Source organism: Schistocerca piceifrons, chromosome 9, assembly GCF_021461385.2.
Source record: "Schistocerca piceifrons isolate TAMUIC-IGC-003096 chromosome 9, iqSchPice1.1, whole genome shotgun sequence".
Taxonomy (NCBI): Eukaryota; Metazoa; Arthropoda; class Insecta; order Orthoptera; family Acrididae; genus Schistocerca; species Schistocerca piceifrons.
The window spans coordinates 64,196,541-64,268,629 of record NC_060146.1 but is presented as its reverse complement, the minus strand read 5'-3'; the positions used below and the strand labels follow the sequence as shown (position 1 = coordinate 64,268,629).

At 44.5% G+C, this 72,089-nt stretch overlaps 1 pseudogene; it reads left to right on the top strand.

The window, feature by feature from the left end:
• Window positions 1–25,003: 25,003 nt before the first annotated feature.
• LOC124717465 lies at window positions 25,004–25,121 on the top strand (annotated as a pseudogene).
• Window positions 25,122–72,089: the final 46,968 nt, after the last annotated feature.

Below are 72,089 nucleotides of genomic sequence, written 5' to 3'. Positions count from 1 at the left end.
TTTCAAAAAATTACATTCAAACGAATAAAATTCATGAAGTAAGACAGTTCGATATCGATTTTAAATAAAGAAAATATTAAGCACTGAACAAGATGTGAACTCGCAGCCTCTTGCGTAGCAGCCAAACACTTTACCCATTACGCTAATGTAGCTTGTCGATCAGTAGTATTCCTGTAGAGCTTTAAACAATCACGCTAAACTCTGACAAACACTGTTGGTATGACTATGAATTACCCACGTTTCATCGAAGTACAATAGGAAATAAACAATTAACGCTGTTTTTTATTGCGAAAATGCGGTTAGTGAGAATGAATTTCCTTGCTATCACCTGAATTAGGAGGCTTATTGCTTGTTTGGTTTAATTAATTAATAGAATATGAAGCAGTTGATATAAAGAATGCTTTTTCCAAACTTTCTTTTATAGAAAGTCTGCTATCAAGACATTACTTTTGTTCAATTACTTTATTTATGGCTGAACGTTTCTAAAACTGAAAACACTCGTCCGTGCTCTGCACTGCAGTCGAGCTCTGGCAACGTTGTTCTCCGTTCATTGGCTGACTGTGTTTTGTGATGTCAGATGCGCAGAACGAACCTAAACTCGGCCGCCGTCGTAAATGACGCGCACTTTAGCGTCTGCTGGCCCCATGCTGTGTGTCAAAAGGGTTGCCTATACCGCTGGCGCTTAGGTATCAGTGAATAGCCAGTGTTTGTACTCATACGTTTTTAATGTGCACAACAAAATTCTGTGGGAGGCACTGGGGGTGCTTCCGAACTGGGAGATTACAGAGGATCATTTGCCATTTTACTCACGCGTGTGTAAATGTACTCCACTCCACCGTGACTGCACTGCAGGACAGTGCGAAGTAGAAGGGCAGTAAGAGCATGAACACACTTTGCTGCTTCTGATCACGTTCGAATTTCGTCGAATTATTTGGAACAGTGCCTAGTGTTTCCACCCTGTACACAAAGAACAAAAGATGCAGTAGCTGTATACTCCAACGGAGGGTGATCACGTTCAGTGAGGTTGCAGGCCCACGATATCCTTAGACAAGGGTCGAATCGTCCAGGGCATGGCGACAGAGTCGAAGTTTACTATCAATGTCGCCCACCGCTGTTCGCCACACTGCCAACTGTCGTTTTCGACAGTGCAATGTGTGGGAATCCGGCATGTGACGACACTTTGCCGAGCTCGAGGGTGATTTCGCAGGGCCCCACAGAGAGGTCGCAGGCACCTTCGAGCCACAAATGTGTGATAGTGTGAGGCAAATAGGGGGCTTAGAAAAAGTGATCCTTCAGCTGCGCAGTGTATATCATTAAATTGCTAAGCCGGTTCATGGTGCACCATACCAGTTGCAAGTTGCCTATCCAAAATCTTACAGAGGCAACAAAAATTTTGGGGGACTGATGACCTTAGCTGTTTAGTCCCCCTTAAACATCCCAACAACCACCACCACCACCAACAACAAAAATTTAATCTTTAACTACACTGGAAGTACGAATTAAAAAACGCCTTCGGTCACAATTTTTCTCTTGAATGGGATAAAATGCATATTCGTGTATGAGGTTTGATGTTAGGTTACGAATTTACTAACTTTGTGGATAACATCGGAAGGTCACTGAGGCTTTTTGCGGATGATGCTGTGGTATATCGAGAGGTCGTAACAATGGAAAATTGTACTGAAATGCAGGAGGATCTGCAGCGAATTGACGCTTGGTGCAGGGAATGGCAACTGAATCTCAATGTAGACAAGTGTAATGTGCTGCGAATACATAGAAAGAAAGATCCCTTATCGTTTAGCTACAATATAGCAGGTCAGCAACTGGAAGCAGTTAATTCCATAAATTATCTGGGAGTACGCATTAGGAGTGATTTAAAATGGAATGATCATATAAAGTTGATCGTCGGTAAAGCAGATGCCACACTGAGATTCATTGGAAGAATCCTAAGGAAATGGAATCCGAAAACAAAGGAAGTAGGTTACAGTATACTTGTTGGCCCACTACCTGAATACTGCTCAGCAGTGTGGGATCCGTACCAGATAGGATTGATAGAAGAGATAGAGAAGATCCAACGGAGAGCAGCGCGCTTCTTTACAGGATCATTTAGTAATCATGAAAGCGTTACGGAAATGATAGATAAACTCCAGTGGAAGACTCTACAGGAGAGACGCTCAGTAGCTCGGTACGGGCTTTTGTTGAAGTTTCGAGACCATACCTTCACCGAGGAGTCAAGCAGTATATTGCTCCCTCCAACGTATATCTCGTGAAGAGAGATTAGAGCCCACACAGAGGCATACCGACAATCCTTCTTTCCACGAACAATACGAGACTGGAATAGAAGGGAGAACCGATAGAAGCTCTCAAGGTACCCTCCGCCACAAACCGTCAGGTGGCTTGCGGAGTGTGATTGTAGATGTAGATGTAGATAGTGGAAAAGATGAACAGTGCTAATTTACCATATAATCCTCGAAAAGCGTTTTTAACCTTTTAGTTCCATCATACATTCTTTTCAACATATTTTTGTATATATTCATATAGTTCATTCGGGCTCTAAAATGCATACCTTAAAACCTATGAGCCCTCGTTTAGTACATAGAAGAGATGTGTTTCACAGTAGCGAGGATGAACAAGTGCTCGTTGATCTTTTAGAGCTCATGTTTTCAAGGTTTTTGTACCTTCAATAACCGTTCCTATTATACGTCTGAATATTGACCATTCCTCTTGGAAAACTCTGTGAATAACGACCATTCTTCCTCGCACACCCTGTAAATCGCATAAAACTTGCACCCCACATATTACGGAAATAGAAAGTGCAATTGGTGTGCGGTTTTGACAGAATGGATTAATAGTCAGATTATAATACTTTCTATTCCTGCAACATTTGGGGTGCAAGTTATAGCTGATTTACAGGATATGAAAGGAGGTACGGTCGTTATTCACAGAGCGTTCCAGAAGGAATGGTCAATATTTTTTATGAAAAATACACTTTTTTAAACGGAACAATGCCTGTTGAGATTAACAGACTAAAAGTAGGGTACATTACAATGTCAGTGTTGTTTCTTGCAGCATTATAACGCGAGTCGTTTACAAGATATCGCATTTTGAAAAGTTTCCACACAGACATTTGTTTGTGCCATTCAACCTGCGTGGGTTGTTATGTTTGCTAACAGTATACTTGTTTGTTCCTTGAGTATTTTGCGACTTGCTAGTGAGTCGGTGTGTGACATTCCAAGCAGTGGGCCGTGAGTACACGATGGAATGTATCAATACAGAAAAAACCGGCATGCTTGTGGAGTGTGAAGAGTGTAGGAAGAATGCAGTTAGTTCTTATACGGTGATGCGGCAAAATATCCGAATATACCTTAGCCATCGTTTATAGGCCTCTTCAACTAGTTACGTAAAACTAGTAGTGTAACACCTAGACAACGTAACAAAATGGTTCAAATGACCCTAAGCACTACGGGACTTAACGTATGAGGTCATCAGTCCCCTAGACTTAGAACTACGTAAAGCTAACTAACCTAAGGACATCACACACATCCATGCCCGAGGCAGGATTCGAACCTGCGACCGAATAGACAAAATAACAGAAGGAAACAACTGACTACAGAGGAAGGGCCAATTAATGTTCTTGCAGCTGTTGCAGTTGTTTGACATGTTAGCTCCAGAGAAATCGCACGAAGAAATGACAAAAATCACACAAGTGTCCTAAGCTTTCTCCACCGACATAGGTTCCGTCCCTGTCACATCTCTCCCGATCAATATCTGCATGGACACTATCGTGAGAACCGTGTTAACTTCTAGAATGAGGTTGTCTCTCTGTAGCGGAGTGTGCGCTGATATGAAACTTCCTGGCAGATTAAAACTGGGTGCCGGGCCGAGACTCGAACTCTGGACCTTTGCCTTTCGCGGGCATGTGCTCTACCAACTGAGCTACCCAAGCACGACTCACGCCCCGTCCTCACAGCTTTAGTTCTGCCAGTACCTCGTCTCATACCTTCCCAACTTTACAGAAGCTCTCCTTCGAAACTTGCAGAACTAGCACTCCTGAAAGAAGGGGTATTGTGGAGACATGGCTTATCCACAGCCTGGGGGATGTTTCCAGAATGAGATTTTCACTCTGCAGCAGAGTGTGCGCTGATATGGGGACGGGGCGTGAGTCATGCTTGGGTAGCTCAGTTGGTAGAGCACTTGCCCGCGAAAGGCAAATGTCCCGAGTTCGAGTCTCGGCTCAGCACTCAGTTTTAATCTACCAGGAAGTTTCGTGTTAACTTCTGCATATGGGCATTAAGACAGTATACTCCAGATGTACCATGCATCTTGTTTAGTGACGAAGCCACATTTACCAATAATGGTCAGGTGATCCGCCGAACCATGCGCTATTGGTCTGTTGACAATTGCCATTGACTTCGTGAGGTGGAACGTGGACGTCCAAGGAGTGCAAACGTGCTGTGTGGGATAGTGAACCAGCAGCTCATAGACCAGTTTTTCATACATGGAGCACTGAACGCGCACAAGTACCGCAGCCCCCTAACAGATCATTTTCCACTGATGCTAGAAGACGCTCCTCTGCAGACTACGAGGAAACTGTTGTACCAACATAATGGCTGTCCATCCCATAATCTACGAAGTACTACAGCATGTCTTCATGAACTGTTTCCAAATCTTAAATTAAATTTTCAGTGAGAAATTTAAGTCTCTCGTTTATGTACGATAACATTGGAAGCTGAAGAAGTGAATTAAAATTTGTACCGCAGCCGGGAATCGAACCGATTTCTTCTTGCTTACTAGTCAGATATGTTGACCATTTCACCACCACAGGCTTACGGTCAACAGAGCTGCACGAACTACCCAACTTCTAACGTTACCGTAGATAAATTAGACTTATACACTACTGGCCATCAAAATTGCTACACCACGAAGATGACGTGCTACAGACGCGAAATTTAACCGACAGGAATAAGATACTGTGATATGCAAATGATTAGCTTTTCAGAGCATTCACACAAGGTTGGCGCCGGTGGCGACACCTACAACGTGCTGACATGAGGAAAGTTTCCAACCGATTTCTCATACACAAACCGGCGTTGCCTGGTGAAACGTTGTTGTGATGCGTCGTGTAAAATGCGTACCATAATGTTTCCGATTTTGATAAAGGTCGGATTGTAGCCTATCGCGATTGCGGTTTATCGTATCGCGGCATTGCTGCTGGCGTTGGTCGAGATCCAATGACTGTTAGCAGAATATGGAATCGGTGGGTTCAGGGGGGTAATACGGAACGCCGTGCTGGATCCCAACGGCCTCGTATCACTAGCAGTCGAGTTGACAGGCATCTTATCCGCATGGGTGTAACGGATCGTGCAGCCACATCTCGATCCCTGAGCCAACAGATGGGGACGTTTATAAGACAACAACCATATGCACGAACAGTTCGACGACGTTTGCAGCAGCATGAACTATCAGCTCGGAGACCGTGGCTGCGGTTACCCTTGACGCTGCATCACAGACAGGAGCGCCTGCGATGGTGTTCTCAACGACGAATCTGGGTGCACGAACGGCAAAACGTCATTTTCTCGGATGAATCCAGGTTCTGTTCACGGTATCATCCGTGTTTGGCGACATCGCGGTGAACGCACATTGGAAGCTTGTATGGACATCGCTATACTGGCGTATCATCTGGCGTCATGGTATGGGGTGTCATTGGTTACACGTCTCGGTCACCTCTTGTTCGCATCGACGGCACTTTGAACAGTGGACGTTACATTTCAGATGTGTTACGACCCGTGGCTCTGCCCTTCATTGCCGGCCGACGTGGCCGCGCGGTTAAAGGCGCTGCAGTCTGGAACCGCAAGACCGCTACGGTCGCAGGTTCGAATCCTGCCTCGGGCATGGATGTTTGTGATGTCCTTAGGTTAGTTAGATTTAACTAGTTCTAAGTTCTAGGGGACTAATGACCTCAGCAGTTGAGTCCCATAGTGCTCAGAGCCATTTGAACCATTTTTTTTTGCCCTTCATTCGATCCCTCCGAAACGTTACATTTCAGCAGGATAATGCACGACCGCATGTTGCAGGTTCTGTACGGGCCTTTCTGGATACAGAAGATGTTCGACTGCTGCCCTGGCCAGCACATTCTCCAGATCTGTCAGCAATTGAGAGCGTCTGGTCAACGATGGCCGAGCAACTGGCTCGTCACAATACGCCAGTCACTACTCTTGATGAACTGTGGTATCGTGTTGAAGCTGCATGGGCAACTGTACCTGTACACACCATCCAAGCTGTGTTTGACTCAATGCCCAGGCGTATCAAGGCCGTTATTACGGGCAGAAGTGGTTGTTCTGGGTACTGATTTCTCAGGATCTATGCACCTAAATTGCGTGAAAATGTAATCATATGTCAGTTCTAGTATAAAATATCTGTCCAATGAATACCCGTTTATCATCTGCATTTCTTCTGTGTGTAGCAATTTTAATCGCCAGTAGTGTACGTCTCAGGGAAAATTTAATTTAGGATCTATACGATCACACGTAGTACAGCACTTCCCCATTACGTCCAATGCTGGGGTGCTATTCGAATGTCGGAGAGCCCTGATAATAGTGACACTATACGGCGAGATGTGGAGTTTGTGTTGGGGAGGGTATTTGACTTGGGTAGTTTATCTAGTTGACCATAAGCTTGTGGTGGTGTAGTGGTCAACATATCAGCCTAGTAAGCAAGAAGACTCGGGTTCGAGTTCCAGCTGCAGCACAAGTTTTGATTAACTTCTTCAGCTTCCTATGTTTCCAAATCGTTGAACTCAGAGGACTTGTACCTTAGTCGGCCCCTTTCTCAGATTTGACGCCTGTAGACTTTTTTTGTGGGGAAAGCTGAAAGACGCTGTCTACAAGGAAATACCAGCTACACCCTACGATACGCAACGACGTATTACTGCAGCCTGCTCTGACATCTCCATTGAAATGCTAGCACGTGTGGCGCAATCATTCCATATCAGCGTGTATCGTCATTTTGAAAACAACCTGTGATGGTCAGCTGTCTTGTTATGCACTTGTTTTGTTCTTTGGTGTGTGCTACCACAGGTCTTTTAGAAGTGTTCTCGTGGGAACTTTTCAAAAAACGGTACCTCCTAAACGACTCGCAATAGAATCCTGCAACAAAAACCATTGACCTTTTAATTTACCTTGGTTTTAGTTTGTTACTGTCGGTAGCCTTTGTTCCATTTAAACAGTTGTATGTTCGCACAGCAAATACACTTTCAAAGTGTTATTACAATCTGTTTAACGGCTAACATTACGAGGCCCTGACCAGCAATTCATTCTGTGAAAACAGCACATCCGTAGCACTTTCTACTTCCGCAGAGTCTGCGGGGTGAGTTTTCGGTGCTTCACCCTGTACTAAACCACATTACACTGACAAAAAAATTTAATTTTCCTATTAACAAACACCCGTGTGGCTAGGGCCTCCCGTCGGGTAGACCGTTCGTCTGGTGCAAGTCTTTCGATGTGACACCACTTCGGCAACTTGGGTGTCGATGGGGATGAAATGATGATGATTAGGACAACACAACACCAAGTCCCGGACCAGAGAAAATCTCCGACCCAGCCGGGAATCGAACCTGGGCCGTTAGGTATGACATTCCGTCACGCTGACTATGTTTATTTTATTTTATTTTATTTTAGTTGATCTCATTTTGTTCTATATTGTTCATTGAATTTGTTCTGGGCGCACGTCCGATGACACCCCTTCAGGTTGTTCGTTGATCCGTTCACTCAGTTTTTCATTACAGAGAGCAGCTAACCTTTTGACCGAACATGCTAAATCACTCAGCTACCAGGGGCGAACATTAAATATCAGTATTAAAAAGTGTATGTCATAGTCCACGCCCTTGTCTAACACCTTAGTTAATAATTATTTCATCCAATCGATTCCTAACTGTGCTCATTACAATGCTTGTAGTTATGGAAAAACTTTTGACTACCTCTATTAGGTGATAACGGTATCCACATTCAGGCATAATCTTCCTTAGTCTATTGTGAATCACACGATCAAAAACTTTCTCAAGGTCGATACAGGCCATATGAGTTTCTATATTAAATTCTCTGTGTTTCTTCTGTACCTTTTAAACTACAAACGCATTGCTTGTGCATGAACGACCTGATCTGAATCCATTTTGTTCTTCGGAAATAACAGATTCTATGCTATTTTTACCGGTTATTGACTATCTTTAGGTATAGTTTTAGCCAGTGTTTAGAAGTCTGATACCACGATAATTTTTACAGTCATTACGTTACCATATTTTGAAAGGAAAGATTACATCTGCTGTATACCAGGGGTCTCGGATCTTGCACATCGTCCAGCATTCATTTATTACTTGAAAAAGTCTTTTATCTAGTGGTAACTCTCCATATTTAATTAGTCTGCATTTATTCCATCTGTTCCAGCTGCTTTTCTGTTTTTCATGCCTTTCAAAGCCTCTTGTAATTCGTCCATAGTAATTGGATCTACTGTTTCACTGTGCATACTTTCTCCAGCGTTATATTCGACCTTCTGTGTACACCAAAAGTCTTTATAGTGATTTAAGATAACAAATGCGGAGTACCTCGATGTACATGTTTCCAGATGACATCGTTATTCTTCAAAGGAATGGAGGTGACCTCCAAAGATAAGTATACCAGATCAACAAAATTTGCAAGAAGTGCAGCTTTACTTTCTAGCAACAAAACAAAAATAATGACATTCCGAGGAAAATATCCAGTCAAATCAAAAACTGTTTTGGATAATTCAGTTCTAGAACAAGTCTCTAAAAACTCATATTTAAGCTGTGCTGTAAGTTTTTATTTTGCCTCTGATATTGAAAATAAAATACACAAATTCCAAGATATATGTGGTAGCAGAACATTGGGCCCCAAATTATAAAAAGAAACCATCTCTCCAGGGACTGCCAGAGACACATTCTCGCGATATTTAATCGCATTTGGAGCGAAGGCGTGTTCCCGTCGCAATGGCGAGAGGGTGTTATTGTCCCCATCTTGAAGCCCGGTGCGGACCCACTGGCGGTGGACAGCTATCGTCCCATTACCCTCACCAACGTTTTGTGCAAATTGCTCGAACGTATGGTGGGGCGGCGTTTGTGTTGGGTCCTTGAGTCGCACGGTCTCCTCGCTCCATCCCAGGGTGGCTTCCGTCGGGGCCGGTCTGCCACGGACAGTTTGGTGCGGCTGGAATCTGCAGTCCGTACGGCCTTTGCCCGACGTCAGCATCTCGTTGCTGTATTTTTCGATCTGCGGAAGGCGTATGACACCACATGGCGGCATCACATCCTCGCCACGTTGCATGAGTGGGGTCTTCGTGGTCGGCTCCCGGCTTTCCTTCAAACCTTTTTATTGCGCCGCTCTTTCCGGGTGCAAGTCGGTGCCACCTCTAGTTCATCTTATATACAGGAAAATGGGGTCCCGCAGGGCTCGGTGTTGAGCGTCTCGTTATTTCTAGTGGCCATTAATGGTCTGGCTGCAGCAGTGGGGTCGTCGGTGTCTCCTTCTTTGTATGCCGACGACTTCTGCATCTCATTTAGCTCCACGACTACGGGAGTCGCCGACCGCAGGCTGCAAGTCGCCGTTCGCAAGGCAGCATCATGGGCTCTGACTCATGGTTTTCAGTTCTCTGCAGGCAAGACGCGAGTTATGCACTTCTGCAGGCGTCGGACAGTCCACCCTCATCCTGATCTTTACCTCGACGGCCACCTGCTTGGAGTGTTGGACACTTGCCGCTTCTTGGGAATCGTGTTTGATGCCCGGCTCACATGGGTTCCTCATATAACTCAGCTGAAGCAAAAATGCTGGCGGCACCTCAACGCCCTCCGCTGCCTTAGCCACACGTCTTGGGGTGCAGATCGCTGCACGCTGCTGCGATTGTACAGAGCCCTTGTGCAGTCCCGGCTTGATTATGGGTGCCTGGCCTATGGGTCTGCATCACCCTCAGTGTTGAAGTTGTTAGACCCCATACACCACTGTGGGGTTCGGCTTGCAACTGGCGCTTTTCGTACCAGCCCCGTAGATAGTCTACTGGTGGAGGCCGGGGATCCCCCGCTGCGGATTCGCCGCCATCGACTACTCGCCGACTATGCTGTCCACGTGCATTGCTCGCCAGACCATCCCAATCGTCGCCTGCTTTTCCCTGCCATGGTCCTCCATCTGCCCGAACGGCGACCTAGGTCTGCGCTTTCCGTAGCTGTCCGTGTCCAGTCCCTGCTGTCGGAACTGGGGTGATTCCCTCTTCTGCCTCCCTTCCGGGTCCGTACACCTACGCCTCCCTGGTGTTTGTCCCGGCCGTCCGTCCGTCTGGATTTGGCACAGGGACCTAAGGACTCGGTTCCGCCTGAGGCCCTCCGTCGCCGTTTTCTTGCACTCCTCGAATCATTTCCGGGCTGTGAGCCTGTCTACACTGATGGTTCCCTGGTTGATGGTCGCACTGCCTAAGCTTTTGCTCACGCTGCCCATGTTGAGCAACGCTCCTTGCCGGCTGGCTGCAGTATTTTTACTGCAGAGCTGGTGGCCATCTTGCGCGCTCTTGAGCATATGCGTTTCTGCTCAGGTAGGTCCATCGTCATCTGCAGTGACTCCCTGAGCAGCCTTCAGGCCATCGACCGCTGCTATCCCTCTTCTCCTCTGGTGTCCTCTATTCAGGAGTCTGTTTCCGCCATTGCCCGTTCTGGACGTTCGGTGGTCTTGGTTTGGACGCCAGGTCATGTTGGCATCCCGGGGAACGAACGTGTTGACAGGCTGGCCAAAGGGGCGCTCGACGCCCCAGCTTTGGAGATCGGCCTCACGGCTCCCGATCAGCAGCTGGTGTTGCGCCGTAAGGTGCTTGGGATGTGGTCTGCTGAGTGGCGAGGCTTGACAATGCCTAATAAACTGCGGGCTGTCAAGGAGATGACCGATGTGTGGCGCTCCTCCCTGCGGTCTTCTCGCAGGGACTCTGTTATCCTGTGTCGGCTCCGCGTCGGCCATACATACCTGACGCACGGCCATCTTTTGCGTCAGGAGGATCCCCCCCCGTGTCGGTGTGGGTCCCGGCTGACGGTCGCCCACATTTTATTGGAGTGTCCCCGACTGCACACCCTTCGGCAGTCTTTTAATTTCCCGGGCACCTTGCCTTTGATTTTATGCGACGATGCCTCCATGGCTGACAATGTTTTACATTTTATCCGTGCTAGTCCTTTTTATGGATCCATTTAAGGGGGTCCTGCACTTTTCCGTTTCTGTGCCTTTTGTCCTCGCGTCTCTCCATATTTGTTGCTGTTTTGGTGTCTCATCGGATGGTTGACTCTTTCCCTTTTTTGTTGTCGTGGTCAGTCAACCAGTCTCCGGCCATCTTCTTTTCTTCTATTTCTTTCTGTCTGGTGTTCGTCTGTACTCTTCTTTTCTATAGTGTTCGTTGCCTAATTTGTGTTCTTTAGCACCTGGGGGGGGGGGGGGGCAGTTTCCTTCCCCTTGGGGTTTTATCTGCTCTGCGACTTTGTCTCGCTTGTTTTTGGAATGGGGGACTGATGACCTTAGCTGTTTAGTCCCCCTTAAACATCCCAACATCCACCACCACCATAATGAAATTGTGTAAATAAATAGCGGTTCCTGTGTTACCCTTGTTGTTGTTGTGGTCTTCAGTCCTGAGACTGGTTTGATGCAGCTCTCCATGCTACTCTATCCTGTGCAAGCTTCTTCATCTCCCAGTACTTACTGCAACCTACATCCATCTGAATCTGCTTAGTGTATTCATCTCTTGGTCTCCCTCTACGATTTTTACCCTCCACGCTGCCCTCCAATGCTAAATTTGTGATCCCTTGATGCCTCAAAACATGTCCTACCAACCGATCCCTTCTTCTAGTCAAGTTGTGCCACAAACTTCTCTTCTCCCCAATCCTATTCAATACCTCCTCATTAGTTACGTGATCTACCCACCTCATCTTCAGCATCCTACTGTAGCACCACATTTCGAAAGCTTCTATTCTCTTCTTTTCCAAACTGGTTATTGTCCATGTTTCACTTCCATACATGGCTACACTCCATACAAATACTGTCAGAAACGACTTCCTGACACATAAATCTATACTCTAGAAGCGAAAGATGGTTTACCACCAAAAAAGCAAGAAAATAAAATTCAGGTAGCAGAGATGAGGTTCCTACGAAATACGAAGAGCTGCGCAAGAGCAGACATGATTAGAAACGAAGCTACTAGAAATAAATATTTTCAGTATGAATGAAAAAATTAAAAGTATAGTGGAGACTGGACAACACGTGATGAGAATTGATTGGCGACTCCATAGATTGCTGTGTGCACAACGACCATATGATAAATAACATTAGAAGTAAGGTCAGCACTGGCCGTAATTCTGATGATTTATTAACAGCAAAATCGATTATCGATCACATAATGATCATCTTCAGTGCTGGAAGTTAAACATTTCACGTAGCGATCAGTGAATAAGAAACAAAAGACCGCAAATACACCTGAGTATAAACCTACTGTTGGTAAGAACATACCTTTAGCATACAAATTAAAGCTCTGGTGTCCAGTTGTTAGCAGTAACAGAAACTATGAAACGATCACAATAACTGAAGCCGCTTTTTACATTCACCTACACAGCAGACCTCGGTGTGGCAGGGGCTTGGAACGCTCTCTATGTGACACGTGTCACGTAAAGACTTAACATTACTTTATTTGGCAAGAGATTACCACAAAGTACCAAATGTGAACTTGCAAATCATTAACTGAATATTTAAAATTTAAAATTGTTCATTAAAAACGCATAGCAAAAAGGAAGGGGGAAACGCACATCTGGCGTCTCATTTTCAAAACAACTTAAAAAAGAAGCATGCAAGAATAAAAATCAAGAGGTAAATTATAAGGTGACAAATTACAGGACTAGTAAAAAAGAAAAATACACAAATAACAGAATTTGCTATAACACAGTAACCGCCATCTGGCGTGGGAAGTCAGAAGTGCAAAGTTCTTGATTTACGTAAAATACTACGTTGAAACCAAGAAGTCAGATACATAAATAGTGGTGATTGTATAATATATGCCACGATTTAACAGGTCAAAATGTCATGAAACACAATATTCTTTATAAAAAAATTTGTTAGTGTGCAGACTAACAATTTTTTATCGTATTTAAAGACATGATGATACCACATCTCATTCGTCCCGTTTGGACATGTTAACACATTATAACTGTTTCTGAGGCTTAATTACAAAAAAATGTCATACCTATGAAAATCAGAATGATATAAAGCACTTTGTGGATGCAGACATCGTTTAGCGCACTCGTCAGTAAGAACTACTGTTACAAATTGAAGAATTAGTGACATGTTGGCTAGAGACACAAGTGCACGAAATACGCTAGCCTAGTAGAAACCTCCACTACCACACCTGTTCTTTATAGAAAAAATTTCCTCATATTATGCAAACAGAACTTGGGTATAAGGGAACAGTGTTGTCTTTAAAGTATAAAAGCTTGTAAGTAGGCTGTTTAGGTTTTTATATTGGTAACGCCACGTAGCGCTCTATATGAAAATCACTGGCTGTGCTGTGTGCAGTCTGTGGCTGGTTTGAATTGTTGACATTTGCTATGACATTTGCTATTGTAGTGTTGGTCAGTTGGCTGTTAACAGCGCGTAGCGTTGCGCAGTTGGAGGTGAGCCGTCAGCAGTGGTGGATGTGGGGAGTGAGATGGAGTTTTGAGAGCGGATGATCTGGACATAGACAGTAAATTTGTAAAAGTGGATGTCATGAACTGATATATATATATATTATGTCTTTTGAACACTATTAAGGTAAATACATTGTTTGTTCTCTATCAATATCTTTCATTTGCTAACTGTGCCTGTCAGTAGTTAGTGCCTTCAGTAGTTAGAATCTTTTATTTAGCTGGCAGTACTGGCGCTCGCTGTATTGCAGTAGTTCGAGTAACGAAGATTCTTGTGAGGTAAGTGATTCATGAAAGGTATAGGTTATTGTTCTTCAGTGCCATTCTTTTGTAGGGATTACTGAAAGTCAGACTGCGATGCGTTAAAAATACTGTGTGTCAGTTTAGTGTTGATCAGAATAAGTAAAGAGAGTAATGTCTGAGTACGTTCAGTTTTGCTCAGCTGTTTGTAAAGCAAATAATGTAAGAGGTTTATCAGCACAGTCAATCACAAATTTTTCTAAGGGGACGTTACAAGCTTTGTCCCAAAAAATACATCGCGCTCTGATTATACACTTTTGCTCAACCACTGGGTCAGAACCCATCATACATACATTTACAGTTGATTCAACAGAAATGAAACTGTCAAGCAAACGGTTTTGAATGATCATATGAAGGAGATAATTTTATTACATGTCTTATAGCAGCAGTGGGACGACTTATAACATAAAAGCTGATTTTGAAAATACCCATATATCCAAAGTAGACCACAAAAATTAATCTAATCTGCAAGGTGCGGACAAGTAGTAATACACATCGTACACCCAGAAAAAACGTCATAACTTAGGAAAGGTTTACGCCTCGTCTGGGCCCGTCAACACCGACATTGGACAGTTGATGACTGTAAACATGTTGCCTGGTCGGACAAGTCTCGTTTCAAATTGTGTCTAAGGGATGGACGTGTAAGGGTGTAGGTGCCAGGTCACAAAATTCCCCAGAAGATATTGAACTACTAGCGGAATGCGAATAGAGTGAAACGTCCCCTTAGAAAAATTAATGAATTACTGTGCTGATAAACCTCTTACATTATTTTATTTTCAAACAGCTGAGCAGAACTGAACATACTCAGACATTTCGCTCTTTACCTATTCTGATCAACACTAAACTGACACACAATATTTTTAGCGCAACGCAATCTGACTTTCAATAATCCCTACAAAAGAATGGCCCTGACTGTCTCTGATGGACACACGTCCAGATCATCCGCTCTCAAAACTCCGCCATCTCTCTCCCCACATCCATCACTGCTGGCGGCTCACCTCCAACTGCGCAGCGCTACGCGCTGTTAACAGCCAACTGCCCAACACTACAATAGCGACTATTTCAAGAATGCCCACCAGCCACGGACTGCACACAGCACAGCCAGTGATTTTCATACAGAGCGCTACGTGACGTTACCAACATTAAAACCTAAACAGCCTACTTACAAGAGATACTGGAAGACCCCAAAGAAGATGGGAATGGTTTTGTCTGTGAGTTCGAATCAGGAAACAGCCTAAACCTTGAAACGATGATGATGATGATGATATTCATCAATGAAAATCTGTGGGATTTGATGTGTCGGCAGCTGGGCCAACACCTTGTAGATCGAGATGGCTGAAAATGCACGCTAGACTAACGCAGACGGGCGTGAAGTACTGGAACAGGCTACGCAATTAATGCTATGAAGAAAAGTACGTAGCTGGATTAATACTTATCTTTAATCAATCATTGTGGTACATCGCTCTTGACTATACAATTGGAGACTTTAATTACAATCACTGTAAGGCTAATGGCGCCTTGCTAGTTCGTAGCCATTAACTTAGCTGAAGGCTATTCTGTCTCTCGGCTAATGAGAGAGAACGGCTTCGTACATCTAGTCGCTAGCTAGGTCGTCCGTACAACTGGGACGAGTGCTTGTTCGTATCACGAGACCTGCCTTGTGGTGGCGCTAGGTCTGCGATCACACAGTGGCGACACGCGGGTCCGACATGTACTAAATGGACCGCGGCCGATTTAATCTACCACCTAGCAAGTGTGGTGTCTGGCGGTGACACCACAGGATTAAAGTCGATTTGGTCCTCGAGCAACTTAGTGAGTGAACTTAGAGAACCGTTCTCGAATGGTGTTGCAAGAGCGGGATAGGCAGACGGCCAAGCGGGCTACGTACGGTACGCGCCTGTCAGCTGCACAATTAGTCGGCGCGGTCTCGAGTGGCGACCAGATTACGAGTGGCACTCCACACACGCTGGCCGCCGGCTCTGATGAAGCCACGTGCAAACACACTCGTGCAGCGTCAGTTATCACTACAGCGGCTGCACGGCTCCGCTACCGCCGATCCCTGAGCTTGTGGTTCCTACAGCGCCGATTGGAACACCAGCTGCTATACTGAAGAGCCGAAGAAACTACATCGTGTAGGGCCACTGCGAGCACGCATAAGAGCCGCAACACGACGTGGCATGGACAGATCTCTGAAGTAGTGCTGGAGGGAACTGACACCGTGAATTCTGCAGGGCTGTCCATAAATCCGGAAGAGCGCGAGTGGGCAAAGATATCTTCAAGGCATCTCAGTTATGCTCCATAATGTTCATGTCTGGCGAGTTTGATGGCCAGCGAAAGTGTTTAAAGTCAGGAGAGTGTTCCTGGAGCCACCCTGTAGCAATTCTAGACGTGTGGGATGTCGCATTGTGCTACTGGAATTGGCCAAGTCCGTCGGAATGTACAACAGCCATGAATGGATGCAGGTAATCACTGGATGCTTACGTACTTGTCACCTGTCAGAAACTTATCAGGTGTTCCATACCACTCCAGCTGCACACGCCCCCCCCCCCCAACTTTACAAAGGCTCCACCAGCTTGAACAGTCAAAAAATGGTTCAAATGGCTCTGAGCAGTACGGGACTTAACTTCTGAGGTCATCAGTCCCCTAGAACTTAGAACTACTTAAATCTAACTAACCTAAGGACATCACACACATCCATGCCCGAGGTAGGATTCGAACTTGCGACCGTAGCGGTCGCGCGGTTCCAGACTGAAGCGCCTAGAACCGCTCGGCCTCCCTGGCCGGCGCTTGAACAGTCCCCTGCTGACATGCACGATCCATGGATGCTTCCATACCTGTACACGTCCATCCCCTCGATACAATTTGAAACGAGACTCGTATGACCAGGCAACATGTTTCAAGTCATCAACTGTCCAATGTCGGTGACCAGGGGCCCAGACGAGGCGTAAATCTTTGTGTCGTGCACTCATTAAGGCACACGAGTGGGCCTTCGGCTCCGAAAGGCTATTCGAAGATGAATGTTTCACACGCTGACACTTGTTCATGGCCCAGAATTGAAATCTGCCGCAATTTGCAGTAGGTTTGCACTTCTTTGACATTGAACGATTGTCTTCAGTTGTCGTTTAGCCCATTCCTGCGGGATCTTTTTCCGGTCGCAGCGATGTCGGAGATTTGACGTTTTGCCGGGTTCCTGATGTTCGCGGTACACTCGCGAAATGGTTGCAGCGAAAATCCCCACTTCATCGCTAGCTCGGAGATGCTGAGTCCCATCTCTCGTGCGCCAACTATAACACCACCTTTAAACTCTCTTAAATCCTGCCGTTGTAGCAGCAGTATGCGATCTAACTACTGCGCCAGACGGTTGTTGTCTTATATAGACGTTGCCGACCGCAGCGTCGTATTCTGCCAGTATACATGTCACTGTATTTGAATACGCGTGCCTATACGAGTTTCTTTGGCGCTTCAGTGAAAATGAACCTCGAACACGATCGTGCCACTGTGCAGTGATTTACGAAGCCGCTCGCTGTTCCTTTCAGTTCAGGCGGAGAAAGAATACAAGAGGTAGTCATAAGGTTTTTATTATCACCTCGAAATCATCAAGGTGCGAGTGTGAAACTTGAGGATGGTGGTAATCCTCCACACAATTATCAATCAATGTGACACATTTTATCCATCATTGTAGGACTTAATAGTTACAGATGTAAGGAAACGATCTTGATCAAACTTGATCGGTAAGTAGAGGGGTCAAAATAACGCAATACTTATTTTTTTCGTTTTCGTCCAGTTTTACATTTAAGGGGGGAATACACTCCACGGAAAGTAATTTAGCGAATTAGGTTTAGAGGGAATGACTTCGAAACATGATAAATATAAAAAAATATGTTTCATATAAATGTCGAAATGTAATTAACGTCTTTGAAAACATTAGAATCAACTTTTATAATAAGTTGAAAGTTTGCGAAATACCCCACCTCTGTTAACTAATTTAGAAAAACGAAAACTTTTGTTACAACATAAATCAAAGAAGCTTTCATGCCACATCCATCCGAGTGTAGTAAAGCTGGCTTCTGAAATACCATTTTTGGAAAACATGCTACACACAATGTGCTGCGTGTGTATTTTTGACAGAGCTTATTAAAATATCTAAATGTTCATTATTACTCTAATTATTTGTTTTACTTAGTTTTTAAATTGTTATATTACATTTTAAATTCATGTTGTTTTCGTTAGTTTGCCATTTCACTTACGTGTATTTTGTTAACTGAAAATAATAAGGAACTCGTTATTACAGGATGAAATCATTGCATTAGCGATTATGCATAAAGGAATACTTAAAACACGGAGTTTTCTTCGCTAGGTTTCTCAGCTGAGGATCGATGGCGCGATCGAGGTGGACCCACAGATTCTCAATTTGGTTTAAATCGAGGGAGTTTGGTGGCCAGTGGAATACGGTAAACACATCCTGGCGCTCTTAGAACCAAGGACACCCACTGAAAGTTGTGTGGTAAGCTGCATTGCCCTGCTATTAGATGCCTTCGTGCCGAGGAAAAGACAATCTGTAGGTACGGGTTGTAATATTATTGGAAGTTCCGTAGTATGAAAGCTGTGAGTACCCTTGGAAATACATTCACCTATCTGTATATTAAAAGATCAACTTATGAAATGACACCTACTCTTTGAAAGACATTTGTTTTATATAATTTACGAACTATAAAGATGCGCATCTAGCGCGGACGCTAATACATCGATTGCGTAGTCAAAGAAACATTTTAACAGAAGCTGAACTGATGTTCCGCTTCGATCTAAATAAAAGATGACAGTAAAAAACTTTTGTAGATCTTCAGATTTTTTAATGTACTTCTGCTTGTAATGTGAAAACGTAAAAGAAGGTCGACTTTAAGCCATAAAAGTGAGCGGTCTTGCCAGCGTGCAGACAACATTATTAATTAATAAAATTCAAGTAATTTATGTTCGAAACTGTAAATCGGCAAGTTATTGTTATGAAGGTGTTGAACAGTGCAAGAATTGTCTTTAACGAAGGAGAAAAGTAATGACTGTAATTTCTGACAAAAACGTAAACCAAGGAGACAGCACAGGGCAGGCTGAAATCTGATCGCACCATACAGTTAGAAAAGTACTTATGTAAGTTATACTGTTTATAAATAAGTCCTAATTTGCTAGTGAGAATTGTTTGAATATATTTAGTGTTTACCAGATTTCTTATTCTGTTCTTTTCCTTTATACTTTTTTAACCTCCATGCCATATTATTTTTATAAATGTCAAACAGCCTTTACTACAGCAGAGAATACTGCGGCATCCTGGTCGTAGACAGAAGGCCGCTCCTTGTCTTCTATACAACTCATAGCTGCCCCATTTGTTAATGATTTCATTTGCAAATGCAATTTTTTTTACTGTTCATTGTTAAAGGTCCCTTAGGTGATTATAAATTTCATTCTGATTACGTAAAGAAATCCGGGTTGTTCTTTTCCAAATAATAGAAGTCTTTCCGTAATCAAAAACTAGCCGCCTCCTGACAACGATGAGGAGCCGACCAGAAGACGGACGCCTTCGACTGCTTTCGTGTTTCCTGTAGCAAAGCTGTGCCAAACTGGGAACACGACATTGTAGTATGAAACACAGATTTAAATTGAAAGAATTGAAATATATTTAACCTAAATTTTTTTTATCATACTAGAGGGTGGACGTAGTCCCCAAGGATAGACGCATCCATTGTGCCTTCCAGAATGACGACATTAACCAGCGAATGTCACGAAAACATTGAACGGACCATAACACTCCCTTTCAGCCTGGATAGTTGTTGTTGGGTGTTTGCTTTGAGATGGAGCATAAGACGTGATTCATCCGGGAAGGCCACCTTCCGGCACTCAGTGGATGTTCAGTTGCGGCAATGGAGTGCAAATTCGAGCCTTCGACGCTGCTGGGGGCAGTCAGCATGGGTGCACAAACCAGGCGCCTGCTGCAGAGCCCTGTACACAGCGACATTCGCCGAACCGTCCTTGAGGAGACACTGTTGTTGACCCCTTGGTTCATTTGGGCGATCGGTTGCTCAACAGTTGCACGACTGTTCGCCGGTACACGTCTCAGCAGGCGTCGTTCACCCCTGTCGACTACTGGCCATAGTACACACCAGTTGCCTCGCCTCCAAGATGCCAATCCAGGCGGGTGAAAAATGAATGTGCCCAACGGAAAATACTGAACGCGAAAATCAAGGGGCATGAAATGGAAGCAGTGGTTCGGAAGGTAGTGAGACAGGGTTGCAGCCTCTCCCCGATGCTATTCCATCTGTATATTGAGCAAGAAGTAAAGGAAACAAAAGAAAAATTTGGAGTAGGAATTAAAATCCATGGAGAAGAAATAAAAACTTTCAAGTTCGAAGATGACATTGTAATTCTGTCAGCAAAGGACTTGGAAGAACAGTTAAACGGACTGGACAGTGTCTTTAAAGGAGGGTATAAGATGAACATCAACAAAAGCAAAACGAGGATAATGGAATGTAGTCGAATGAAGTCGGGTGATGATGAGGGAATTAGATGAGGAAACGAGACACTTACAGTAGTAAAGGAGTTTTGCTATTTGGGGAGCAAAATAACTGATGATGCTTGAAGCAGAGAGGATATAAAATGTAGACTGGCAATGGCAAGGAAAGCGTTTCTGAAGAAGAGAAATTTGTTAACATCGAGTCTTTCTTTAAGTGTCAGGAAGTAGTTTCTGAAAGTATTTGTATGGAGTGTAGCCATGTATGGAAGTGAAACATGAACGATAAATAGTTTAGACAAGAAAAGAATAGAAGCTTTCGAAATGTGCTGCTACAGAAGAATGCTAAAGATTAGATGGGTAGATCACATAAATAATGAGGAGGTATTGAATAGAATTGGGGAAACGAGGAGTTTGTGTCACAACTTGACTAGAAGAAGGGATCGGTTGGTAGGACATGTTCTGAGGCATCAAGGGATCACCAATTTAGTACTGGAGGGCAGCGTGGAGGGTAAAAATGGTATAGGGAGACCAAGAGGTGAATACACTAAGCAGATTCAGAAGGATGTAGGCTGCAGTAGGTACTGGGAGATGAAGAAGCTTGCACATGATAGAGTAGCATGGAGCTGCATCAAACCAGTCTCAAGACTGAAGACCACAACAACAACAAGCAATCTTACGGGGATGCCGTCTGGGCCAGATGCCTTGCTGGCGTCTAAGGATCTTAACTGTTTCACAATCCCAGATACATTAAACACTATGTCAGCCATCCTTGCGTTCACAGTTGGTTCCCAACTCAAATTTAATGCGATACCTCGGCAACAGTTGATTTGCGGACACATGTTTATAGGAGAGAAGAGGAGTTTGTGGCACAACTTGACGAGAAGAAGGGACCGGTTGGTAGGACATGTTCTGAGGCATCAATTTAGTATTGGAGGGCAACGCGGAGGGTAAAAATCGTAGAGGGAGACCAAGAGATGAATACACTAAGCAGATACAGAAGGATGTAGGCTGCAGTAGGTACTGGGAGATGAAGAAGCTTGCACAGGATAGAGTAGCATGGAGAGCTGCATCAAACCAGTCTCAGGACTAAAGACCACACTAACAACAACTACCCTCTGAAGCAGATCATTGGATGTCTGAATGATGATATTATTTCCTCCTTGTTGGTCTCTTACATATAAATTAAATGAATGGGTTGGGTTGTTCTGGGGGAGGAGACCAAACACTGAGGTCATCGGTCTCATCGGATTAGGGAAGGACGGGGAAGGAAGTCAGCCATGCCCTTTCAAAGGAACCGTCGCAACATTAGCCTGCAACGATTTAGGGAAATCACGAGAAACAAACCAGGATGGCCGGACGCGGGATTGAACTGTCGTCCTCCCGAATGCGACTCCAGTGTGCGGCCCTCACTCGGTAAAATGAATGATTATAGGAACTAGTAACTAACAAAATGATAAATGTTCTACAGTCTGGAACCGCGTGACCGCTACGGTCGCAGGTTCCAATCGTGCCTTGGGCATCGATGTGTCTGATGTCCTTAGGTTAGTTAGGCTTAAGTAGTTCTAAGTTCTAGGGGACTGATGACCTCAGAATTATACAGGGTGAAAAGTATTTAAACTGACAAACTCTGGGAGGTTGTAGGGGACATCAAAACAAATATTTTTCCCTAATGTCATTTTTTCCTATGAGGAGTATTTAAACAGGTAGAGGAAGATTTGTCTGGCGGCAAATTAATTAAACCAACAAACACTTTTCCATTTTTTTATAACCAAGAGACGACACATTGACACAACCCAATTTCAATTACAGTAAATTTTCAAAAAATGTGGGTTATCCTCACTCCAAACATGCGAATTGTGCATGTTGAAGACTCCATCACGGCCGAACGTTGCTTCATCGGTAAACAACACAGAGGATGGAAATGTAGGATGCATTTCACGCTGTTCCAGGTACCACTGCGAAAACTGTGCTCTGGGTGGATAATCAACTGGTTCCAGGTTGTGGACACGCTGTAAGTGAAATGGATGTAACTATTGCTCACGAAGGACTGTTCTTACATTCCCATACGTGCAATTGCACGAGTGCTGATTGAAGGATCCCGCTCCACGTGCTGCAAGACAGCGTCCTCAAATTGCAGCGTTCTCACCTTACGATGGCGTCCCTGTCCAGGTAATCTGCTGAATGACCCGAACTAACGCAGACGCTGGTACACAGCAGCAAAGGTCGTATGATGCGCGATACGGCGATTAGGATACTGTTGTTGATAAACCCGCTGTGCAGCTCGTCCGTTGTGGTGCGCTACGTAGTATGCAGCAACCATATCAGTGTACTCACTCCAGATGTATCGCTCCATTAGTAACCAGAGACAATGCACTACTACACTGGTGGACAGCAGTTGCCTACAACTGAAGAGCGTAATACGCCCTCTAACAACTGAAGATCTTAATACGACCTATAACAACTGAAGAGCGTAATACGGCCTCCAACGGTTTAAATAATCCTCATAGGAAAAAATGACATTAGGGAAAAATATTTGTTTTCATGTCCCCTACAACCTCCCAGAATTTGTGAGGTTTAAATATTTTTCAGCTTTTATAAAAAAACGTTGCTCCGAGCCACCCAGACTGGAAACACTAACGAGCCGCATGAAACCAGTCAGAAGACTGAGGACCCAAAAAAAAGGAAGTAGTAGTAACTGTTATGTAAATTGAAGGTGGAAGAGGAGAAATTAAAGGGAAGAACTAACGATATAAGATGCATTAGGATTTTATGCGGAATCAGCGGCGACGAGAAAAAATGTCTTCCAGACCGAGATTCGAACCTGGGATCACCTGCTCGGTAAGCAGTTGCGTTAACCGCTATGACACGCGGACGTAATGTTAGTCGCACTTGCGTGGACTATCTCAGCACATTTCCACCTAGCAAAAGCTGTCTGCAGTCCTTGCCCGTTTCTTCCGTGCGCGCCAATTTTAGATTTCCGCTGGGGGTTGCGGATTAATTGCCCATCGAGGTTAATCAGTTGTACGAACAGGTGGTTCCTGTTCTTTCGGACATTTCCGGAAAACCAGACACCAAGCATTCATGTAATAGTAAATACTTGCTACCCGTGAGTGTTGGGGGCCACACGACGTATAACGCAGGCACGGTATACACCAGATATGTGATTGGTTAAACTGGAAAGGCGGGAAGTAGCAGCAGGAAGGAGAAGGAACGATCACAACTTTAGGAGGGCAGAGATCCTGTACAACTAAAAGTAAAGAAAAATATTACGTTACACGCGCACCTTAACTTGCTTGAATAATGTCATAATTAATTAAAATATTTATGCGATACAGGTAAAAGAATTCATTAATAATACCAAAAGGACGGGAATGGAAACCTCTTAAGATTTCAGTTTCTTCCAGATCATTGAGTATCCGTCCTTTCTGTGCAGTGTGTACCCGTTGTACCGGTACGTACAAGCAATACGATACACATTTTCGGATACTGAAGCAAAAGTCAAAGTGCTGACCAGCTGTGAAGAATATATCCAACATACTTCAAAACGATTCAAGCGAAATAAAAAGTACGGCCATTTCAGCGTCTCTACTGTAAAATTAAAGCAATGACAGCCCTCGGTCACAAAAATTAAGTGTTTTGACCGGGTTTCGGCACTACTATGAGTGCCTTCATCAGACGTAAAACATTCAAACTGGCCTATAACATAAGTACAAAAATTATGGGAAATTTTTTTGTATGAGTGTAAGTACTGATTAGGAGTACAAGAAATTAACAGTACTTATATGTCCCGTATACAATAAATATCAAGCGATAAAGCTTTAGTAACAAAATTTTTGAAGTAGAATACGCGGAAGGGAAACCGCTACGGGCTGCTCACACATTTCAAGCCACAGGTAGCAACAGACTGAGGCGCCTGCGTTAACAAATGCGGGCAGGTGAACATTGCACCAAGAGTGCCATCTAGTAACCGCAGATACAGACTGACTACTTAATATTCAAAATATAGACAGATGAAAATTATGATTAACTTTATTTAGTGCATGAAGTAAAAAAAAATTTAAATTTTTAAATGGCTCTGAGCACTATGGGACTTAACATCCGTGGTCATCAGTCCCCTACAACTTAGAACTACTTAAACCTAACTAACCTAAGGACATCACACACATCCATGCCCGAGGCAGGATTCGAACCTGCGATCGTAGCGCTCCCGCGGTTCCGCGCCAAGAACCGCACGGCCACACCGGCCGCCGCATGAAGTAAAAGACAATATTTTGTTAGCATCAGACAAGGTAACATTTTGCCTACATAAGAGCTTAGAAGTGCAGTTTAAACGTTGAAAACGCCATTATAGGATCAAAAAAATCGATGACGCACCATGTAGAAAAACGGTATAACTTGAAATGCAGCCAATATAAACCATTTAATAAACAAAAACATATGAGTCGACTTAGATAGAAAAAACAGTTACCATTACGTAATAGAAACTTCTTCAACGGTATAAAGCCGTTGGTAACGGCCTTGCCGCAGTGTATGCACCGGTTCCCGTGAGATCACCGAAGTTAAACGCTGTCGGGCGTGGCCGGCACTTGGATGGGTGACCATCCAGGCCGCCATGCGCTGTTGCCATTTTTCGGGGTGCACTCAGCTTCGTGATGCCAATTGAGGAGCTACTCGTCCGAATAGTAGCGACTCCGGTCACAGAAAGCCATCATAAGGATCGGGAGAGCGGTGTGCTGACCACATGCCTCGTGTCCTGTGGCTAAGCCATGTCTCCGCAATATCCTTTCTTTCAGCAGTGCTAGTTCTGCAAGGTTCGCAGGAGAGCTTCTGTAAAGTTTGGAAGGTAGGAGACGAGATACTGGCAGAAGTAAAGCTGTGAGTACCGGGTGTGAGTCATGCTTCGGTAGCTAAGATGGTAGAGCACTTGCTCGTGAAAGGCAAAGGTCCCGAGTTCGAGTCTCGGTCGGGCACACACTTCTAATCTGCCAGGAAGTTTCATATCAGCGCACACTCCGCTGCAGAGTGAAAATATCATTCTGGGATCTCACCGTAATTAACGTAGAACTTAATTTGCCTAGAAACATTGGTATGACTAGTGTTATCTCTAAATTTACTCAGATTAAACATAGAAAACTTTTTTGTATTGTAAAGTAATCGAAAATAATAATAATAATTCTTTTATTTTATACCTTAAACTTGGAGGCCTAAAGCAAACCAAGGGCCTCCTCTCGGCATTGCCTATGGGACCCGCGCTGGCTTCCTTCAGCATTGAGATGTTCTCGAGACACAAACGTTGGGTGTTTCACTATTGAATATCGTTACTTTTTTTATCATCAGTCTTCTGACTGGTTTGTTGCGGTCTGCCACGAATTCCTCTCATGTGCCAACCTCATCATCTCAGAGTAGCAACCTACGTCTTCAGTCATTTGCTGGATGTATTCCAATCCCTGTCCTCCTCTACAGTTTTTACCCTCTGCAGCTCCCACTAGTACTCTGGAAGTCATTCCCTCATGTCTTAACAGATGTCCTATCATCCTGTCCCTTCTCCTTATCAGTGTTTTCCACATGTTCCTTTCCTCTTCTACTCAACAGAGAGCCGCCTTATTCCTTATCAGTCCACCTAATTTTCAACATTATTCTGTAGCACCACATCTCAAATGCTTTGATTCTCTTCTTTTCCGATTTTCCCACAGTCCATGTTTCATTTTCATACAATACTCTTCTCCAAACGTACAGTCTCAGAGATTTGTTCCTCAAATTAAGAACTATGTTCTCGTGGACGAAATGCTCTTTTTGCCAGTGGTAATTTGCATTTTATTTCCTCCTTGCTCCGTCCGTCATTGAGTATATTGTTACATATGGAGCGGAATTCCATAACTTCATCTACTTCGTGGACCATGTTAAGTTTCTCGCTCTTCTCATTTCTACTACTTCTCATTACCTTTGTTTTTCTTCGATAACTCTCAATCCGTATCTGTACTCATTAGACTGTTCATTCCCTTCAGCAGATCATGTAGTTCGTCTTCACTTCCACTCAAGATAACAATGTCATCAATGAATCGTATCATTGATATCCTTTCACCTTGAATTTTAATTCCACTCCTGAACATTTCTTTTATTTCCGTCATTGCTTTCTCGATGTACATATTGTAAGTAGGGGCGATGGCTACATCCTTGTCTTACACCCTTTATAATACAAGCACTTCGTTCTTCGTCGTCCACTTTTATTATTTCCTCTTGCATGTTGTACATATTGCATATGACCCTTCCCTCCCTATAGTTTACGCCCACTTTTTTCAGAATTTCGAACATCTTGCACCATTTTACATTGTGGAACGCTTTTTCCAGGTCTTGATTTTTCTCTAAAGTGTCTAAACCATACCGTTACCTCTATGCAATTAGCGCGCTAGTGCTTGTTGAGCAACAAATAGCTGCAAAAATGGTTCAAATGGCTCTGAGCACTATGGGACTTAGCATCTGAGGTCATCACTCCCCTAGAACTTAGAACTACTTAAACCTAACTAACCTAAGGACATCACACACATCCATGCCCGAGGCAGGATTCGAACCTGCGACCGTAGCGGTCGCGCGGTTCCAGACTGCAGCGCCTAGAACCGCTCGGCCACACCGGCCGGCTAGCTGCAACAGTTGTGCCGGCCGAAGTGGCCGAACGGTTCCAGGCGCTGCAGTCTGGAACCGCGCGACCGCTGCGGTCGCAGGTTCGAATCCTGCCTCGGGCATGGATGTGTGTGATGTCCTTAGGATAGGTTTGAGTAGTTCTAAGTTCTAGGGGACTGATGACCTCAGAAGTTGAGTCCCATAGTGCTCAGAGCCATTTTTTTGTAACAGTTGTTGGGGAAGGGGGTGGGGAACTGTAGACAGTTGGGGGCAAAGAATTGATTTGAGATATCAGGTGTCGCGATTAGAGCTGCTTTTCGATATCAGATTTGGTTTCCTAGTTTAGCTGTATGGAGTAGTTCTTGTATTATGGCCAACAATCGACGAAATAAAGCGTGTTTCTAGTGGCAGTGGCAGTTCAGTAGCAATAGACGTTGCAACTCTCGTAGAAATAAACTGTCAGAGACAAATCTGTGTTCCGTTAGCAAACGTTATTTTCACGTTTGCCGCGTTCTCTGACTGAATGCGACTGTAAATACAAATCAGACTTTGGTTTCTTTCCTGCCTCTTCTCTGTGATAAGCCCGTGGCCTGCGTCATTTCGGCTCTCTGCAATGAGCAATAGAGTATCGGTTGGAAAGAGTTCATTGAAGGGGAGGACTCGTCTGGCCAGTTGATATAAAAAAAAACCGGCGTCGATAAGGAATACATGGGGGATTCAGTACCGGAACTTAAAAGAGCTCTAGAAGACCTGAAATCGGCAAAGGCGGAAGGCATGAATAACATTCCGACGTGTATTTCTAAAATTGTTGAGGGAAGTGGCAACAAATTGATTATTCACGTTGGTGTGTAGAACATAAGAGACTGACAATGTACCATAAAAAATACCATCCATACAATTCCGAAGATAGCAAGCGTAGAGTGGTGTGAGAATTATTGTACAATCAGATTAACAGCTAATGAATCCAAGTTGCTCTCAAGAAAAATGTAGCCTACAAAGAACGGAAAAGAAAACTGAGGATCTGTTGAATGAAAATCAGTTTGGCTACTGTAAGATAAAGGTGTCCGAGAGGCAGTTCTGATTGTGCACTTGATAATGGAAGTATGAGTGACGAGCTCAAAATTACACTCGTAGCATTTGTCGATCTATAAAAAGCGATCGACAGTGTGAAATGGTGCAACATGTTCGAAATGCTGAGAAAAATAGAAGTAAACTTCAGGGAAAGACTGGTAATATACAGTATGAACAGGAATCAAGACGGGAGAATAAGCCTGGAAGATGAAGAACGAAGTGCTTGGATCATGAAGGGTGTAAGGCCCCTACTGTTCAATGAGAAGCAATGATGGGAAGAAAGACAAAATTCAGGATTAATGGACATCAGTGATAACATTCGCTGATGACATTGCTGTCCAAAATGAAGGTGAAGAAGAATACTACAGAAACAGTTGAATGCAACGAACAGTGTGCTCAGTACAGAATATGGATTTCTTAATCCAGGAAAAAGAAGTCGCAGAAATGAGAACAGCGAGAAAGTTAGCATCAAAATTGGTGGTCACGAAATAGACGAAACTAAGGAATTCTGCTACCTTGAAAGCAAAATAATCCATGACGCACCAAGCAAGGAAGAAATAAAATGGGATTAGTACGGGCAAAAAGGGCATTCCTGGCCAATAGGAGTCTATACCATTAGGTGGACTGATAAAGTAAGGAACCTTACCGTACACTACGGCATCATCAGCAAACATCCGGAGATTGCTGTCCACCCTGTGAACCAAATCGCTTATGCGTACATAGTAGGCCTTGAAAATTTGTAGAAACTTCCTACTCATCGGTCCCTAGGGTTACACACTACTTGACCTAACTTTAACTCACGCTAAGGACAACATACACAAACATACCCGGCGGAGGTCTTGAACCTCCGACGGGGGGAGTCGCGCGAACCGTGGCAAGGCGCCCTAGACCGCGCGGCTACCCCGCGCGGCTATGCGTATACAGAAAAACAGCGGTCCTACCACAGTTCCATGGGGCACTCCTACCTATACCCTTTTCTCTGACGAACACTCTCCTCCCTATATTAAAATATTCACACAGGGTCGGCGCCGGTGGCGACACCTACAACGTGCTGACATGAGGAAAGTTTCCAACCGATTTCTCATACACAAACAGCAGTTGCCAGGTGAAACGTTGTTGTGATACCTCGTGTAAGGAGGAGAAATGCGTGACATCACGTTTCCGACTTTGATAAAGGTCGGATTGTTGCCTATCGCGATTGCGATTTATCGTATCGCGACATTGCTGCTCGCGTTAGCAGAATATGGAATCGGTGGGTTTAGGAGGGCAATACGGAACGCCGTGCTGGATTCCAACGGCCTCGTATCACTAGCAGTCGAGAAGACAGGCATCTTATCCGCATGGCTGTAACGAATCGTGCAGCCACGTCTCGATCCCTGAGTCAACAGATGGGGACGTTTGCAAGACAACAACCATCTGCACGAACAGTTGGACAACGTTTGCAGCAGCATGGACTATCAGCTCAGAGACCATGGCTGCCGTTACCCTTGACGCTGCGTCACAGACAGGAGCGCCTGTGATGGTGTACTCAACGACGAACCTGTGTGTTCGAATGGCAAAACGTCATTTTTTCCGATCAATCCAGGTTCTGTTTACAGCATCATGACGTTCGCATCCGTGTTTGGCGACATCGCGGTGAACGCACATTGCAAGCGTGTATTCGTCATCGCCATACTGGCGTATCACTCGGCGTGATGGAATGGGGTGCCCTTGGTTACACGTGTTTGTCACCTCTTGTTCGCATTGACGGTACTTTGAACAGTGGACGTTACATTTCAAATGTGTTACGACCCGTGGCTCTACCCTTAATTCTATCCCTGCGAAAACCTACATTTCAGCAGGATAATGCACGACCGCATGTTGCAGGTCCTCTACGGGTCCTTCTGGATACAGAAAATGTTCGACTGCTGCCCTGGCCAGCACATTCTCCAGATCTCTCACCAATTGAAAACGCATGGTCAGTGGTGGCCGAGCAACTGGCTCGTCACAATACACCAATCACTACTCTTGATGAACTGTGGTATTGTGTTGAAGCTGCATGGGCAGCTGTACCTGTACACGCCATCCAAGCTCTGTTTGACTCAATGCCCAGGCGTATGAAGGCCGTTATTACGGCCAGAGGTGGTTGTTCTGGGCACTGATTTCTCAGGATCTATGCAACCAAATTGCGTGAAAATGTAATCACATATCAGTTCTAGTAAAATATATTTGTCCAATGAATACCCGTTTATCATCTGCATTTCTTCTTGGTGTAGCAATTTTAATGGCCAGTAGTGTATAAAGGTTCTGTCAGGAACTATGAAACCAGCACATATTCCGTTTCAGAGTGAAAACTCAATCGAGATTAAACAGAATACGAACAAAGACCAAAAGTACTCAGCGATAAGAGGCGTGAGCCGGCCGTGGTGGCCGTGCGGTTCTAGGCGCTGCAGTCCGAAACCGCGGGACTGCTACGGTCGCAGGTTCGAATCCTGCCTCGGGCATGGATGTGTGTGATGTCCTTAGGTTAGTTAGGTTTAAGTAGTTCTAAGTTCTAGGGGACTGATGACCTAAGATGTTAAGTCCCATTGTGCTCAGAGCCATTTGAACCATTTTTTAAGAGGCGTGACTTCTGGATAAACAATGCTGCTGTCAAATGTGGAAATCCAAGATTCAAATCATTCATGCTTTGTTCGTGAGAAACCAGATGGAAAAGACCGAAACGAAATGAGACACGTGTCGTCAGCGTGGAAGGCGCGTGAATAAACGAGGCAGATGAGATCTCACTGAGTTATCCGCTGGGAAAGAGAAACCTGTCCTGTCAGCTATCACGTCTTCTCCGTTACGTGAGTGACTTGAAAGGCAAGCGGCTATGAATGGGATTCCCACACCGATCATATCACGTGGCCACTTGGCGTTCGCTTCATGAATGTGTGCGACAGGTTATCGTATCTGCGTGGAATGTCAAATATAAACAACGATTTGTCATTAGTTTATCGTTTGTCACAGCGAGACAAATATCAGTTACGTACTGACTTCAGAAAGTAAATTACGCGTGTCTTCTCGCGCTAACAGCATTGCGCAAGAAGTGTCTCAGTGTCAGAAGAGGGTACGTGTTCCAGGTTTCGTGCAGCCACCGTACCGCTGCGGTACTGGTGAAAGGGCGCAGTGGCTGGAAACGTAGAACAAAGCTGAAGCACAGATTCATCGTGAAAATCTGGTCTGGTGGTGTAGGGCATGTCGCGTGCACTCGTAGCGAAATAGTGCCAACAATTTGGCCATGGCCTTACAGACGTGGCTGGTGGTGGTAGGGAAGGAAGACCACCCATATCGACCACAGATGTCAATGTCTCCACGGCATCGAGGAACTGATTCGTGACAGTCGCTTGTTTTAGTAAAAGCTAACATATTAGCAATTGGAAGTAATCTACCTTTGTAAAATGGTTCAAATGGCTCTGAGCACTATGGGACTTAACTTCTGTGGTCATCAGTCGCCCAGAACTTAGAACTACTTAAACCTAACTAACCTAAGGATATCATACACATCCATGCATGAGGCAGGATTCGAACCTGCGACGTACCGGTCGCGCGGTTCCAGACTGTAGCGCCTAGAACCGCTCGGCCACTCCGGCCGGCACAGAGGTTGGAATCACGTATCTGGCATATAACTGAGAACGTAGGTCGCAAGTGCTACTCTGAGATGAAAATGTTGCCACAGGAGATTAGTTGCTCAAAGAACAAAACTTCTGTAGACTAGGAACACACTTCGCCTGTGTTACTCCGCTTCGACCGTCATGGGTTATTCCTTAACTTCGTAACCACAAATTTTGATGTTAAGTTTCTCTCTATTCTGATTTCTGCTACTTGACGTTACTTGTATGTTTACCCACTGTACTCTCAGTCCCTATTATGTACTCATTAGACTGTTCGTTCCTTTCCACAGATCCTGTAATTTCTCGTCACCTTCGCTGGGGATAACAATGTCATCAGCGAATCTTATCTCTGATATCCTTTCACCTTAAATTTTTAGTCCCACTCGTGAAACTTTGTTTTATTTTCGTCGTTGCTTCTTCGGCGCATAGATTTTTTAAATAACAAATGAAACAGACAATTAAATTAATGATGAAACCATCTTGGACGACGAGAGCTTATGAACGCTTGTCACCGCAATGACTGGACGCGGGAAAACCAAGTTCTGGTGACACGTGCAGTATGAGTGGCTCTCAAATGGCTTACGTGATGAATGGCATGGGCGGAGTCTCCAAGAGCGAACCGCTCTTCATTTTTTATCTGACTAGCAGGTGGATCTTCTTTGTCACTTTGTGAAGGGCTGTGACTAGGATAACGCGGGCAGTGAACTTCACACTCTCGTATCATTATCTCCTCGTATGATACAAATTAGTAAATACATTAATAGATACACTCAAAGAAGATCAGTTGCCTATACAGGATGTTCCAGAAAAGAATCCTTTAATCGTGAAAGGCGTAAATAATTACAGAAGTATTTGATGGAGCACTCAGTGCACTACATCTTCATCTTCACGTTTTATTCCTGTCTAACGATGTTGGTTCCTGATGTTCACGCTAGATGGCACTCAAGAATGAGTTATTTCAACAGTCGTCATGGAGTCATATAATGTTGCAGAACGTGTGAGGTGTTGTTTATGGTTTTATGAATCCAAATTCGCTACTACAGATCAAATATAATTCAAGTCATCTCCTCAGGGACAAACTGTTATCACTTGGTACAATCGTTTCACCGAAACTGGCTCTGTAACACATGTTGTTGTGGTCTTCAATCTTGAGACTGATTTCATGCAGCTCTCCATGCTACTCTATCCTGTGCATCTCCCAGAACTTACTGCAACCTACATCCTTCTGAATCTGCTTAGTGTTTTCATCTCTTGGTCTCCCTCTACGATTTTTACCCTCCACGCTGCCCTCCAACACTAAATTGGTGATCCTTTGATGCCTCAGAACATGCCCTACCAACCGGTCCCTTCTTCCGGTCAAGTTGTGCCACAAACTCCTCTTCTTCCCAATTCTATTCAATATCTCCTCATTAGTTATGTGATATACCCAACTAATCTTCAGCATTCTTCTGTAACACCACATTTCGAAAGCTTCTATTCTCTTCTTGTCTAAACTATTTATCGTCCATGTTTCACTTCCATACATGGCTGCACTACATACAAATACTTTCAGAAACGACTTCCTGACACCTAAATCTATACTCGATGTTAACAAATTTCTCTTATTCAGAAACGCTTTCCTTGCCATTGCCAGTCAACATTTTATATCCTCTCTACTTCGACCATCATCAGTCATTTTGCTCCCCAAATGGCAAAACTCCTTTACTACTTTAAGTGTCTCATTTCCTAATCTAATTCCCTCAGCATCACCCGATTTAATTCGACTACATTCCATTATCCTCGTTTTGCTTTTGTTGATGTTCATCTTATATGCTCCTTTCAAGACACTGTCCATTCCGTTCAACTGCTCTTCCAAGTCCTTTGCTCTCTGACAGAGTTACAATGTCATCGGCGAACCTCAATGTTTTTATTTATTCTCCACGGATTTTAACACCTACTCCGAATTTTCTTTTGTTTCCTTCACTGATTGCTCAATATACAGATTGAATAATATTGGGGATAGGCTACAACCCTGTCTCACTCCCTTCCCAACCACTGCTTCCCTTTCATGCCCCTCGACTCTTGTAACTGCCATCTGGTTTCTGTAAAAATTGTAAATAGCCTTTCGTTCCCTGTATTTTACCCCTGCCACCTTTATAATTTGAAAGAGAGTATTCCAGTCAACATTGTCAAAAGCTTTCTGTAAGTCTACAAATGCTAGAAACGTAGGTTTGCCTTTCCTTTATCTTTCTTCTAAGATAAGTCGTAGGGTCAGTATTGTCTCACGTGTTCCAACATTTCAACGGAATCCAAACTGATCTTCCCCGAGGTCGGCTTCTACCAGTTTTTCCATTCGCCTGTAAAGAATTCGCGTTAGTATTTTGCAGCTGTGACTTATTAAACTGATAGTTCGGTAATTTTCACATCTGTCAACACCTGCTTTCTTTGGGATTGGAATTATTATATTCTTCTTGAAGTCTGAGGGTACTTCACCTGTCTCGTACATCTTGCTCACCAGATGGTAGAGTTTTGTCAGGACTGGCTCGCCCAAGGCCGTCAGTAGTTCTAATGGAATGTTGTCTACTCCCGGGGCCTTGTTTCGGCTCAGGTCTTTCAGTGCTCTGTCAAACTCTTCACGCAGTATCGTATCTCCCATTTCATCTTCATCTACATCCTCTTCCATATCCATAATAGTGTGCTGAAGTACAACGCCCTTGTATAGACATAGGGTGCCGGATCAGCAATAGCCAGCAGTCTCTGACGCAACAATTGAACAAGTACGGCGGTCTTACATTCGTAGTCCAGGTTGTAAGTTCTAGGGGACTGATGACCTCAGAAGTTAAGTCCCATAGTGCTCAGAGCCATTTGAACCTATAGTGCTCAGAGCCATTTGATCAATTTTTTAATTCGCTTACACAGCACTTACTTGCTGCAGTGACTACAACAAAGGTCAAAAATTAATTATGATTGTAGTGTTGCTCACGCTGCTAAATATTGTATTTTCGGGCAACAACAAAGTAATATTATGTGGCAGGTGTCATTATAGAACAGTTAATAAAGTCATTTCATGAAATAATGGATATACTAGGCACTCATCTTTTCGTGTTTCCGACGCTGGTCTCGTTGTGAACTCATGGCTCAGTCGTCGAAAATCTAGGTAGTGATGATTCCAAGCTCGAATGCAAAGAGGCCTAGATGTTATTCTGCGATATTCAAAAGTTTTATAGATGTGTTTCATAAACCATTCTTAAAGATTAAACTTTTGCAAGTTAGGACAAGTTGTTGTGGTCTTCAGTGCTGAGACTGGTTCGATATTCAAAAGTTTTATAGATGTGTTTCATAAACCATTCTTGAAGATTAAACTTTTGCAAGTTAGGACAAGTTGTTGTGGTCTTCAGTCCTGAGACTGGTTTGATGCAGCTCTCCATGCTACCCTATCCTGTGCAAGCTTCTTCATCTCCCAGTACTTACTGCAACCTACATCCTTCTGAATCTGCTTAGTGTATCCATCTCTTGGTCTCCCACTACGATTTTTACCCTCCATGCTGCCCTCAAATGCTAAATTGGTGATCCCTTGATGCGTCAGAACATGTCCTACTAACCGGTCCCTTCTTTTTGTCAACTTGTGCCACAAACTGCTCTTCTCCCCAATTCTATTCAATACTTCATCATTAGTTATGTTAGGACAATGGTGATGTAAAAAGGTAATCAGCACTCCGAATTTAAGTTACACTTCTTTTTTATTACTTTTGTTGCAACATCACTTCACAATATAAAACATACTTGAAAATATCTTCCTCACTGTTGAAGTTCACATTTTATAAACTGACTACAATTTGCGTCTTTTCAACATGACTATCAAGACTTGACTCTCTAATAACCGCTTACGCGCCGAAAATTCAGAGTTACAAATACGTCAAAGATCATAGTGACAAAAGAAGGGAACACATAAGAATAATATCATTGCAATATAAACATATCGATGTATCAAAGTACCTCTACATTAATGAAACCAAATCTGAATGTTGTCATAGAAATATGTTAACTATTGAGAGGTGGCATGAGCCCCCTCTCATATTTCTATCTTACTCTGAGTAATTCGATTTTCCTCTCTAATTGCATGCAGTGAAAAGTCGCTATTCCTTCACACACGGACTTCCCACGCAGCGTCTCTCGTCACCTGGGTGGTCCGGTGACGGCGGGTTCTCCTGATATTGAAAGGGTTAAGCCGACGGGTGTGAGGGAGTCGAGTGGATGCTGTCCAGACGCCAACATTGTCATAAGAGTGGCGGCGACACGCCTACAGGGACCTGACGGAGCAGCTGGGCTAGAGGTTCCGTTACTTTGCAGAAACTTAGTGAAAACACTTTCTGGCGGGCTACCAGCGAGGCAAATTCCCGCGTTTTCTGCAAAATTATAACTGTGATTGGCTTGCTCAGGGGATAGCTCCGTGACGTAGCAAAATCGGCGCAGAAATTGGCGCCAAGTATCTCCATTGGTGGAATGGTAGTGCGTCGGCAATAGAGTGGAATTTTCCGCCGGTTTTCGAGTTGCTGATTGGAACGTTTAACCACAGCCACTGTCGTGGGGGCAGGAATGTTCTGTGTTCGGCTTGTACGGGTGCTCTTGAGCGGGTCGGCTCTCGCCTTTCGGTCGGAATAAGTTACAAGACTGAGCTCTCGCTGCACTGGACAGCCTGCCTTCCGTTGGCTGTCTAATATACTTTCATTTAATTGTAACTGTTTGACGAAGTTGCTGAAGTTTCGACTTCAACGTAACTTTGGGAATTGAGCGGTCTGCGTACAAGCGGCCTATGTTGTGTCTTGGGCAGTTTTGGCTAAAGTTGACTGTATCGAAGTTACTGTGTGGCTTCGCTTGTTAAAATCAATCACTGTACCATCAGTGATTGTATGGCAGGCCTCCTTCATCTCCCTCAGAGGCGTATTTGTGTTGCTAGGAAGTCTTTAGTCTGGAAGAACTGGACCAGGAGAATTTGTTTCGGGCTATACTCGCGCCACTATCATCACCACGATGGGACGTCGAAGCAACCAGCCATCGCTTCCGGTACGCCAGATCTTGTCCTTGCAGTTAAGAAGACAGCTTGGTAATGTATGTCCGCAGCACCGGCAGATTAGGGAATTTTGCTAGGTGATAATCAAAGCTCAGCAGAGCGCGCCTGTTCGTCTTGGGTGCTCATTGTCTGAGTTATCACTACTGTAGCAGAAATTAATGTTGGGTTGGCTGGGTGTTTCTCTTAAGATCTGAGTTGCAAGGAACTGACTAAACGTACCACTTGGTCATAAATGTCACACTCTAGTTTATGGACAACTTCACCTTCACAGCTTTTATTTGAGTATCCAATTTGATGTATTGTAAATGTTTCATGTGTTTTGTTTATTATTTTGAGTTTAGTCATAATAAACTTCTGTTAATCGGTAGAGCAACCCTTTCATTTCTCACTATGTTAATGAAACTTTCCTTAATTTCTATCCAATTAAATTATTGCAGGTGCCAAACTCTTTTCTACTCCACTTTCAGAGTCGATTACACTCAGTTCGCGTTTCTTCTTAATCCATGTGCAACAGCAAAAGTAGGAGTTAGAAAAGGGGGGGGGGGGCTAGAGCATCATTTCCATATGAACATTCGAGAAGAATTTAGTGTTAAATACACTGCTAGCCCCGGCACCTCGCACTATTTTACAGAAACACAGTAGAATATTGCTGGTATCGAGAGGTTGAGGTGAGGTGCCGTAATGGTTACGTAATTCAAGTACCATTACAAGTGGCAAGGTGTGCTCCTGTCGAAATATCTGCGATTGTCGACAACGTCACCCGGCTGCATTCCCGTAAGGTATTCGAACATCCTCGTAATGTTCCTCAGAGACGGAGCGATACGAAGGCACGTTTCAGTAACGGCGGTAGTTTTGCCGAAGACGAGCTCTCGTGCACCAGAGCGGGTAGGTCTCGACCTGTGTGTGTGAGCTGGTGTGGGCCCATCCATCAGGGCAGGAAAACAGAGCCGTCGCCACGGCGCGGGCCGTGTGGAGACGCGGCCCTAGAGCGCGGCGGGGGGTGGATCTGCACCGGCAGTGCCGGCCCGTACCACGGGAGCCGAGCCACCTGCTCCCAGCCGCCGCCGAGGTAATTGTTTGGGAGGCACGGCACGGCCGCCGTCACGCAGCCCCGGAAACCAGACGCGCGGCCCCCCGCTGTCGGCAGTTTACGACCCATCCCTCCCCCTCCCACCCCCCTCCCACCAGCTCTCTGCCGCATTAGCCCCTCTAAATAACACACCGCCCACGCCACCAGCCCTCCAGGCACTCGACGACAGGTTCGCGGCACGCGATAGGGCCGAGAAGCGCTTCCTTACAAATCTTACTTTCCCTCCACGTGGCCGAAGACACGGCACAGTGCGGATGCGACGACACGCAAATATCGCTCAGCTGCATGCTACACTCGTGCTCATAAATTAAGCATAATTGCAGAATGTGGTCCCACACGACGTGGCAATACACAAAACCGGCGCTAACATCGTAGGCACATAGGGAACACACACGACACAGATCTGTAAGTCTACGTCTACGTCTACATGATTACTCTGCAATTCACATTTAAGTGCTTGGCAGAGGGTTCATCGAACCACAATTATACTCAATCTTCCTGGCAGATTAAAACTGAGTGCCCGACCGAGACTCGAACTCGGGACCTTTGCCTTTCGCGGGCAAGTGCTCTATGACCTGAGCTACCGAAGCACGATTCACGCCCGGTACTCACAGCTTTACTTCTGCCAGTATCTCGTCTCCTACCTTCTCCCAGGCTGTGGCTAAGCCATGTCTCCGCAGTATCCTTTCTTTGAGGAGTGCTAGTTCTGCAAGTGTTCGCCGGAGAGCTTCTGTAAAGTTTGGAAGGTAGGAGACGGGATACTGGCAGAAGGAATGCTGTGACTACCGGACGTGAGTCGTGCTTCGGTAGCTCAGATGGTAGAGCACTTGCCCGCGAAAGGCAAAGGTCCCGAGTTCGAGTCTCGGTCGGGCACACAGTTTTAATCTGCCAGGAAGTTTCAAATCACCGCACACTCCGCTGCAGAGTCAAAATCTCATTCTGGGCACAATCATACTCTCTCTCTACCATTCCACTCCCGAACAGCGCGCGGGGAAAAATAACACCTAAACCTTTCTGTTCGAGCTCTGATATCTCTTATTTTATTTTGATGATCATTCATACCTACGTAGGTTGGGCTCAACAAAATATTTTCGCATTCGGAAGAGAAAGTTGGTACTGAAATTTCGTAAATAGGTCTCGCCGCGACCAAAAATGTCTTTGTTTTAATGGCTTCCATCCCAACTCGCGTATCATATCTGCCACACTCTCTCCCCTATTACGTGATAATACAAAACCAGCTACCCTGTTTTGCACCCTTTCGATGTCTTCCGTCAGTCCCACCTGGTAAGGATCCCACACCGCGCAGCAATATTCTAACAAACGAGTGTAGTGTAACCTGTCTCTTTAGTGGACTTGTTGCATCTTCTAAGTGTCCTGCCAACGAAACGCGACCTTTCGCTCGCCTTCCCCACAATATTATCTATGTGGTCTTTCCAACTGAAGTTGTTCGTAATTTTAACACCCAGGTACTTAGTTGAATTGACAGCCTTGAGAATTGTACTATTTATCGAGTAATCGAATTCCAACGGATTTCTTGTGGAACTCGTGTGGATCACCTCACACTTTTCGTTATTTAGCGTCAACTGCCACCTGCCACACCATACAGCAATCTTTTCTAAATCGCTTTGCAACTGATACTGGTCTTCGGATGACCTTACTAGACGGTAAATTACAGCATCATCTGCGAACAACCTAAGAGAACTGCTCAGATTGTCACCCAGGTCATTTATATAGATCAGGAACAGCAGAGGTCCCAGGACGCTTCCCTCAGGAACACCTGATATCACTTCAGTTTGGTGATAAGTTGAGAAAACCGCCCCGAAACACGTGTGCTACAAAACGCCACTGTTTCCTGCGCTTGTACCCCGACATCAACATGGGATATGATCACCATACACACGTACACAGGCCGCACAACGGGTTGCCATACTGTGGATCAGGTGGTCGAGCAGCTGCTGGGGTATAGCCTCCCATTCTTGCACCAGTGCCTGTCGGAGCTCCTGAAGTGTCGTAGGGGTTTGAAGGCGTGCAGCGATACGTCGACCGACAGCATCCCAGACGTGCTCGATGGGCTTTAGGTCTGGAGAACAGGCAGGCCACTCCATTCACCTGATATCTTCTGTTTCAAGGTACTCCTCCACGATGACAGCTCGGTGGGGCCGTGCGTTATCATCCATCAGGAGGAAGGTGGGACCCACTGCACCCCTGAAAAGGCGGACATACTGGTGCAAAATGACGTCCCAATACACCTGACCTGTTACAGTTCCTCTGTCAAAGACATGCAGGGTTGTACGTGCACCAATCATAAACCAATCCCACACCATCAAACCACGACCTCCATAAAGGTCCCTTTCAAGGACATTAAGGGGTTGGTATCTGGTTCCTGGTTCACGCCAGGTGAAAACCCGGCGAGAATCAGACTATACCTGGACTCGTCTCGTGAACATAGCCTGGCACCACTGTTCCAATGATATCAGTCTTTAAGGGCTGTCCTGTGACCATGTTTCAGTGGAATGCACCTTGCAGGTCTGTGGCCGAATAATCCATGTCTGTTCAGTCGTCTGTAGACTGTGTGTCTGGAGACAACTGTTCCAGTGGCTGCGGTAAGGTCCCGAGCGAGGCTACCTGCAGTACTCCGTGGCCGTCTGCGGGCACTGATGGTGAGATATCGGTTCCTTGTGGTGTTGTACACTGTGGACGTCCCGTACTGTAGCGCCTGGGCACTTTACCTGTCTGCTGGAATGTTGCCATAATGTTGAGATCCCACTTTGTGGCACACGGAAGGCCTGTGCTACGACCTGCTGTATTTGACCAGCCTCCAGTCGCCCTAATACTCTACCCCTCATAATGGCATCAATATGTGTTCTTTTAGCCATTTTCAACACACAGTCACCATTACCACGTCTGGAAATGTCTGCACACTTAGTCGCTGCACCGTACTCTGACATGCACCAACACACCTCTCTGCCAGCGCCACCGTGCGACGACCGCAGGTCGAATGCACCGCATGGTCATACCCCGAGGTGATTTAAACCCGCAAACCGCCCACCAGAGCGTTGCTTCACCATTTATCAGCATTATCCTTAATTTATGAGCATGAGTGTAGATGAACAGTAGATTAAAACTAAAGAAATTGCGAAATGATAGGAAATTAAGGACACAGGACCTGAATAAGTAGGGCAACGACTAAATAGAACAGGGGAAAGAAGTACAGTCGAAGACTAATGGGTTGCTTTAAGAGGTGAAACAGCTAAGGCAGCTGACGATCAAACAGGCAAAAAAACAAGTGTAGAACAAATCCTTCGGTAATACAGGAGATAATTTAACTAGTGAAAGACGACTAAAAAATGAGAAGTGATAGGAAGTGCAAACTGGCTAAGCAGGAATCGCTAAAGACTAATGTCAGGATATAGAAGCATATATCACTATGGGTAAGACAGATACAATTAAGAGAATCTGCTGTATGAATATCAAGAATTCAGATAAGCAAAGACTGGAAAGCTGGAAGATGGAAGCAGTATATAGAGGGTCTATGCAAGGGAGCTTAACTCGTACGCAGTTTTATAGACGTGGAAGAGGGCATACATGAAGAGGAGATGCGAGACATGATGTCGCAAGAACAATTTGACAGAGTACTGAAAGTCCGCGAAAGGCAAAGGTCCCAAGTTGGAGTCTCGGTGCGGCACACAGTTTTAATCTGTCAGGAAGTTCTATATATGTTCTAAATCTCCTCCTAAAACACTACGTAGATTTCAGCGAAACTTAGTACACATATTACTTACTGTGTTGAAAGAACCGCTGTCTAGGTAAGAACGGCCTGCCTATGAAAGGGCTAGGGTTGGGGATGGTGAAGAAAAACCAGTGGAGCCCCAGACGTACAAATAGTCATAGGTTATTCATTCAGTATTTGAGAATGAGAGCACTTAGCGGCTTGCAAAAAACATAACAAATAATTTCAGACCTCAAATCCTTTCTCGCTGACGACCTTACGAAAAGATGAAAGGATGAAAATTTGTCGCTTAATACATTTTCTCTGTTCAGGTAGTAAAATAGCCGCCTGAAGCACGACCTTTTAAATTATTGCTTCTTTACTGCCAACTCTATTCGCAACACATCTTACTGACAGAATCCACATATACCACTGAATGCACCAGCAAAATTATATAATTGTACGACCCATAGTTCAGCAGATATGACGACGTCACAAACACTGGCATGCGAGAAAAAGTTCCGCATCATACTTGACGTTTAAATTTGTTACTTCTTTGCTACTAATTACATTCACAACGGAATTTAACAGATAGTATTTGCATATACCGACGAATGTTCTTATAAAAATTATTGTACGACACATACTTCAGATACACTGAAGCGCCAAAGAACCTGGTACAGGCATCATATTCAAATACAGAGATGTGTAAACAGGCAGAATACGTCGCAGTGGTTGGCAACGCCGATATAAGACAGAGTCTGGCGCTGCTACAATGGCAGTTATTTTGAACATGGTGTTGTAGTCGGCGCACGAGCGATGGAACACAGCATCTCCAAGGTAGAGATGAAGTGGGGATTTTCCCGAACGACCGTTTCACAAGTGTACCGTGAATATCAGGAATCCGGTAAAACATCAAATCTCCAAAATCGCTGCGGCCGGAAAAAGATCTTGAAAGAACGGGACCAACGACGATTCAAGAGAATCGTTCATCGTGACAGAAATGCTGCAGATTTCAGTGCTGGTTCATCAGCAAGTGAAGAAATACTGTAGAGTAAGAATCGCAAGCGTTCTGTGTGGGTGGGGAAGCTAACACGGATGTGGAAGTGGGAAAGAGGACAGAGAGAGAGTAGAAGAGGATGGACACAGATAGGGGAAGAGAAGATGAGAACCTTCAACATCGCAGCAGGTCACCAATCGTTGGTTAATATATTAAAAAACTAAAAACCCGCCTCGATTGCGAAAAAAGCACCTAGTGTTAAGTGTTAACCCAGGTTTCGGTGTAAATAACTACACCTTCTTCAGAACAACAATAAAATCCACAAGTGGCTAAGAAGACATTTGTCAATGATTAAAAGAACGCCATAGCTATACATTTATAAACGAAAAAGAAAGGAAAACACAAACAGTACATATGTACAAAGTCAAAACCACTACTTAACTTAATGGTGTACGCTCCACCTCACACCGGCCTATGTTCGATGGGCCATGACCCGCCATAAAGGACGGTCTTCTTAGGCACTTGTGGGTTTTATTGTTGTTCTGAATAAGGTGTAGTTATCTACACCGAGACCTGGTTTAACACCTAACACTAGGTGCTTTTTTCACAATGGACGTGGGTTTTTAGTTTTTTAATGAAGAGAAGATGGGCAGCGAGAGGGAAGGGGAAAGTGAACAGAGAAAATGGGAGGAGAAAAACGGAGAGAGAGAAAGGGAAGAGGAGGAGATGAAGAGAGAGGGGGGGGAGACGAACAGAGAAAGGAAAGAGGAGAAGGCGGAGGCGGAGATGAATAAGAGAGGGAGGAGGAAATGGATGGTGAGAGAGAAAGGAGGAAATCAACAGGGAAAGGGAATAGGTGGAGATGGACAGAAAGATTAGAGAGGAAGGGATGAACAACGATAAGGGGGAGGAGTAGATGTACAGGGAGAGAGGGGGAGGAGATGGACAGAGAGAGGGAAAGATGGAGAAAAAGGGGAGGGTGGAGGTGATGGAGTTAGAAAAAAGAGGAGAGGAAGAGATCGATAATGAGAGGAGCAGGAGGAGATGGACATAATGGGGGCTGGAGGAGGTAGACAGGCAGATGGGGTGGAGAAGAAGGAAGATAAGAAGAAAGGAAGAGTGAGGTGGAAGGAGGAGATGGACTAACAGAAGACTGAAATAAGTATGTACCTGGAAAATAGCAGTAGCTAGTAATATTACAAAGTAAGTATTACATGCTTTTACAACATAATTTTTAGTATTTTCTATTTTTTTCATATCATCTGTCTGATAGCATTCAGTCGGGATGTTGATGGTGTGATACCTCCCATTGCCGGCAGTATATGAAACCCAGTGAGCGTGATACTCGGACATCGAGTGTTGGGCGAGTGCGGAGTGATCAGCAGCAGATGTAGACGTCGCAGGGACCCTGAAGAGCCCGCACACCTGGCCAGCTGGAGGACCCCCCGCGCCTGAGCGCCATTTGATGGCGCGCGCGGCTGATGGCTTTTGGATGGCCGCCGGTGCTGCCACCTCACCGGCCAGCTAATTATCCACCAGAGGTGAGAACGCTGGACGCCTGCGTTGGAGCAGCTCTGTGCGCAGACAAGTGGCCGTTGTTCCAGGGTTTTAAAACGCACTCGTCTCGGAATAGATAAACACAGGTCCTGTATGGTTTTCGAGGGAATCTTATACGGTTCTTCCTGTAAAATCGTTGCAAACTCAGGTTAATGATGAGACAGGTGCCTAGCGTTCACACAAAGGGTCAATGTCACCGACAATCAACTGTTGATGGAAACATGTTGCCTGGTCGGACGAGTCTCGTTTCAAATTGTATCGAGCAGATGGACGTGTACGGATATGGAGACAACCTCATGAATCCATGGACCCTGTATGTCAGCAGGCGACTGTTCAAGCTGGTGGAGGCTCTGTAACGGTGTGGAACGTGTGCAGTTGGAGGGACATGGAACCCCTGATATGTCTACATACGACACTGGCAGGCGACACGTACGTACCCATCCTGTCTGATCACCTGCATCCATTCATGTTCATTAAGCATTCCGACGGACTTGGGCAACTCCAGCAGGACGATGCGATACCCCACACGTCCAGAATCGCTACCGAGTGGCTCCTGAGTATGACTTACATGTTGTTGCTTCACTGTGTGTGGTCAATGGAATGGCATTACCCTCCCTTCTCCATAAGGTCACTCTGCTGCATCGATACCTTGGTCTTCCACTTGGGTGGCGTGTGGAAACTTAGCTCAGTGGTGTGCACATGCTGGATGAAATAATGGCTGTCCATCTGGGTTGTCATTCCAACCTACATATTATGGAACTAGCCATCCTTGACTTCCACTGTGGCACTGACTGTAAAAATTTTCTATCCATCCAGAATATCATTGGGCATAACAGTGCTCCTTTTAATTCGACGTGCCACTCTCCTGCATATCTTCGCAGGATGGGGTAAAAGGGACTCTCCAGTGTGTGGAGGACACTCCTGACCACACGGCATTTGAGTGCCCCACATATGTAGATCTAACAGCAGAATTAGGACGAACCTTCAAAAATTTGGGGATGTTGGCCAGTGCAATATCCACGAAAATGTGGAATGGTAGGTCGCAGGTCGCTGGAATATTCTGGTGTTGCTCGGATGGCGTAACTGACTCGACTACCGCCACGGATGTTGACACCCTCCGCTGGTCGGTGACACAGTGTTCTCCTTCGTGTTGCTTAAGTCGGCGCTCCGCCGACCCATTTGCATCATGGTACCCTACCACTGAGCACCGCATAAGAATATAAAACACATACGACTTCTGGCTCCCAATATTCCTTCATTACTTACTAGGTCTACAACTTTGCTTCCGCCGTTTTTTTTTTCTCGAAGTTCGGGGCTTTATTGCGAAAAACTCACAAAAAATTATGATTCATAGTATTGCCCGTCGCTGGTCACTACTTTCTCCCATCTTCTGGATAGCATACGAATCCCGTGGCGGAAAAACTGGACGTCTTTTGTGGGGATCCGTGAAACGATCCAATTTTGCACTTGTTCATATGATCGGAAGTGCTGGTCAGCCAGACTGTATGCCACTGATCGTGAAAGGTGGTAGTCAGAGAGAGCAAAGTATGCAGAATACGGCGGGAGGGATAGGACTTCTCATTTCAACGTTTCCATGTAAATTTTGACGGGTTTTGCGACATTCGGCCGAGCACTGACCTACTGCAAAATTAGCTTTACCTGTCTGTCGCTGTATTGTGGCCGTTTGTGTTTCAGTGCTGGGCTCGAACGCATCAGTTGCTTTCGATAATGATGTCCTGTGACTGTCTTCGTCTGTTTCAGTAGCTACGAAAACGTTCTGTCTTCCACCGCCATGCCAGCCTTCGACACCAAGATCACCGTTATTAAGGGGTTGAAAACATTCTCTGTACACTCTTCCACGAATAGTTTCCTCACCGTTGGTCTTACCCAACATTTTAAGAGCCACAGCCGCAATTTATTCATGTTAAAGCAGAAAATTAAAACTTCCCGCAAATGGCGAGAAATGGGTACGTAAGTTGGCGTACTTAATAGAGAATAACCTTATGATGCAATCACAAATCGACTAATATTTTTATGGTGTTATGTTAACAGATGCCTAAGCTTATTGTAGTACAAAATGGCTCTGAGCACTGTGGGACTTAACTTCTGAGGTCATCAGTCCCCTAGAACTTAGAACTACTTAAACCAAACTAACCTAAAGACATCACACACATCCATGCCCGAGGCAGGATTCGAACCTGCGACCGTAGCGGTCGCGCGGATCCAGACTGTAGCACCTAGAAACGCTCGGCCACTCCGACCGGCTTATTGTAGTACACATATAACCAACCACGTGAACCTCACTTGCCATTACTGCCATCTATTGTAAAACGGCGGACGCAAAGTTGTAGACCTAATAATTACTGTAGAACTCCTATCTTTAACTAACTTATACGCTCTAATCATCTGACCCTCTACAACTATACTGTAGACGCACAAAAACAAAATCTCATATACGCCTGGGCATTGAGCCATACAGAGCTTGGATGCCGTGTACAGGTACAGCTACCCATGCAGCTTCAACACGATACCACAGTTCATCAAGAGTAGTGACTGGGGTATTGTGACGAGCCAGTTGCTCGGCCACCATTGACCAGACGTTTTCAATCGGAGACAGGTCTGCAGAATGTGCTGTCCAGGGCAGCAGTCGAACATTTTCTGTATCCAGAAAGGCCCGTATAGGACCTGCAACATGCGGTCTTGCATTATCCTGCTGAAATGTAGGGTTTCGCAGGGATCGAATGAAGGGTAGAGCCACGGGTCGTAACACATCTGAAATGTAACGTCCACTGTTCAAAGTACCGTCAATGCGAACAAGAAGTGACCGAGACGTGTAACCAATGGCACCCCATACCATCACGCCGGGTGATACGCCAATATGGCGATGATGAATACACGCTTCCAATGTGCGTTCACCGCGATGTCGCCAAACACGGATGTGACCATCATGATGCTGTAAACAGAACCTGGATTCATCGGAAAAAATGACGTTATGCCATTCGTGCACCCAGGTGCGTTGTTTACACCATCGCAGGCGCTCCTGTCTGTGACGCAGAGTCAAGGGTAACCGCAGGCATTGTCTCCGAACTGATAGTCCATGTTGCTCCAAACGTCGTCGAACTGTTCGTGCAGATGGTTGTTGTCTTGCAAACATTCCCATCTGTTGACTCAGGGATCGAGTCGTGGCTGCACGATCCGTTACAGCCATGCGGATAAGATGCCTGTCATCTCCACTGCTAGTGATACGAGGCCGTTGGGATCCAGCACGGCGTTCCGTATTACCCTCCTGAACCCACCGATTCCATATTCTGCTAATAGTCATTGTATCTCGACCAACGCGAGCAGCAATGTCGCGATACGATAAACCGCAATCGTGATAGGCTACAATCCGACCTTTATCAAAGTCGGAAACGTGATGGTACGCATTTCTTCTCCTTACACGAGGAGATGACAACGTTTCACCAGGCAACGCCGGTCAACTGCTGTTTGTGTATGAGAAATCGGTTGGAATCTTTCCTCATGTCAGCAAGATGTAGGTGTCGCCACCGGCGCCAACCTTGTGTGAATGGTCTGAAAAGCTAATCATTTGCATATCACAGCTTCTTCTTCCTGTCGGTATCTTTCGAGTCTGTAGTACGTCATCTTGGCTCAAATGGCTCTGAGCACTATGCGACTTAACTTCTGAGGTCATCAGTCGCTTAGAATTTAGAACTAATTAAACCCAACTAACCTAAGGACATCACACACTTCCATGCCAGAGGCAGGATTCGAACCTGCGACCGTAGCGCTCGCTCGGTTCCAGACTGTAGCGCCTAGAACCGCACGGCCACTCATGCCGGCTACGTCATCTTCGTGGTGTAGAAGTTTCAATGGCCAGTAGTGTTTTATTAAGGTTTATGCACTCCCTTCTGGCACTCCTCCTTACTGCAGTTTTCTGTTATTATTCCAGATACGAAGACGGCTATTTAATCAGCTGAATTAGTCATCACTTAACGCTATGTACTTTCAACCTTTACTATTAAAAGATTTTATTAAAATTTTTTAACTGTCTATAAGAATATCATATCTCTCACATTCACCTAAATCTTATTATGTGCTTCAATAGCTGCAAGTAACAACACAAATTGGTGACGCTGAGACGTGGTCACTGATGCATTATTAAGCTACAGGTAATTATTTTTAAGTTCCAGAAATACGTAAACTACGAAAATATAGCGTCTTAAATTAGATGTTATAACCTTCTTCCCTCCATTGAGATATTTGTTGATACTCTGTTCCGCGATCTGGTTGGTTCAAATGACTCTGAGCACTATGTGACTTAACTTCTGAGGTCATCAGTCCCCTACAACTTAGAACTACTTAAACCTAACTAACTTAAGGACATCACACACATCCATGCCCGAGGCGAGGTTCGAACCTGCGACCGTAGCGGTCGCGCGGTTCCACACTGTAGCGCCTAGAACCGATCGGCCACCCCGGCCGGCTGTCCCGCGATCTCTTACCTCGATATATGTCATACCACGTTAGTGTGTACGTGTGAGGAATCTACTTTCATGTGTTAGGCTGAGTTCTTCTGTCATTGACGGTAGCGTAGTGCGGGTGCAGGACGTGTGGGGCCCTTCCTCTCCTCGTCAGTGTTTGGCTGGAGTCTCCAGAAGTAGCCTGGAGCCCAGCGACCTTGGAGGGAGCACCGGCCTTGCTTGCAGCCGCTGACTCGACGTGTGCTGAGCGGAATTTGATGAGCCGGAGGGGACCACCCACGCATGCCACCGCACACACACACACACACACACACACACACACACACACACACACACAGACACACACACACATCAAGCTTCAGTTCCCTCACCTGCTCCCTTCATCTCACAACATCCTCCGTAGGCGGCCTCACACCCTGTACCCACACGCCAGCGTCTTAAATGAAAACTGATTCTGTTTTCCACTCTTGAAGTGAGCATACAGATCTCAGAGTCTCTAGAGGAGCGGAAGGTTCCAAATGATTGGAAAAGAGCACAGGTAGTCCCAGTTTTCAAGAAGGGTCGTCGAGCAGATGCGCAAAACTATAGACCTATATCTCTGACGTCGATCTGTTGTAGAATTTTAGAATATGTTTTTTGCTCGCGTATCATGTCACTCCTGGAAACCCAGAGTCTAGGCTGTAGGATTCAACATGGATTCCGGAAACAGCGATCGTGTGAGACCCAAGTCACTTTATTTGTTCATGAGACCCAGAAAATATTAGATACAGGCTCCCAGGTAGATGCCATTTTCCTCGACTTCCGGAAGGCGTTCGATACAGTTCCGCACTGTCGCCTGATAAACAAAGTAAGAGCCTACGGAATATCAGACCAGCTGTGTGGCTGGATTGAAGAGTTTTTAGCAAACAGAACACAGCATGTTGTTCTCAATGGAGAGACGTCTACAGACGTTAAAGTAACCTCTGGCGTGCCACAGGGGAGTGTTATGGGACCATTGTTTTTCACAATATATATAAATGACCTAGTAGATAGTGTCGGAAGTTCCATGCGGATTTTCGCGGATGATGCTGTAGTATACAGAGACGTTGCAGCATTAGAAAATTGTAGTGAAATGCAGCGGATAGGCACTTGGTGCAGGGAGTGGCAACTGACCCTTAACATAGACAAATGTAATGTATTGCGAATACATAGAAAGAAGGATCCTTTATTGTATGATCATATGATAGCGGAACAAACACTGGTAGCAGTTACTTCTGTAAAATATCTGGGAGTATGTGTACGGAATAATTTGAAGTGGAATGATCATATAAAATTAATTGTTGGTAAGGCGGGTGCCAGGTTGAGATTCATTGGGAGAGACCTTAGAAAATGTAGTCCATCAACAAAGGAGGTGACTTACAAAACGCTCGTTCGACCTATACTTGAATATTGCTCATCAGTGTGGGATCCGTACCAGGTCGGGTAGACAGAAGTGATTGAGAAGATCCAAAGAAGAGCGGTGCGTTTCGTCACAGGGTTATTTGACAAGCGTGATAGCGTTACGGAAGTGTTTAGCAGACTCCGCAAGAGAGGCGCTCTGCATCGCGGTGTAGCTTGCTGTCCAGGTTTCGAGAGGGTGCGTTTCTGGATGAGGTATCGAATATATTGCTTCCCCCTACTTATACCTCCCGAGGAGATCACGAATGTAAAATTAGAGGGATTCGAGCGCGCACGGAGGCTTTCCGGCAGCCGTTCTTCCCGCGAACCATACGCGACTGGAACAGGAAAGGGAGATAATGATAGTGGCACGTAAAGTGCCCTCCGCCACACACCGTTGGGTGGTTTGCGGAGTATAAATGTAGATGTAGATGTAGAAAGAAACTTAGCCCCCGCAGTGGCGCGTAAGCTGCAAAGGAACTTGGCGAGAGTCAGTTATAGAATTACGTATCATGTTTTATGCTGATGCAGTGTGATAGTTTTGGAGAACGAAAATCTCCCCTAGTCCCCCCAAAAATGATCTTGCGAAACTGAGGTCGCTCTGTTCGTCCATGAGATCCACAGGGCCATAGGCAAAGGCGTCCAGTTTGCTGGCGTGTTCCTAGCCTTCAGGAAGATATTTCACGAAGTTCCACAGTGTCTTACAGTGAACAAAATACGAGGTTACCGGGTTTGAAAGCCGTTCATTAAAAGTCGCCTTTCAAATTATTTCTTTTTACTGGAGTTGTGAATATGTAAGCCGCGCGGGATCAGCTGAGCGGTCTCAGGCGCTGCAGTCGTGGACTGTGCGGCTGGTCCCGGCGGAGGATAGAGTCCTCCCTCGGGCGTGCGTGTGTGTGTGTGCGTGTGTGTGTGTGTGTGTGTGTGTGTGTGTGTCCTTAGGATAATTTAGGTTTAAGTAGTGTGTAAGCTTAAGGACTGATGACCTTAGCAGTTAAGTCCCATAAGATTTCACACACATTTTGAACATTTTTGATTAGATGCGTAGTTCACATATTATTCCTTAATTTACTCAACCATAATCATGCAACTATATTCTATTTAAGGTGAGCCGCGCGGGATTAGCTGAGCGGTCTAGGCGCTGCAGTCATGGACTGTGCGGCTGGTCCTGGCGGAGGTTCGAGTCCTCCCTCGGGCATGGGTGTGTGTATGTGTCCTTAGGATAATTTCGGTTAAGTAGTGTGTAAGCTTAGGGGCTGATGACCTTAGCAGTTAAGTCCCATAAGATTTCACACACATTTGAACATTTCTTTTTTTTTATTTAAGTGGAATTAGATGCCAGTTATTAGGTTTACTGAACCGACAACTCTCAGCAAGAAATCCGAGCCGCGCGGGATTAGCCGAGCGGTCTTAGGCGCTGCAGTCATTGACTGTGCGGCTGGTCCCGGCGGAGGTTGGAGTCCTCCCTCGGCATGGGTGTATGTTTGTTCTTTGAATAATGTAGGTTAAGTTGTGTGTAAGCTTAGGACTGATGATCTTAGCAGTTAAGTCCCATAAGATTTCACACACATTTGAATCTGTAAAGTAGTGCAGAGACATCCGTATGCGCGTTCTCCGCAGTTAAGCGTATTACAGTCCTTTAGTGGCAAGATGAAGGTGTGCCTGTAGTCTTTTATATTTCGTGAAACCTGACGTGTCGTGGATCAGAGTATACGTTGTGATAGAGGATATCTCAAGAGCGCAGAGCCGACGCCACCCGGATGGAGAGGCCGAACAGCTACGAAACTTAAAGTTGTGACGTCAGCGGGCAGCGGGAAAAGTCAACAGCTGCCTTGTGTGGTTACCAACAACACGATGGGTCGAAAGAGACTCTTTGTGATATGTGATCGCTACAAGATTGTTATTTAAATAGACATAACCATATTAAGTGTTACTAGTGTGTTTATTAAGTTTTATCTCCATAATGGTTATAAGCTGTTGTGCATCGAAAGATAATGGAAGTTATACAGCAGGACACATTCTTAATGTGTTTAAGTCTCCTGAGAGATATGTAATAAGACAGAAAGGTCTGTGTTCAATTCTAAGGCAGGATTTCACAGTTATTAAATACTCAGCGGTAAGTTCAACACGTACCTTGGTTCTGAATGTAAGTTTCTAATGCATGTTTCAGATTACAGTATTAGGTTCGCGCATCAGTTCGTAGGGTTATCGTTTTGAATGCTCATATCCCGGTTGCTATGGGTTTATTTAACCATTTTTATATAAAAATACTGAGACATGTACATTCTAGTCGGTTCTATTCGCATAGCCAGTACAACTTTAAGAATAAATTCGGTGGCTTAGAATTTTATTTGATGAAACTCCTTTTGAACAGACCTCCACTTTCGAACGATAATCAGTCACAATGTACACTAAGTAATGACACTGCAGAGATGGATAGATACACTTAAAAATACAACACTCTTACTTCACCGAATTCTTCTCTTTACCTTTCAGTTATTGAAAGCTGTTTTATGATTTCCGTTTTAAATACTGTGCTCATTATGGCTGACTGCGCCAGTCTTTTCTGCAATACTGCAGCAATGCAGAAGAAGGGGCGTTGGTAGCTCATCTCCTTTGGATACCATTAGCCTATGACTACGGCCCACCAATGGTAGCCACATGTATTTTAACCAATACTATCACTTCTCCAGCACGAACGCCAGAAAATTCCCCCTTTATAAGTGGACGCGACACTCGTCTCTGACAAGCACAAGCGCCCTATGACGATCTTCGACGACTAACAAGGGGAGGCCGCCAATTGTGAAATTCAGATTCGATTCATACTGCGCATAATAAAAGCTCATGGCCAGAGGTGTAATGTGGCAAAGCACCAAGATGCACTTCTCAGCCGTTGTCGAGAAAATCGACAGTTAAAATAAACCGTTGAGGTGAAATTCTCTCTACGGTTTGTAACTTCCTACAGCGCCGTGGCGCAACGGTAAGCGCTCGCGTTCATAATCCGGTCACCGGATCGAATCTCACACCATGCAACTTCTTTTTTTTTTTAGTATTTGTTATTTGTAATTAAAATATATATATATATATATAATTCACGGCAATCAGTTGCAACAATTATGCATATAATAAGTTGTTGAAAGTCGTTTGTCGTGGAAAAACTGGCGACTTCGAACATGATTATGTTTTCTGCAAACAAAGTTGTATTTCACAAATGTTATTAATTGTCTTCATAATGTTTACACGTGTAGTTAACGGAGGACGTAGAAACGATATTCCGAAACGAATACGTATAGTGTAAGTCAAGCGTTCGAATTAGAGACCCCGATATATATATATATATATATATATATATATATATATATATATATATATATATATATATATATTTGAATTACAAAAAACAAATACTAAAAAAAAATTGCAGGGCGCGAGATTGGATCTGGCGACCTTTGACTTACGAACCCAAGCACTTACCGCTGCGCCACCACGCTCTAGGAAGTTATACATCGTAGAGAGTATTTCACCGCAACGGTTTCTATTAACTGTCGATTTTCTCGACAACGGCTGAGAAGTGCATCTTGGTGCTTAGCCACGTTACACCTCTGGCCATGAGCTTTTATTATGCGCAGTATGAATCGAATCTGAATTTCACAATTGGCGGCCTCCCCTTGTAAGTCGAAGAGAAAATCCCAACACTCAATCCATCATCCTGTTCCTTCCCATATAACACCAAACTTCTCGCCTACCTCAGGCAAGTACCAGACACACTCACATCAATCATCACAAATCACAGACACCATAAACTATAGAAAAATCGCACACACACGTTCACAGGGGAGTAAAAGCCGAAAGGCTACAGACTCCCCCTCACACTTCCCCAAAGAGGGGAAAGCAACAGATGAGAGCAGCAGTCGTCTCTGACAGTGTTCTAGCAGTAGTGGACACCAAAAGATCCTGAGGAAGATCCCAGCAGAGGAGTCGAAACGTCGAACATTTTAGAAGGAACATGACGCGGCCTAATAACCCAGAAGATTTTAACTTCAAAAATTTGTTTATCTGTAAATGTACATCACGACTAGAGATCTCCACTCCATTTGGGCGATTCATTCATGGCGTGTCTTTCTTTTCCGCTCTTAGGCTGTATTCGCAGAAGGAAAATGGAAAGGAGTGATAAACACTATGGGGATAACGTCCACACTAGGGAACATAAAGTAGCCACGAGTTGGACAGCTAAATCCTCTCTGACCTTGGTATCATTCTTGTGTCCAGATGTTGGGGGCCATGAAGTGGGAACCAGGGAATGAGAAGCTCTGCTCAGCTTTTGGTTCAAGTGACGCGTGGGGTGCGTGGGCCCGGGGACACCCTGTGCCAGCAGCCCGGCAGTCGGCGCTGTCACCCAAACCTTATCTCCGCACCCGTGCTCAGCTCCGCTCTGGCCAAACATCGGCCGGCAGCGGCGCAGCTGTGCGCAGATAACGGACCGGCCCACCTGGGCTCTCCAGCACGCGTCCAAATGTCGTCCGGCCGTCCAGAGTCGAGTACCATCTGATCCCTCCGAATCACTTCAGGAGACTGTTCAGTCTTATGCATGTCACTGCTGAGTCCCCACAATCAAAATTGTACACCAACTGGGCCAGTGTTTCGTCTACATCTACATCCATACTCCGCAAGCCAACTGACGGTGCGTGGCGGAGGGTACCTTCAATACCTCTATCGGTTCTCCCTTCTATTCCAGTCTCGTATTGTTCGTGGAAGGAAGGATTGTCGGTATGCCTCTGTGTGGGCTCTAATCTCTCCGATTTTATCCTCATGGTCTCTTCGAGAGATATACGTAGGAGGGAGCAATATACTGCTTGACTCCTCGGTGAAGGTATGTTCTCGAAACCTTAACAAAAGCCCGTACCGAGCTACTGAGCGTCTCTCCTGCAGAGTCTTCCACTGGAGTTTATCCATCATCTCCGTAACGCTTTCGCGATTACTAAATGATCCTGTAACGAAGCGCGCTGCTCTCCGTTCGATCTTCTCTATCCCTTCTATCAACCCTATCTGGTACGGATCCCACACTGCTGAGCAGTATTCAAGCAGTGGGCGAACAAGCGTACTGTAACCTACTTCCTTTCTTTTCGGATTGCATTTCCTTAGGATTCTTCCAATGAATCTCAGTCTAGCATCTGCTTTACGGACCATCAACTTTATATCATCATTCCATTTTAAATCACTCCTAATGTGCACTCCGAGATAATTTATGGAATTAACTGCTTCCAGTTGCTGACCTGCTATATTGTACCTAAATGATAAGGGATCTTTCTTTCTATTTATTCGCAGCACATTACACTTGTCTGCATTGAGATTCATTTGCCATTCCCTGCACCATGCGTCAATTCGTTGCAGATCCTCCTGCATTTCAGTACAATTTTCCGTTGTTACTACCTCTCGATATACCACAGCATCATCCGCAAAAAGCCTCAGTGAACTTCCGATGTCATCCACAAGGTCATTTATGAATATTGTGAATAGCAACGGTCCTACGACACTCCCCTGCGGCACACCTGAAATCACTCTTACTTCGGAAGACTCCTCTCCATTGAGAATGACATGCTGCGTTGTGTTATCTAGGAACTCTTCAATCCAATCACACAATTGGTCTGATGGTCCATATGCTCTTACTTTGTTCATTAAACGACTATGGGGAACTGTATCGAACGCCTTGCGGAAGTGAAGAAAAACGGCATCTACGTGGGAACCCGTGTCTATGGCCCTCTGAGTCTCGTGGAAGAATAGCGCGAGCTGGGTTTCACACGATCGTCTACCTACATCATCAGTCATTTGATGTCCACTGCCCGATAATGGCTCCGTTGTGATTCCTACAACTAAATCTGCGTTTTATCTCCGCAATTCACACTGAAGTTCTTGGCAAAGGGTTTATCGAACCACCTCCAGCCTATTTCCCTGCCGTTCCACTCTCGAACAGCACCCGGACCGATCACTTCAACCTCGCTGTGCGATCCAGGTTACGATTATCAATCCTCCCTATGTGGCATGGCACCAATAAAATGTTTTCTCTGTCACGACAATAATCTAATGATTGAAACTTTGCGAAAAGATCTCGCTTCAAAGAAAAATTCCTATGGTTTAGTGATAGCCGCCCCAACTCGTCTACCATATCTGTAACACTAATTAGTACCGGACGAGCTAAATTGACAACAGGCCTACAGATTAAAATTTACAGGGCACAAAATATTTTTCTCTCGGAATGACAGGCTTCGCTTCGTATTTACGTGACCGCGAAGATTTGGAATATCTCAAGTACACTAATGTGATTCGCACTTGGCGATCGGACTTCTTTAATCAAAAGGTATGCAGCTTGTAAGCAGTTACTACAATTCGTAGTTGTCTCGCTGAGATGGCCGCAATGGCGACTAAACAAATATCGCCCACGCCGATTACATGCTCAGGGAAAAAGACTCACCGACATTTCCGTTTGGGAACTTATCAATATCATATTAAAAAGATTGTTGTTGTTGTGGACTTCAGTCCAGACACTGGTATCATGCAGCTCTCCACGCTACCCTATCCTGTGCAAGTTTCTTCATCTCCCAGTACCTACTGCAACCTACATCCTTCTGAATCTGCTTAGTGTATTCCTCTCTTGGTCTCCCTCTAAGATTTTTGCCCTCCACGCTGCCCTCCAATGCTAAATTTGTGATCCCTTGATGCCTCAGAACATGCCCTCCCAACCGGTCCCTTCTTCTCGTCAAGTTGCACCACAAACTTCTCTTCTCCCCAATCCTATTCAATGCCTCCTCATTAGTTATGTGATGTATCCATCGAATCTTCAGCATTCTTCTGTAGCAGCACATTTCAAAAGCTTCTATTCTCTTCCTGTCCAAACTATTTATTGTCCATGTTTCACTTCCATACATGGATACACTACATACAAATACTTTTAGAAACAACTTCCTGACACTTAAATCTATACTCGATGTTAACAAATTTCTCTTCTTCAGAAACGTTTTCCTTGCCATTGCCAGTTTACATTTTATATTTTCTCTACTTCGACCATCATCAGTTATTTTGCTCCCCAAAGGGCAAAACTCCTTTACTACTTTAAGTGTCTCATTTCCTAATCTAATTCCCTCAACATGACCCGACTCTATTCGACTACATTCCATTATCCTCGTTTTGATTTTGTTGATGTTCATCTGATATCCTCCTTTCAAGACACTGTCCATTTCGTTCAACTGCTCTTCCAAGTCCTTTGCTGTCTCTGACAGAACTACAATGTCATCGGCGAACCTCAATGTTTTTATTTCCTCTCCATGGATTTTAATACCTACTCCGAATTTTTCTTTTGTTTCCTTTACTGCTTGCTCAATATACAGCTTGAATAACATTGGGGAGAGGCTACAACCCTGTCTCACTCTCTTCTCAACCACTGTTTCCGTTTCATGCCCCTCGACTCTTATAATTGCCACCTGGTCCCTGTACAAATTGTAAATAGCCTTTCGCTCCCTGTATTTTACCCTGCCACCTTTAGAATTTGAAAGACAGTATTCCAATCAACATTGTCAAAAGCTTTCTCTAAGTCTACAAATGCTAGAAACGTAGGTTTGCCTTTCCTTAATCTTTCTTCTAAGATAAGTCGTAAGGTCAGTATTGCCTCACGTGTTCCAATAATTCTACGGAATCCAAACTGATCTTCCCCGATGTCGGCCTCTACTAGTTTTTCCATTCGTCTGTAAAGAATTCGCGTTAGTATTTTGCAGCTGTGACTTATTAAACTGATAGTACGGTAATTTCCACATCTGTCAACACCTGCTTTCTTTGGGATTGGAATTATTATATTCTTCTTGAAGGCTGAGGGTACTTCGCCTGTCTCATACATCTTGCTCACCAGATGGTAGAGTTTTGTCAGGACTGGCTCTCCCAAGGCTGTTTGTAGTGCTAATGGAATGTTGTCCACTCCCGGGGCTTTGTTTCGGCTCAGGTCTTTCAGTGCTCTGTCAAACTCTTCTCGCAGTATCGTATCTCCCATTTCATCTTCATCTACATTCTCTTCCATTTCTATAATATTGTCCTCAAGTACATTGCCCTTGTACAGACCCCCTATATACTCCTTCCACCTTTCTGCTTTCCCTTCTTTGGTTAGGACTGGGTTTTCATCAAAGCTCTTGATATTCATAGAAGTGGTTCTTTTTTGTCCAAAGGTCTCTTTAATTTTCCTGTAGGCAGTATCTATCTTACTCTTGGTGAGATAAGCCTCTACATCCTTACATTTGTCCTCTAGCGATCCCTGCTTAGCCATTTTGCACTTCCTGTCGATCTCATTTTTGAGACGTTTGTATTCCTTTTTGCCTGCTTCATTTACTGCGTTTTTATGTTTCCTCCTTTCATCAATTAAATTCAATATTTCTTCTGTTACCCAAGGATTTCTACTAGCCCTCGTCTTTTTACCTACTTGATCCTCTGCTGCCCTCACTACTTCATCCCTCAGAGCTACCCTTTCTTCTTCTACTGTACATTTTTCCCCCACAGCTGTCAATTGTTCCCTTATGCTCTCCCTGAAACTCTGCACAACCTCTGGTTTAGTCAGTTTATCCAGATCAATCTCCTTAAATTCCCACCTTTTTGCAGTTTCTTCAATTTTTCTTCAATTTTAATCTGCAGTTCATAACCAATAGATTGTGGTCAGAGTCCACATCTGCTCCTGGAAATGTCTTACAATTCAAAACCTGGTTCCTAAATCTCAGTCTTACCATTATATAATCTAGCTGATACCTTTTAGTATCTCCGGGATTCTTCCATGTATACAATCTTCTTTTATGATTCTTCAACCGAGTGTTAGCTATGATTAAGTTATGCTCTGTGCAAAATTCTCACAGACGGCTTCCTCTTCCCTTTCTTACCCCCAATCTATATTCACCTACTATGTTTCCTTCTCCCCCTTATCCTACTCTCGAATTCCAGTCACCCATGACTACTAAATTTTCGTCTCCCTTCACTATCTGAATAATTTCTTTTATCATACATTTCTTCAATTTCTTCATCTGCAGAGCTAGTTGGCATATAAACTTGTACTTCTGTAGTAGGCGTGGGCTTCGTGTCTATCTTGGCCACAATAATGCGTTCACTATGCTGTTTGTGGTAGCTTACCCGCACTCCTATTTTTTATTCATTATTAAACCTACTCCTGCATTACCCCTATTTGATTTTGTATTTATAACCCTGTATTCACCTGACCAAAAGTCTTGTTCCTCCTGGCACCGAACTTCAATAATTCCCACTATATCTAACTTTAACCTATCCATTTCCCTTTTTAAATTTTCTAACCTACCTGCCCGATTAAGGGATATGACATTCCACGCTCCGATCCGTAGAACGCCAGTTTTCTTTCTCCTGATAACAACGTCCTCTTGAGTAGTCCCCGCCCGGAGGTCCGAATGGGGGACTATTTTACCTCCGGAATATTTTACCCAAGAGGACGCCATCATCATTTAACCATACAGTAAAGCTGCATGCCTTCGGGAAAATTTACGGCTTGCTTTCAGCCGTTCGCAGTACCAGCACAGCAAGGGCGTTTTGGTTAGTGTTACAAGGCAAGATCAGTCAATCATCCAGACTGTTGCCCCTGCAACTACTGAAAAGGCTGCTGCCCCTCTTCAGGAACCACACGTTTGTCTGGCCTCTCAACAGATACCCCTCCGTTGTGGTTGCACCTACGATACGGCTATCTGTATCGCTGAGGCACGCAAGCCTCCCCACCAATGGCAAAGTCCATGGTTCATGGGGGGGATTAAAAAGATTAACTTTAAGAAATAATAAAACAAAAGCCATTACTTGAACGAAATAATTATTCGCATTTATATGTGATTACAATAATACATCCATCCTAACAGACCTATGCCGAGACAGAAAAGGTAACGAAGCAAGTGACGGAAGAAGAAAGACAGTCAAATGATACACATCACATCACAAAGGTATAGTAGTTTAAACTCTTCTTTCAAATGTTGAAATACTATGGATTCATACTTTATAAATAAAATTCTCTTCATTGCCATTAATGGCTCACGCCGTAATTATGTTTTTGTATTTGATAAAATTAACTTTGCGAAAATAAGAAAACCAAGAGGAGGAGGAGGAGATTAGTGTTTAACGTCCTATCGACAACGAGGTCATTAGAGACGGACCACAAGCTCGGGTTAGGGAAGGATGGGGAAGGAAATCGGCCGTGCCCTTTCAAAGGAACCATCCCGGCATTTGCCTGAAGTGATATAGGGAAATCACGGAAAACCTAAATCAGGATGGCCGGACGCGGGATTGAAACGTCGTCCTTCCGAATGTGAGTCCAGTGTGCTAACCACTGCGTAAGAAAACCAAGAAAAACCACTGATATGTAGTCATAATACACACTCCTATTTCGCTATTAAACAATACCTCCAGTTCTTTGAAGTTTTTCGGTATCCTCTGCCAATCCTACCTGCTACGGATCTCAAACCGTGTACTGATATTCCAAAAGAGGATGGACAAGCATAGTGCAGACAGCCTCTTTGGTAGACCTGTTGCTTTTTCTAAATTTTGTGCCAATAAAACACATTTTTTTGGTTCCTTCTCCGCAACATTATCTATGTGACCGTTCCAGTTTAAGCTCTTCGTAACTGTAATTTCTAGGAGTTCAGATGAATTGAGAGGGTTGAGATTTGTGTGATTTAAGTTGTAACCGAAATTTAACGGATTCTTTTTCGTACTCATGTGGTTGGCTTCACATTCTTTTATTGTCCAGAGTCAAGTGCCATTTTCTGCACAATACAGATATCTTAACTAAATCATTTTGAATTTGGTTTTTATCTTCTGATGGCTTAAGAATAGCGCAGGAGAAAGGAAGGTGTCACGTCTGTTTTACTCGATGATTTTCCGTCGATTACTACGATTCGACCTTTCTGATAAGAAATCACCAATCCAGTCGCACAACTGAGACAACATTCCATAGACATGAAATCTGATTAAAAGCGGCTTGTGATGAGCGGTATCAAAAGCCTTCTTGAAATCTAGAAATATGGAAACAACCTGAGGTCCCCTGTCGATACCACTCGTCACTTCGCGTGAATAAAGAGTTAGTTGTGTTTCACAAGAACGAATTTTCTGAATACTAAACACGTCTTAATAAACAATTTTCCTCGAGGTAGGTCATAGTGTTCCAACAGTATATGTTCGAAAATTCTATTGCAAATCGACTTTATTAATATGGGTCTGTAATTCAGCGGATTACTCCGGTTTCCTTTTTTGGGTATTGGTGTGGCCTGCAAGTCTTTAGGTATCTCCAATGAAGCGCCAAAGAAACTGGTACAGCCAGTATACAAATACAGATACATGTAAACGGCCAGAATACGGCGCTGCAGTCGGCAACGCCTATATAAGACAAGTGTCTGGAGCAGTTGTTAGATCGGTTACTGCTGCTACAATGGCAAGGTATCAAGATTTAAGTGAGTTTGAACGTGGTGTTATAGTCGGTACACAAGCGATGAGAAGAAGCATCTCCGAGATAGCGATGGAATGGCGGTTTTACCGACGACCATTCATTAGTGTACCCTGAATATCAGGAACCAGGTAAAACGTCAAATCTCCGACATCGCTGCGGCCGGAAAAAGATCCTGCAAGAACGGGACCAACAACAACTGAAGAGAATCGTTCAACGTAACAGAAGTGCATCCCTTCCACAAATTGCTGGAGATTTCAATGCTGGGCCATCAACAAGTGTCAGCGTCCGAACCATTCAACGAAACATTATAGAAATGGGCTCTCGAAGTCAAGGGCCCACTTGTGTACCTTTGATGACTGCACGAAACAAAGATTTACGCCTCGCCTGGGCCCATCAACACCGACATTGGACTGTTGATTACTGGAAACATGTTGCCTGGTCGTACGAGTTTCGTTTGAAATTGCATAGAGCGGGTCGACATGTCCGGGTGTGGAGACAACCTCATGAATCCATGGACCGTTCATTTCAGCAGGGGACTGTTGAAGCTTGTGGAGGTTCTATAATTGTGTGGGGCGTGTGCAGTTGCATTGATATGGGACTCCTGACACGTCTAGATATGACTCTGACAGGTGACAGGTACTTAAGCATCCTGTCTGATCTCTGACATCCATTCATGTCCATTATCCATTCCGATGGGCAATTCCAGCAGGACAATACGACATACCACTGGTACAAAATTGCTACAGAATGGCTCAAGGAATACGGTTATGAGTTTAAATACTTTCACTGGCCACCAAACTCCCCAGACATGAATAGTATTGAGCATACCTGTAATGTCTTGCAACATGCTGTTTAGAAGAGATCTCCACCTCCTCATATTCTTACCGATTTATGGACAGCCCTGCAGGATTGACGTAAGTTCCCACCAACACTACTTCAGAAATTTGTCGAGTCCATAGCACGTCATGTCGCGGCGTTTCTGGGTGCTCGCGGGGACCATACACGATATTAGGCAGGTGTAGCAGTTTCTTTGGCTCTTCAGTGTATGTTCCGTCGAACGGGTAGTTGTATATCACTACTAAGCATGGAGCTATTATATAAGCATACTCTGAAAAGAACTTAATTGGCATACGATCCGTAACAGAAGACTTGCCTTTATTACGTGTTTTAAACTGCTTCGCCTCCCCGATGACATCTAAGTTACTCTTGTTGGCTGTCGTTGTTGCTTCGAATTCTGGAATATGTATTTTGTCTTCTTGAAGGAATTTCGGAAAATCGTACTTAGTAACTTTGCTTTAGTGCCAATGTCATTGGTAAGATTACCATTGCTGTCTTGCAGTCAAGGTACTGATTGTCTCTTGCCGCTGATGCAGTTTAAGTACGACCAAGGTCTCATTGGATTATCTGTTAGATTTCGAGACAGAGTTTCCTTATGGACACTGCTACAAGCATCAAGTTCGCATTAGATTTGGAGCTTTAATAAAACGTCACCAGTCTACAAGATTTTGGCTTCATTTAAACTTGGAATGCTTTTTTCGTTGCTTCTGCAACACTGTTATGGTCATTTTTAAGCTATAATGTGCGATCACTTCAATCTCTTATTAATTTATTTGGTATATATCCCTCAGCTACCACCGACAGCATTTCTTTCCATTTCCCATGCACTACGATCTTCAACCACATCTGTCCGTGTCCCCTCTAGCTGAGCTGTAATGGCAACCACCCCCTTTTCCATTATGTCATCGTATTAGTCCTTCTTTCGCCATTGATAACGAAAGTGATAAGAAAGGCTTAAATAATTATCGATATTAGGAAAAATAATATATTCAGGAGTAGTCTCACATTTAAGGAAAAACAATTGAATCAGCAGATCACAGTTTGGATGCCAGAACGGTTGCTCTACAGGGAATGCAATATACACTTTCTAGTAAAAGCCTCAAAAAAAAAAAAAAAAAAAAAAAAAGATGTCGCCAGCAAGTATTTCTGTGGCCCGTTCAACGCATTATAAAAACTTCAGTTTCATGGGATTGATGGCGTTAGAAACATCTGGTTGCGTCGTATTTAACAAACACAATGTGAAAGGTTGAGCTGAATTATTCAAACGGTATATATATATATATATATATATATATATATATATATATATATAAGTGGGGAATGTGGGTCTCACGGGAGGCGTGCCAGAGATAAGTCCGTGCAGTCGCGCTATCCTGTGTGTCCTCGGTGGCTCGGGTAGAGTAAGGGAAACAACGATCCTGTGACGTCTGCCCAGACCAAACGCAACGAACGATACAGAACAAAATGAAAAAAAAAAAGAAAAAGAGAATGATAGAGAGTCTGCCATGTAACCAGGAGATCCCGGGTTCGAGTCCCGGTAGGGGCACACATTTTCAACTCTCCCCGTTGACGTACATCAACACCTGTATGCAGCTAAGGGTATTCATTTCATTGCATTGATTTAATTGTGATTTTATTCAAACGGTGTTGGTAGGAGAGAATATTTTAGTGACTGGGGACAGATCACGAAGGGAGTGAACTGTGTTCAATTTTGCGAACCTCTCCCCACTCACCCTCCCCCTTCCCTTCCTTACATAATATCTGCATCGATCAGAATTGATATTCTTTTCTTTTTTATTTTTTATTTTTTTTTCCTCCACGAAACTAATGTAATGTTGTAACAAATCACATTTGATGAGGAAGTCATGACGCTTGGCCTGGCTGGGCTGCAACATTTTCTCTGGTGCTAAAACCGAATTACCGCGCGACAGTAGACTGTATCGATGCGTTGTGTCGTTTTGTTTCAGCACTCAGTTTGGTCGCCTCCTCAGTAAAGGATTAGGTGTCCATGGCATATTTTATGGGGGGGTCATCTCGCCAGGTGGAGCAGACGCACACATGTATCGAGTAGTTTTGTATTTGAGCGTGCTGCTTCCCCTCCGCGTGCCAGCTATCAGCTGGGCCATAAAGCGGCGACAGTAATCCCTGAACAGCGAACGATAGGCGCTGCTCGTCGATAATCCAACACGGGAGGTTCTGATTCGCGCTGCAGGATTATCACGCGGACGGCGGCACTCCACCGGGGAGTATCTGCCGGCGGGCTGCTATCTGGGCCCGACTCTCGAGGGGACTTGTGGCCAGTTCTGCACACTCGCCCAGACACAGAGTGTGCCCTGCTGCAGTTTGAAACGACTGCCTGCATACACACACCAGAAAAAGTTTTGTATCACACCGGTTCCCAGAACTCCTAAAGATAGAACCCCTGACTGTGGGTATGGTATCACAGACACAGTCCCTCTGACTGTTCAGAGACATCACTAAACCCGTCCAAAGATGTAAACAACCACGCAAGAGCAGCGCCTATTAGGCAGAGGGGGTCTGACAGGCAATCAGTTCTACATCTACATCCATACTCCGCAAGCCACCTGAGGGTATGTGGCGGAGGGTACCTTGAGTACCTCTATCGGTTCTCCCTTCTATTCCAGTCTCGTATTGTTCGTGGAAAGAAGGATTGTCGGTACGCCTCTGTGTGGGCTCTAATCTCTCTCATTTTATCCTCATGGTCTCTTCGCGAGATATACGTAGGAGGGAGCAATATACTGCTTGATTCCACAGTGAAGGTATGTTCTCGAAACTTCAACAAAAGCCCGTACCGAGCTACTGAGCGTCTCTCCTGCAGAGCCTTCCACTGGAGTTTATCTGTCATCTCCGTAACGCTTTCGCGATTACTAAATGATCCTGTAACGAAGCGCGCAGCTCTCCGTTGGATCTTCTCTATCTCTCCTATCAACCCCATCTGGTATGGATCCCACACTGCTGAGCAGTATTCAAGCAGTGGGCGAACAAGTGAACTGTAACCTACTTCCTTTGTTTTCGGATTGCATTTCCTTAGGATTCTTCCAATGAATCTCAGCCTGGCATCTGCTTTATCGACGATCAACTTTATATGATCATTCCATTTTAAATCACTCCTAATGCGTACTCCCAGATAATTTATGGAATTAACTGCTTCCAGTTGCTGACCTGCTATATTGTAGCTAAATCATAAGGCATCTTTCTTTCTTTCTATGTATTCGCAGCACATTACCCTTGTCTACATTGAGATTCAATTGCCATTCCCTGCACCATGCGTCAATTCTTTGCAGATCCTCCTGCATTTCAGTACAATTTACCATTGTTACTACCTCTCGATATACCACAGCATCATCCGCAAAAAGCTTCGGTGAACTTCCGATGACATCCACAAGCTGATTTATGTATAATGTGAATAGCAACGGTCCTTCGACACTCCCCTGCGGCGCACCTGAAATCACTCTTACTTCGGAAAACTTCTCTCCATTGAGAATGACATGCTGCGTTCTGTTATCTAGGAACTCTTCAATCCAATCACACAATTGGTCTGATAGTCCATATGCTCTTACTTTGTTTATTCCACCAGAAAGGAGGTATACGGCCCGCGTAGTCTGTAGTTCAACCATGCCTAGACGGTCAATACCGCGGTTTGATCACGTCCGCGTTGTTACTTTGTGCCAGGAAGAGCTCTCAAGAAGTGAAGAGTCCAAAAGCGATGTTGTTCAGACATGGAAGAGATACGGAAAGATAGCAACTGTCGATGAAATGCCTCGCTCAGGCCGCCCAAGGGCTACTACTGCAGTGGCTGACCGCCACCTGCGGATTATAGCTCGGAGTAATCCTGACAGCCACAGGACGTCGTGTTACGACTCAAACTGTGAGCAATAGGTTGCATGATGCGCAACTTCACTCCCAACGTCCTTGGTGAGGTCCTTTTTTACAACCACGACACCATGCAGCGCGGTACAGGTGGGTCCAACAACATACGGAATGCACCGCTCAGGATTGGCATCAAGTCCTCTTCACCAATGAGTGTCACATATGCCTTCAATCAGACAATCGTGTTTTGAGGCAACCCGGTCAGGCTGAACGCCTTAGAGACACTGTCCAGCGAGTGCAGCAAGGTGGAGGTTCCCTGATGTTTTGGGGTGGCGTTATGTGGGGCCGACGTACGCCAGTGGTGGTCGTGGAAGGCGCCGTAACGACTGTACGATACGCGAATGACATCTTCCGACCGACAGTGCAACCATATTGGCAGCATATTGGCGAGGCATTCGTCTTCATGGACGACAATTCGCGCCCCCATTGTGCACATATTGCGAATGACTTCCTGCAGGATAACGACATCGCTCGACTAAAATGGCCAGCATGTTCTTCAGACTTGAACCCTATTGAACATGCCTGGGATAGATTGAAAAGGGCTGTTTATGGACAACGCGACCCACAAACCACTCTGAGGGATCAACACCGAATCGCCGTTGAGGAGTGGGACAATCTGCTACCTTTCGCTCGCTTTTCGTCCACTATCTATCTCATCGATGCGACCGTGTCAGTGGGTAATCCTGTCCAGACGTACGGATAAAATGGTTCAAATGGCTCTGAGCACTATGCGACTTAACTTCTAAGGTCATCAGTCGCCTAGAACTTTGAACTACTTAAACCTAACTAACCTAAGGACATCACACACATCCATGCCCGAGGCAGGATTCGAACCTGCGACCGTAGCGTACGGATAATATCACAACCCCACATTCCGTGAAGTATTCGATTAGTGAGTAAAAAATATGGAGGTGACAGCAAATCTTTTAAGATGGTCACCACCACAGTGTGGACGTGGAGGGGCTCCACCCTTTCTTTTTTTTTTTTTAAAAAAAAAAAAAAGCATCAGAATCAGAAAGATCGGTAAACATTTGTTGGTGCCCGCCCCCGGTAGCTGAGTGGTCAGCGCGACAGGCTGTCAATCCTAAGGGCCTGGGTTCGATTTTCTCCGCTCAGGGACTGGGTGTTGTGCTGTCCTAATCATCATCATTTCATCCCCATCGACGCGCAAGTCGTCGAAGTGGCGTCAAATCGAAAGACTTGCACCAGGCGAGCGGTCTACTTGTGCCCTTTCTCGCCTTACACTGACAGGTCTCAGCCACCAATCTTCCCATACTCCAGTGAATCAAAAGGGAATGAAACTTTATGTGTGATACCGTGAAAAGCACCCGTCTGCCAAGCAATACATTTACATGATTACTCTCCAATTCACATTTAAGTGCTTGGCAGAGGGTTCATCGAACCACAATCATACTATCTCTCTACCATTCCACTCCCGAACAGCGCGGGGGAAAAACGAACACCTAAACCTTTCTGTTCGAGCTCTGATTTCTCTTATTTTATTTTGATGATCATTCCTACCTATGTAGGTAGGGCTCAACAAAATATTTTCGCATTCGGAAGAGAAAGTTGGTGACTGAAATTTCGTAAATAGATCTCGCCGCGACGAAAAACGTCTTTGCTTTAATGACTTCCATCCCAACTCGCGTATCATATCTGACACACTCTCTCCCCTATTACGTGATAATACAAAACGAGCTGCCCTTTTTTGCACCCTTTCGATGTCCTCCGTCAATCCCACCTGGTAAGGATCCCACACCGCGCAGCAATATTCTAACAGAGGACGAACGAGTGTAGTGTAAGCTGTCTCTTTAGTGGACTTGTTGCATCTTCTAAGTGTCCTGCCAATGAAACGCAACTTTTGCCTAGCCTTCCCCACAATATTATCTATGTGCTCTTTCCAACTGAAGTTGTTCGTAATTTTAACACCCAGGTACTTAGTTGAATTGACAGCCTTGAGAATTGTATTATTTATCGAGTAATCGAATTCCAACGGATTTCTTTTGGAACTCATGTGGATCACCTCAAACTTTTCGTTATGTAGCGTCAACTGCCACCTGCCACACCATACAGCAATCTTTTCTAAATTGCTTTGCAACTGATACTGGTCTTCGGATGACCTTACTAGACGGTAAATCACAGTATCATCTGCGAACAGCCTAAGAGAACTGCTCAGATTGTCACCCAGGTCATTTATATAGATCAGTAACAGCAGAGGTCCCAGGACGCTTCCCTGGGGAACACCTGATATCACTTCAGTTTTACTCGATGATGACTTTCAGAGTGCAGATACTGATGCAGTTTGTGGTGTAGCCTACGTAGAGTAGCAAGCAACACAAAATTATGGTAGATATCAGGGGTTCCAAAACTGCTCCGCGGAACACTCGTTTTCGAGGGAAGTGAACAACACGGCGTTTTTATCGACAAAAATTTTCTTATTTTTTTGAAAATGTTATTGTGATTTCTGTGCTATTCCTTATGATTTAAAATTGACTTAATCGCCGAATAAAACAATTTTACTCACTTTATTAACCTCCAAAATAAGCAAGATGTTCCATCAAAGTACCAGGATTCTCAAAGTTTACCGTCAGAGGAAAAGTTTGGTAGCCTATAGTATGGATGATAATAGGGGGAAGTCTTTCCTCCGAGTTCTTGGATGCGTCTTGTTCGAGATGAGTCACACGCCATACCAAAATTGAAAGGAACCTCTGTGGAACTCAAATCTTATCTCTGGCGTTTTAATACTCGTTATTGCGCAACGATTACTCAGCTAATAGCTATGCATACAAAACATCGCAGGATATCAAAACAAGTTGTGTGCTCTTCAGTTAAATGGCCACGGCATCCGTCAAATCAAATGTCACAGCGAAAACCAGTTTACCTGAACTTTGGATCATCAAACGTAATTGCGTTAGGGTCGAGAAGATAAGCACAATCTGGAAAAGAGGAAAATGGACGGAGGAGTCTGAGCAACCACTCGAAAAGATCATCAGTATTATTACAGCAGAATTCAGAGTCATACAGTCTGAGTAGGAATGGATTAGTCGTGTAATTCCTTGAGTAGTGAAGGTACAGTGGATTTAAGGCAGCGAGCGCATGGTGCCTTCTGCGGTCGTGACAGCATGTGGAATGATGGCCTTCCCTTCAGCATTTTAATTAGGAAGTGCCTCTGTCGCATATCAGTCTACTATGAGTATATCTGGGTACGAACAGTACGAGATCTCCTCAACACACAATATGAATGGTGGTCCACCACAAGGGTCAGTGCTCAGGCCGAACCTTTACACTCTCTTCACAGCCGACATACCAGTCATACGCTGCAGCTCGATCTGTATACAGACTACAAGGTGGTCTTTGGCGGCAGGACGAAGGTCCGGCGGATCAGTCGACGCCACAGAGGCGCAAGTGATACAGTAATCCTTGATCTGTCAGAAGAATATCTTCCACACAATCCCGAAGATTGTGCTAAGTAAAAAACAACCACACAAAACTCGTAGATGAGCTTTGGTATTTGGGTAGAAAAATAACTGATGATCGCCAAAAGAGAGGGTATATTAAATTCAGAGTGCCAATAGCAAGAAAAACGTTTCTGAAGTAAATAAATTTCTATATATCGAATATAAACTTAAGAGTTAGGATGTCATTAAACACAAACGTATCAGGTTGGTTTTATCGTCACTTATCGATGGCAGTTTAAGTTACAAGCTTACTGTGACCAGTCCAAACCAATTTTGTAGACATGCAGACTGAAGCAACAAATGAAAATTTGCACCAAGGCCGGGATCCAAACCCAGGTCTCCTGGTTACTAGGCAGACGCGCTAACCACTACACCATACAGTGGCTTTGAACAACTGCACGTCTCGCTCCTCAATCCAGAGTCCCATTCACGCTTCAGCCCACTTGGTGTTCCTCTTAACCCAAACAGCATTTTAGAGGTTCTGCCAGTGTGTTGGAGTAGCACCTGAGCAGCGAACGAAATGGGAAACCCAGGTATAGGTGGTATTCCAATACAGTTGGAGTGCCTCGGCAATGCTGTTCGAGTGTAAAAGGAATACCAAGTGGGTTGAGATGTGAATGGGAATTTGGACTGAAGAGGGAGGCATGCTAGGGAAAGTCATGCAGTTGTGCAGAGGCTCTGTGCCAGGGTGGTGGAGTGCTTAGCGCATCTACCTAATGAGCAGGAGACCTGGGTTCGAATCCATGCCATGGTACAAATTTTCATTTGTCGCTTTGGCTGCATATATGCAGCACAGGTGTTCGAGACTTGAAAAGTTCTCTGGAACAGTACAGTTTTACTTAAATAACAATCTATTTTGTTTCCCCCTCCGTTTCAGACTTTGAACTTCCATCATCAGGGCTATTTTGTCAATAAATAACACATGTCTGTGTTGTGTGTACTACTTTGTGTGAACAAACGTTTTCCAAACTACAGAGTTCAGCTGTTTCATTTTGCCTACTGAATGCATAGGAAGTTCATAGGTCTGTAAATACTTTTATTTCACATTTCTAGCTGTAGGTTCCTGATATCAAAACGTACAAAATTTCATCCTCTACAAATCTACAATCTCCCAGTTTTTAAAATCGTCATTCTCTTATATCCTGTGTATATGATCTTCTGTAATATATCATGGTACAGTGACTAATTTACAATAACCACAGCCAGAGGCCACTCTCAGTAGCTTGTAACTGTGATATTGAACTTCAACCTGTTTCTTTCTGTTGACGTTAATGTGATATGAATTAATGGCCTCAAAATGAAGAAAGATCTCTTTCCTGGGGATCTACTGCAATTGGTTGTACACTGATTACTGTACAAATAAGTTGTCCAGATGTCAGTCTCAACAGCTACAACAAGAATAGTGACTTGATGCTCCAGTTACGTCTCCGTCTTCTTCCTACCCTTATACCATCTCTGCATGAAGTCAGCATAATATTTGGGATTTGGCAAAGTTGATGGTAGAGGATGTCCTGATGCCCTTCTGGTCCCGCCTTTTCCTCCCTTCTCCCCCCCTACCCCGACGCCAACTGATAATATCCTTGACTGTAAATACTTTCAAATAAATTGAAACAATGGCTCCAAAATGAACCTCTATAGAACGAAGTTTATATGCTTACTGAGATATAGCAGCTAATCTTGAATTGGTTACTGAATAAGTATCTCTGGTGGATGACAGTCCCCACAGCTACCACCAATGAAAGTGTCCTTGAACCTCTGTCTTGGTGTTTCTGTGTTAAGTGAAGCAATGGTTCCAAAAATAACCCCTGTGAAACATATTTCGTATATGCTCTGCTCCGCTTAGAGTCATGGTACAGTGCTTGACACACAAATACCTTGTCAAATGCCTCTCAACAACGGTCCTTCACTGCTTATGTCCTTTGACTTGCGTTCTTTCGTTGACTGTAAATACTATGTGAGACAGTGGCTCGAAATGAACCACTGTGGAAGAGAATTCATAAAATTTCTAAGCTGTTGCAATAGATCTTGCACTGATTATAGAACAAGCACCTCTACCGCTACCATCAGAGATACTATCTGTAGATCTCTGCCTTCATGTTCATTATACTCTATCGCCAAGTGAGAGAATGGCGCCAGAATTAATCCCTGTGGAACGTATTCCAGTTTACCCAGTTCCATTCAGAGTCCAGGGATGGTGATTACACATGCAATTACTACTGCTGAATGATACTCCCAGCAATTTTCCATCACCACAACTGTACTTGAATCAGTGTCCTTTTTTATGACTGCAAATGTCATATGAAACAAT